General features: G+C 48.0%; 1 protein-coding gene across 3 annotated transcripts; it reads left to right on the plus strand.

Moving 5' to 3' along the window:
- The first annotated feature begins 19,362 nt into the window (after window positions 1–19,362).
- PARP11 (poly(ADP-ribose) polymerase family member 11) lies at window positions 19,363–53,761 on the plus strand. 3 transcript variants are annotated; one of them, XM_032472952.1, is made up of 8 exons: window positions 21,294–21,509; window positions 37,981–38,106; window positions 38,939–39,059; window positions 41,461–41,536; window positions 43,668–43,740; window positions 43,824–43,954; window positions 49,331–49,482; window positions 51,003–53,761. In XM_032472952.1, exons 1-8 carry the CDS (start codon window positions 21,492–21,494, stop codon window positions 51,317–51,319), a joined length of 1,014 nt encoding a protein of 337 aa, XP_032328843.1. In that variant the 5' UTR covers window positions 21,294–21,491; the 3' UTR covers window positions 51,320–53,761. The 3 variants fall into 3 exon arrangements, 1 of the variants encoding a protein (XP_032328843.1); XR_004317098.1 differs by lacking the exons at window positions 41,461–41,536; window positions 43,668–43,740; window positions 43,824–43,954; window positions 49,331–49,482; window positions 51,003–53,761 and adding an exon at window positions 38,560–38,821 and having other exon boundaries at window positions 19,363–21,509; window positions 38,939–39,049; XR_004317099.1 differs by lacking the exons at window positions 38,939–39,059; window positions 43,824–43,954; window positions 49,331–49,482; window positions 51,003–53,761 and having other exon boundaries at window positions 19,367–21,509.
- The last annotated feature ends 17,385 nt before the right edge of the window (window positions 53,762–71,146 follow it).

Here is a 71,146-nt window from a genome sequence, read left to right on the forward strand (position 1 = left end):
TCTCTGAGACGTGGTGCACCGTTTATGTCCCAAACAGGCTGGATTTCTTGAGCATGAAAAATACATGTCCATCTTGTTTACCCCACTGCTGCTTAGTCTTTTAGTGTTACTCTCAGCCAAGCCTAAACCTAACTGATGTGAGAAAGGAACATATTAACCTAGTAAAGAATATTCATTAAAATACTACAGAATCACGTGCGGTGGCACTGTAAGGGGAGTGGGGCGCCTGCAGTCGTGCCACGCAGGGACCCTGAGAGGTGAAGCGTAATGCACGTTCTTGTCAGTCGGGAGGAAACAGGACTGCGCCCTCTCGCTGCCTCTTTTCAGGCCTGTACTGGAAGTCTTAGCTAATACAGTCAGACAGAGGAAATAAATAACAGATACAAGAATTTAAAAGCATAAAGGTAATGGTCTTTATGTGCAGGTGACATGACAGACTGCAAGACATTTTATCGATAAACTTTTGGAATTAATAACAGCGATCACTAAGCTGGATGTAAGACCAACAGACAAATCAGCAACCTACTTAATCACCAATAATACGGCGATTAGAAATGTAATTTTAAAAGACGTCATATTCACAAAAATGTAGACGATGCTTGTGGAGAAAACAATGGAATATTATTATTGAAGAAAGCGAAAAAATTAGCATCCTATTAATTAGGATGCCTTCACATGCAGGTAGCAGATGCCAACCAGAAATGTCTTAAATATAAGAATATTTATTATTTTGTGGAACAAGAATTCCAGGAGAGACAGGTGCGCTGTTTTTAATCTTGTGATGCAGAGGCGTCAGCAAACAATCAAGCTCTTCTCATCTCTCTGCTGCGTCCTCTCCAGCGGGGGCGCTCCCCTCAGATGTGTCCTTTTGTGGCTGCAGGTGGTAGCATTTGCTGTGTATTTGCCATGTTCATTTGCTTTGTATGTGTTTGTTGGTCTATGTGTCAAGTCCCCTTCGTACAGCCTCGTTCTGAAGGAAATAAAAGAAGTATGTCTTAAAAACAGACTTACCCTCTGACCCAGCAATCCCATACCTGGGCATATATCTGGAGGAAGTTCTAATTCAAAAAGACACCTGCACCCCAATGTTCACAGCAGCACTATTTACAGTGGCCAAGACATGGAAGCAACTTAAGTGTCCATTAACAGATGACTAGATAAAGAAGATGTGGGGTGTGTGTGTATGTGTATATATATATACACATACACATACACATACACATATATATATACCCACACATATAAACACACATATGTACACACGCACACACACAGACACACACACACAGTGGAATACTACTCAGCCATAATAAAGAAAATAATGCCATTTGCAGCAACATGGATGGACCTGGAGATTGTCATTCTCGGTGAAGTAAGTCAGAAAGCAAAAGAAAAATACCATATGATATCACTTATATGTGGAATCCAAAAAAAAAGACATAAATGAACTTATTTACAAAACAGAAACAGACTCACAGACACAGAAATTTATGGCTACCCATGGAGGGGGAAGGGGGTGGGAAGGGATAAATTGGGAGTTTGAGATGTGCAGATACTAACTACTGTATATAAAATAGATAAACAACAAGGTCCTACTGTACAGCACAGGGAACTATATTCCATACCTTGTAATAGCCTATAATGGAAAAGAATATGCAAACGAATATATGTGTGTACGTGTATGACTGAAGCATGCTGCATACCAGAAATTGACACAACGTTGTAAAGTGACTACACTTTGATTAAAAAACGATGTCCTGACACATCCATTTTTGCCACCCTTTTCTCATGGGACATCACCTGATGTCCGGCTCCCCGGGGTTAAGCTGTGACATCATGCCCACCGGCAAGGGAGGCTGGGACAGTGTCTCACATTTTCAGCCTTTATGAGGGAGGTGTGCTCTGCCAATAGGAGAGGCGGTGGGCGGGGCAGGTTGCTGGTGAAGAGGCCGTCTGCCTGCCCTGCCACACCTGAGCAAGGGGATGGAGGCACCAGTAGCATCAGGTTGGCAGCTCTCCCCCAGTTTAAATCTGTGAATTCAGTGCAATTACAATCATAACTGGAAATAAGTTTTTTTCTTCAAGGAGCTTGAAAAGCTCATACTAAAAATCATATGGAAGAATAAAGGGCCAAGAATAGCTCAGACAATTTTGGAGGGAAAAAAGTTATAAGTACTTGTCCTACCAGAGATCAAAACATCTTGCAAAGCCGTGATAACTAAGATGGAATTGCTCTGACACAGAAACCATAGACCAAGCGCAGAGAGGGAACGCTGACGCAGGCCCAGACGTAGCTGGAAATGTGAGCTGGCATGCCTTCACCTCCTATGTCAGTGTTGCTCAAGCAATGCCCACAAAACCTATGGCTTGCAGGGCAAAATCTCATGCACTTCTTTGCAGCCTCAAAATAATATTTAAGGATAAATTAAGAGTTTGGGATTAACAGATACACGCTGCTGTATATAAAACAGATACACAACAAGGACCTTACTGTACAGCACAGGGAACTACATGCGATGTCTTGTAATAACCTATAATGGAAAAGAATCTGAGAAAGAATATATTTGTGTAACTGAATCACTTTGCTGTGCACCTGAAACTAACAGAACAGTGTAAATCAACTATACTTCAATAAAAAATATTTTTAAATATATCCTCCTAAAAAGATTGAGAATTCTGGTATTGCCTACATAGCTCTACCAAGCAGGAAATATGTAAGTTCATTGCTTTAATTTTGTTTTCAGATAATGTTGTATTGCTTCGGATGCTTCTACACATCCTTTAATTCCTCCTAAGGCTCTGAAATGTGCACCACTCTCTTCTCCCGGCCCCTTCCCAACTGGATGAGGAGCACCTGTGGGAGGCTCTGAGGAGCTCAGATATTCTAAAGCAGGGCTGGCATGACCAGATCTGTGTTTTAGAGGAATCGTTGTGCAGGAGGAGGATGGGATGCAAAAGAAAAATAACATATACTCTTGCCTTAAAGGGTTTTTAAAATCTAGCTGCAGAGAGTCACTTAAACACACAGCATGAAGGACCACAGACTCGCATACGGCTGCCCATGAAGCGCACGCCCAGGGGCTCGCGCCAGAAGAGCGGCACCGTGAGACGTGCCAGGAAGCCAGGCTGGGGGGCTGGGCTTTGTCCCTCCAGCACTTCGGCTTCAGTGCTCTCACCTTTAAAAGTGGGGAAATGACAACACCCACTTCACAGAGCTGTCACAAGAATAAAGTGATGCGGTCTGTGTGAACAGCGCTTTACTACCTGTGAAACGCGGTCTAGCTGGGGGCCAGTCCAGAGCACAAGGAGGTACCTTGCCTCTCTGAGCTGCAACACTTGACTCTAGCAGTAAAATCAATGGCATCGACGTCTCTGCGCCTTACCTGCCGTGAGTTCTCCATGTGAGCAAGGTCACAGGAGGGCAGGAAGGAAGCAGGAACGCCCCTAGTTGGGAGGAACCTTTGAGGTTATTGTTCCAGTCTCCCACTCACTGGAGGAAGCCTGTCTACACATTCCTGCCCCAGGTGGCCGTCCTGCCTTGGCTTGAACACTTCCCATGATGGAGGCGTTACTCCCCTACAGAGCATCTCGGTCCCTTGGGGGTGGGGGTACGAAGGAATTGTTATACGTGGGGCTGAAATCAGACTCCCTCCGGTCTCATTCCACCTACGTTAGTTCAGCCTCCTAGAGCAACGTGAAACAAACTCACTTCCTTTCCCCCTTGACAGCAATTTGAGGGTTTGGATTGTTACCAGGGCTCTCTCAGTTGGCTCTCCCCTAGGATAAACGTGCTCAGCTTTTTTAGCTGCCCCTGTAAGACCCCTCCCTAAGCAGGCTGACCTCCCGGGCTGCTCACTCCTTTGCCAGTATCCCTTTTAAAACCCGATGCCACTTCCCGGCCGTCACCTCCAAATGGAAACAACTTTAACGTCCACGCATGAGTCACTTTAAACAAATGAAGGCGTATGCATGTGATAAGAAGTTGCGTGACTATTAAGACTGTGTTTCCAAAGAATGTAGAATGAGTTGGGGAAATTCAGGGTATGATGCCAATTTCAAAGCAAGAAAGAAGTACAAACTCTACATAAGCCACGTGGTAAGGTCTTCACTCCACGTGCCTTCATCTCACACAAACAAGACTTGACGGACACGCACCAGCGATACGAACAGTTACCCTTACACGGTGATGGTCAGGTAGCTTTTATTTTCTTCTTTTCGCCTTTCTACATTTCTAGGTTTTCTGCAACAAATACGCTTTGCTTTTCTAATTAAAAAAAAAAAAAAGACAAAAGTCCGCAAAGCTGAATGTGGAGGAGAAACAGCGTCCGGCACGTCCTCCCCAGCCCGATGCCCTGGTGCGCGCGGCGGCCGGCGCCCTCGTCACCCTGGTGCTGCTTTTACTCCTCCCTCTGCACGGCTGAGCGAACGTTAGGTTTTTGGAGCCGTCTCAGAATTTGGGGGTCATAATTGAGTTCTGTGTTAACCAAAATCCTCAAGACTTTTTTCACACTGATGCTCGTCAGTGGTTTGGAGAACTGAGTTGTTTTCCTAAACCAAAACGAAAATCTTTCATTTTCCCCCGTGAAGTCCCACGTGTCTGTTTTGGTTCCTTGCTCAGCGCACCACATCCTGCTTCCCGTTGGGCGATGTGTTTCTTATATTTCTCCATTTTGTGTCAGCCCACATTTATCCTTTGGCATATCTTTTGTGTCATTGAAAGATGCTTGGCAAAACCGGTCCCCACACAAGGACCAGTGGCATCTTGTACCGTACTCCTTTCTTTGGGCCACTTGGCTCAGTCATTCCATAATTTCTGGATACAGGGGTTTGCCTTCACCCAGCTGTAGATTATCTGATCTTCATCTATTCATCTTACCGTGAGAAACTTTGTCCAAACTGCTGCTGAAAGATTCACTGCTTCTGGGACAATCTGGTGATTTTTGGTAACCTTTGAAAAACCAACAAAACCATATATGAAATGATGTTAGTATGAGGCACCTTGTGCTACGCAGAGCTGTGCTGGCTTCTTGAGATCACCACTTCCTTTTTGAAGCAATTGCAATCTAACTCCTTAATAACCCAGGTTAGGGCTTGCTGGGGATCAAAGTAAAACTCAACGGCGCAGACTTTCCAGAACCTACACATTCCCCCTTTGGACAACTCGGACAGCTGCCCATCGCTAATCCATTGGCATCACTCCTATGATTCCTGAAAGATTGCCGCCAATAGTTCTGTGATGAAATCTGCAGGTGCGCTGGTCCCCCAGGGATGGAATCTGTCAGAGCCTGGAGACCCGAGGTCATTTAAAGAGGACAGGTATGGACTGCCTACGGAGCGTCACATCTAGGGCTGCAGTTTCCTCTCAACCACATCGATAAGACCCTCTCCAGGCAGAAGATCCTTCCTGGAGACAGAGAAGGCGGTGGGGACACAGGCCTGGAGCCATTCCGCTTTGTGTCTCTCATCTGCTAGCATTACACCGTCTGCCCCGAGCCCTGGACCTGGCCCTTCCCTGTTCTTCCTGCTCAAAACATACTCACACAAAGCTCTTTTTGCTGTTCCTGAGCGTTTGTGGCAAGTCTCAGCAGGATTCTGGGCCCCAGCCTTGCTAACACGGGGGCTACAAGCCTGCAACACCCTGTGCTTTCCCCTTCGGTTCCGTGCTCCTCCCTCGCGCTTCTGTAAAAGGCTCTTTGGAAAGCCGAGGGTGCTGGAGGGCTTCCTCTGCTGGCTGCGGGTCTTCCCTTCGCTTCAGAGTCAGAGTCACGGGAGATTGTGCTGTCAGAATTTAATTCCGAGAAGAATGGTTTTTTTTTAATTGAAGTAACGTTGATTTACAATGTTCTGTTAGTTTCAGGTGTACAGCAAGTGATTCAGTTATTACATATATGTGTGTATATATTCTTTCCCAGATTCCTTTCCATTATAGTTTATTACAAGATATTGAATATAGTTCCCTGTGCTGTGCAGTAGGACCTTGTTTATCTCTTATGTACAGTAGTTTGTATCTGCTGACCCTAAACTCCTAATTTACACCCTCCCTTTCCCCTCTGGTGGCCATAAGTTTGTTTGCTGTGTCTGTGAGTCTGCCTCCGTTCTGTGAATAAGTTCATTTGTATCGCTTTTTGTACCAACACATACAAGTGGTGTGCACATACACATGCCGTATGGTGTTTGTCTTTCTCTGTCTCACTGACTTCATTTAGTTTGATCATCTGCAGGTCCTTCCATGTCGCTGCAAATGGCATTATTTTATTCCTGTTTATGACTGAGTAGTGTTCCATTATATATATATATATATACCACATCTTCTTTATCCAATCATCTGTCGATGGACACAAGTTGCAGGAAGAATATTTCTTTCATACATCCTCTGTCCTCTCATCCTTTAAACAACCAAGCAACAACATAATAAAACAAGATACAATAACAGCAGGAACCAGAAACCTCCTCTTCAGGCTTGCTTCCCGTCGCAGACGCCGACGGAGCCTGATGAGCCCCTGGGATTGGGCAATTAGGCTCCTCCTGGTTAACGTTCCTAGAAAAACATATGACAAATGATTAAAAAAAAAAATGTTCCTTAACTTGCTTCGAAGAAGAATGCGGAGGAGCTCTTCCTTCCAGTTCACTGTGCAGAGGCAGAGGGGAGAGGGCAGAAATGGAGGCGGAAGGGAAATTAGCACGGAGTACCGTTGTTTCATTTCACCTTCTTATCAATCCTGGAAGTACCCTCCTGACTTCAGAGATGGGAAAAACGAAACTTAGGTTAAGCAACTTGAAATAACTTTGTGATCCATTAGGTAGGGCCAGGAGCTGAACTCGAGCGATGCGGTTCTCCGACTCATGCTACTTTTCCTACGGAACGGGTTGTAAGTGAGCAGCTCAGAAGACTACTTGGCCCAGGGATGTGGTTCTTGGACAACACGGCACTTAAAAATTTTTGAATATACTGCCCATACTCACAATTTGGGAGATGTTGCATCAAATTCCAAATTTCCAACTTCTTTCAAAAATCTCTGGACTGGCATTTCCCCCTACAGTGACCATCAGCCAAGCTGAATAGTGGTGATCCCTGTAGAGAGACCGTGCCCTTTCCAGGCTGCCATAATCCTCAGTCCTGCCCTCATTTATATTCTCTGCTTGGTCCTGCTTGGTCTTTGAGTTTGCAGTGCCCTTGGCCATGCTGCTGCTCCATTGTTTTTCCTGGTTTTGAAGAAAAAGATTCCTGCCATGTGGGAAAGTAGGAAGCAAAGGTTATGAAAACCACAGATGTGTCTCTTACACTCAGCTCAACCACATTGTTGCCCTAGAAGAGGGGCTCCCAGAACCAGGGAGCCGCTAAGGACCAAACAAGACATTTTGAGGGAGCTGGAGGGTTACATAAGGAAAGGGCCCCTTGGAGAGGGCAGGGGTGGTAGAGACGGCAGTGGTTGTCACACCCGCGCGGTGATGCAGGGTTTCTGTCTCAGCATCGTCACAACAGCTCCTACAGGGCAGGTCGTTTCAAGACCCTTCACGTGTCCCAGAGCCTCCCAGCAAGACTGTACGGAGGGAGGAGGTGCGAAAGTGAGATGCACTGTGTCCTAAAATCCCCCCAGTCCGTGTGGTTGGAGGGCTCCACTGCTCACGTGAGACAATGTGAAGCAGGACGTGTAGATGTCCAGTCTCATGCTGCTTTCCTCATTCTCTTTGTCACTTACTGTCCCCACATGCCTCTCAGTCTGGATGCAAATGTGTGTCCCTGTGGGGTGTTCTGACAGGACTCCACTCAACATGAGAAGTCCCAAAATTTCTTCTTGGGGATGGTGCCTTCATGGCTGCACTCTGTAACCTTCGGGGAATAATAAAGCCTTGTGCCAAGACCTGGAAGCAACCTAAATGTCCATGGACAGAGGACTGGATAAAACAGTTGTGGTATATCCATATAATGGAGTACTACTCAGCCATAAAAAAGAATAAAATCATGCCATTTGCAGGAGCATGGATGGATCTGGAGATCATCATACTAAGTGAAGTAAATTAGACAGACAAAGAAAAATACCATATGATATCAGTTATATGTGGAATCTAAAAAAGAATGACACAAATGAACTTACTTACAAAACAGAAAGAGACTCACAGACATAGAAAAAAAAATGTATGATTGCCAATGAGGGGAAAGGAGGGAGGGAGGGATAAACTGGGAGTGTGGGGTTTGTACATACTAACTATTATCTAAAAAATTAACAACAAGGCCCTACTTACTGCACAGCACAGGGAACTATATTCAATACTCTGTAATAGCCTATAATGAAAAAGAGTATGAAAAGGAATATATATGTGTATATTCTGCTGGTGGAAGGCCGATTGTGCAGACACTCAGAGAGGTCACAAAGGAGCCAGGTCACGGTCCACAGCCGCCCTCCCCCCACCCCAACCTGCAAGTGTGACCTTGGGGCCATTTGCTCAGGAGGAAGGACGGACTGCTCTCCCCCTCCCCCTGGGAAAGGTCCAGCAGGGGACTGGGGAGGGCAGGAGCCCTCCCTGCCCAGGCATCAGGGACCAAGCTGGAGGGGAGGGGGAGAGGTGGCGGGACAGCCAGGGGCCAGGCCATGGACTGGCCTGTGGTTTGCGACCTGGAAAGCTGGGGGGATGAGGGTCAGGGGGTCAGGCATGTGAGGGATGAGATTTCCCAGGGAAAGTACTTCCCCCACTCAGAGTGACGTGGCTGGACAGTGCTCCTTGGAAACAGGATGTGGTGTGGCTGCGGTGGTGTCATTTCTGGATGATTGTAACTTAAAAGGGAGCCGGGGTGCAGGCGTTCATGTTCCCGCACCTGATGATACTCTTCCAGCAGCGCACGCAGCTAGCTGTTTCTCTGCGCGTTTTACTTTTGCTTTCCTGGAAGGGCTTCCACTCTTATCATTATATTTAACAGTTATAAACACTCCCGTTTCGTATGAGCTTACTAAGCCCTGGATGGACTTCATTCGCCTGGGAAATGCAGGCTTGTCACCCTCAACCAGGGCAACGAAAGAGCAGTCCAAGCACTGCCCTGCAAGCCGGGAGGGGTGTGGTTGGCAGCGTTCTTTACAGCAGGAAGCGGTGGAGGCTCTGAGCTCCTGACTTCCTCTGGGAGATGGAAGACCCCCTCTCAGGCAGAGGTGGTGACCCCCAGAGAAGCCCATGAGCCTCTTCTCCCGGTCGGGGGAGCTCGCGGGAGCGGGGAGGAGGGTGCTCGCAAGGGCACGCGCTACAGGAGCGCTGCAGGAGCAGAGGCTCCCTTCCTCCTCCGTGGTGGCTTCACAGTTCCCGGTTACAGCTCTTCTCATAGCACGCAGGTCTCACCTGTTTACTTGGTGGTCTTGCCCCCAAGGCCGTGAACTTCTCGTAAGGGAGGTCCGTGTATCTTCTCTGGGGCTCCGCATCCCAAACGCCACGTCCCCAGCAGGGTCTGGTGCGAGCTGGCTGCGCAGAGCCCGGGAAGCCAGCGAGCGGCTTTCTTTGGCTTTGTGAGCTTGTGAGTAGCTCATGTTTGGAAAGACCTTATTTTTCCTCTGTTACAAGCTCATCACAAGTCTTTTGTCACAACTGTGGTACTTTTATGGCAGTGGTGGGATTCTGAAGTGTTGTGCTGGCATTACTCACTACAATTTACAGTTTACTAGGACACGGATTTCACACCCTGTGGTGGGGAGGGGGCCGGGGGAGCCAATCCTGCCTCTCCAGGTGCGTGCGCGTTTGCGCCATGCGCATTTGCTGGGACGTCCGCCTGGTTTGACGGGGGACACACAGAAGTCGTCCCTCCGTGGCCAAGAAATGTGTCTGCACTGTTTATTAGATGAAGTATAAACCTGGCCTCCATCCCAGCGCTTCAGGCTGTGTCGCCATGCTGGCCAACAGAGGAGACGTCAGGTCTGGATGGGCTGGGCACCAGCGAGTCACACTCGATCCTGAACCAGTTGGTAACTTTGTACATTCAGCACCTCTTCTCCAATCCCTTCTCTGCGCTGGCTTCGGGAGGAAAATGAGCCAGTTTGGGCTTCATGGTCAGTTGTGTACTAGAATCCTCTTCTTGTCTTAAAATATATTAAGACATTAAGGGTTAAATGACTTGAGCTCACCTTCCCATGACTCCTAAGGTGAAAAAGACTCTTCCCTACTTTAGGTAGCTACCTAAATGTTCTGATTAGGGAAAACTCTTAACAGCCTGGAGTTCATTCAGCATCCACTAGGGCTGACTGAGCATCCTGGCAGTGACCGTCACGGGAGAGATCAATAACTGCACCGTTCAACCTCCCGCCCACGCCCAAACGCTGCCAGGGTGCTCTCCAGGAAGCACAGGGGATCTGCACTGAATGCGTCAGGCATTTAGAGGAAGGAGGGCACAGGGCTGGCAGTGGGTGGGAAACCCCTCCAATGAGAATTGGTACCTGAACCGGGCCTTAAAAGAGGAGTGGAATCTGACGGAGCCAGGTGGCTGGGGATGGTGGTCCACCCTAGGGAAGGGACCTTAGCAGAAGGACAGAGAGGCACATGCGCTTGGAAGATGGGCCCTGCCCATCTGAACAGAGACAAGCAGACCCGGGAGTGGGGCGAAATGTCCCGCCAGGTGTGTCGGCTCTGAGTGCCAGCTTAAGGCGTCTGGATTCTAAACCGAAATGTGTCCACCAAGCAACAAAAAATAGCAGAAGAAATTGTACTGAGCAGAAACTGAAAGCCAAAATAAATAAGAAAAGTTAGTCGGAAAAACGTTAGATGGCTTGAGACACAGAACAAAGACCATCAGACCTTGAAAGAGCCTCCAACGTCATCTGGTCCAAATGCCTTGTTTCCCAGATGGGGAAATTTCAGCTGAAATAAAATCAAAACCTGCCCACACGCACCCAGCTGATAAATGGAGAAGCCAGAGCGAGAGACTAGTGTGGTGTTTTTCACCCCCCTTAATAAATTCAAATCTCCAGACTCAGACAAATCACATCCCAGGTTGCTCAAAGAACTCCCAGAACCATTGTCAATAATCTTTGAAAAAGCATGGAGAATAGCGAAACGGTTAGCAGACGAGGGAAGAACAAAGTTGTCCCAATTCTCAGAGAAAGGGGGAAAGGGGCACATTATAAAAACGATAAGCCAGTCAGCTTGACAATTGTCCCTGGCAGAATTCTAGAACCGAATTTTAAAAAGCTATTTGCTCCACAAACATTATTATAATAATAGAAACGAAAGGGGAAATAACCCACAATTTGACCACTTTAACCCATCAACTGAACAGATTATTAAGCAGACTCTTTGTAAGTCTTTAGAAAAGCAGAGCTCACTCAGCGCCAGCCCGAAATCTCAGGAAACAAAACATGTCTTCGTTTATTCCTTTTTTGATAGGGATATTAGACTGGTAGAACGAGGAGGCATCAAAATCGTCCTTGCTTTCAGCACGGCGTTTGACAAGATCTATCATAACCTCCTTGTGGGTGAGACGTGAGCTGGCTCCCGGCCAGTGGGAACAGCCCGGCTGGGCTGAGAGTGACACCTAAAGACTGCTGATTAGCGCCTCCATCAGCCTGGAGGGAAGCTAAGCGGTGAGCCGTGGAGGGCTCTCTCTGTTACACATCCACTTACAAGTAGTTTTGTCTGTGTCTTAAAGGGGATGCCGATCAGACTGTCACATGCCATGGACGGGGGGGAGAGACAGCATGAAGGATTAGAGTATTGATAGTAACAGTAATAATCACGGCAAACACTTACCGAGAGCTTGCCCCATCCTGTGAACTGTGTTATATTTACTTTTCCCACGAAACGATCACATTTAAATTGTACCACCCTAGGAGGCAGGTAGCAATGTTCTCTCCATTTCAGAGATGAGGGAATTGATGCTTTGAGATGAGGCCTTTGCCCAAGATGAGAGCTCAGGAGGGGAGAAACAGAATTTTCAATCCAGGTGTGTCTGTCACCAGGGTCTGGTGGAAATGACCCAGTGTAACTCTGACAGCTCACAGCTGTGAGCTTAAATCCTGCAGCCACAGGGCTTAACACCTGCACTTTACTTTCTTTTATTTTTATAAAACCACAAATTGATATTTTACTGGCATATATTTATGCTACTTCAAATTTATAACATTTATTAATTATAAATACAATTGACAAATATCCCAAGGTTTATTTTTTTTAAATATATTTTTATTGAAGTACGGTCAGTTCACAATGTTGTGTCAATTTCTGGTGTACAGCACCATCCTTCAGTCACATAGGGACATTCATGTATTTGTTTTCATTGTCTTTTTCACCATAGGTTGCTACAAGATATTGAATATAGTTCCCTGTGCTGTACAGTATAAACTTGCTGTTTATCTGTTTTATATTAGTTAGTATCTGCAAATCTCGGACTCCCAATTTAGCCATTCCCTCCGCTCCCCAGCCCCCCTACCCTGTAACCATGAGTTTGTTTTCTCTGCCTGTGAGCCTGTTCCAAGGCTTATTTTACTTCATAGAATCTTAAATACTGATAACTGCTCTACCAACTGATTTATTTTTTAAATACTTTTTTTAAACTGAAGCATAGTCAGTCTACCATGTTGTGTTAATTTCCAACTCCTGTATTTTAATTCTGAAAATCAGTTGCATAGACAGAGAGTGAGCCAGTCTGACTCACCACATTCACGGGAATGACCTGGGAGTTTGTCCACAGGCTCCAAAGGGGAAACAGTGAAGAGAGTTAACCAAACTTCGGCTGCATTCAGAGATGCCTAGAGCTTAAATCAAGGCAGCTAATGGTCCTGCTGGCTCTGTGATCAGAACACTTTTTTTAAAATTTATTTTTCACTTATGTTTTTTAATTTATTTATTGGAGCGGCAATTAGGCTTATTTATTATTTATTTGTAACGGAGGGACTAGGGCTTGAACCCAGGACCTCGTGCATGCTAAGCTCACACTACCACTGAGCTACACCCTTCCCCGCAGAGCACTTTTTTAAGGTGAATCAGATAAAGGGAAGCAAGACAAGGACAGAAACACGTTATGTGAAAAAAGGTTGAAGAAACGGACAGCGTTTGAGGCTGAGAGACGGCCTGACCATCGCCTGTTTCAGGAGAAGGCGTGTGAGCGGAGGCCCCCGCGGGGTCGCCGGGCACCGCGCTCCGGCTCGCGCCCAGGGCGAGCGTTCTAACTACCGCGCCGTCCGGAGGCGTAGCCGGCCGCCGCTCCGCGTGGCCAGCTTGCCGCGCGTGTGAACAGACTGGACCAGCCCTCGCTCACGCGGGAGGCGTCACCGCAGGAGCAGAGAGGGTGGCCGAGACCCCGGGAGCTCCCTTCCAAATCCTAAACCCCGACCCCACTTAGATGTTGGCTCATCAGAGCTGGGTTAGTGGTTAAAATGGAAACAGTGAATTATTCATCAGATGATCCACCGAATAATCCTCGGACAGACCCGGATGTGTTAAAGCAATACGGTTTGCTCCTCCTGCTTTAATTCCTACTTTAATTTGAGGCTCCCTGAGTCCGTGTCCACCTCATCTGTCGGGCAAAGGTCCACCCGTGTCCGAATAAGCATCTAGTACTTATCACCGCTGATCGCAGTGCCCACTTATGTCCCTGACTGCAAGTCTCTGTTTTTGGCCCCACAGAGATAGGAGTTTTATCATTCTTTATACTTACTTTTACTCCTAAAGACATACCGTTCTGTTTTCATTCAGTCTTGGCCATCTGGTTGATTTAGGGTAAAGCAGTACAGTTAGATCATTGCTGCTCCAGAAAGCTATTCTGAAATGTGCTTGACCAAAGCTGATCTTGGTCATCCAGAAACAAAGGAAATCTCTGGCTTATTAGAAAGTTTCTGCTCACATTTTTAAAAATCAGAGCCATTCTTCCCTGTCTGCCAGCGCCATCTAGTGGTGACATGGGCACATTCTTTCCCAGCTGGGAAATAAAAACCCAGTTTTGAACAATCTATGAGGGACCACCCTTCCTTTCTGGACCCCAGAATTTTGGGATTGGAAGAAACCTCTAGGGGCCAAGTATTTAATATTCCTGTATCATCCAGGCAGGCCTTCCCCGAGATATTACCTAGAGATGCCAGTTTTCAGTCTAGTCCTTAGAGTAAATATTAATCCAGGAGGCCAGATCTCCCAGGAAAAATGAAAATGAACAAATTGAATGGGAGAGATCACAGTGATTTTTCCTCTCTATTTCCCTTTCATTTCACTTTTTTTTTTTTTTTAAAGAACTCAGGGCAGTTTAAGATGACGAAAGGCCTGTAAGCAGAGACTTGCAGAAATGCTCAGAAACAGCCTCGGGGAGTGTGAAAAGAAGATGCAGGGAAACGCACAAACAATTTTTGCGACGTGGTTGCTGGGCAGATCCGGCCCCACTCTATGCCGATGATAAGACTCATCTTAAAGCCATTTCCTACGTCATCCACTGGGCTTTGAAGAGAAGGATTTTATGTGCATTCCTGTTGTAGCTTCAGGATTATGCAGGATCAAGGATAATGTTAAGGACAGTCTATCAAATAAAAATATTATAAGCAGGAGACCAGCATCATCCCAAGTGCTAAGTGGAGATGGAGAGGTTTGGACTGGATGATGCTGAGAAGCGTCTTCTGCTCTGAGAGTTTCTTATTCTGTGATTCGAAGCCTTTGTGTCGACACAAAAGTGACCAGGAGTGCTTTTGTGTCAGGAGATCTGACCCATGGGGCTCAGGATTTGGCAGGTTAAGAGCTCCCTTGTTGCTTTAGGTGCACAGGTGAGTCAAAAAGCAAGGTGATCTGGACCAGGGATCTGATCGCTCAGCATTCTCAGCTGCTCCCTGTCCTTGGCATTCTTTGGATGGTTTGTATATTTAACTCATACATTTATCAAGACTCTCACGTGGCTCTTTTTCATCTCCTCCAGTAAATGAACCGTTCCTCAAAGGCACACAATGTATCTTTTGCTCCCTGTATCTCTGGGCATCTTGGCTGATGTCTCTGAGCCCAGCATCTGACTTCTCTCCTTATGACGTCAGACCAGGGGCTGTGAGAGCTGGCAGCAACCTTGGGTTTACCTGGTCCAATGATCTCATCTTTTATATGAGAAACGGAGGTCCCGAAAGCATGTGGCTTGCTTATTATCACTCGGCTAATGAGAACCAGCACTTGGGTCAGCCCCTGACGCTCTGGACATTAACATGGTGTGTCCCATAGTGGCCACCTCACCCCCTGCTGGGGGCCGCCACCCCGGAGCCAGGAACTGCTTCAAACTCACCAGTGTGTGTGAACACTGCCTTCTTCTCCACAATATGTGTGTGTTTGTCTTAACATAAAAATGTTACTATTTGTAAGGAAAATTGGTCTTGAAGGTATAATGGGAAAGAATCTTCCTTGGCATAATGCTGTAAGCCTTGGAGTCAAAACAAAATTGTAACTTTTGTGCTTGGAGCTGAGGAAGTGAACATTTTTCCGTGGGGGTTCTCGGTCCCTGAGGAGACAGGTCAGATGGTAAACCAGGGAGGGGAGAGCCAAGATCCTAGCCTTTTAAACAATTAATTGTTTTAACAGACTTATTGAGATATAATTCATATACCATACGATTCCTCCACTTCAGCTGCATTATTCAGTGGGTTTTCGTAGAAAAGTGCTGTGTCTCGAGAGAACAGGATAGAGAAGGTGAGAAGAGTGGAGACAAACACACGTCCCCACCCAGCGCCTGCTGGAGTAGAAGGCAAGTTGGTGTCTAGTTTTTAAATGCAGTTTATGCTCAGTCCTGTCTCCTTGTGGTCTGTGTTATTAATCACAGAAGCACCCCTTCACCCCCGCCCCTACTAAACTGAATCTATCTACCCATAAACTCTCTCCATAAACCTGCCTGTTCGTAAACTGTCTGTCTAGCCATTTATCCATTTATCCCATAAATCTAGCCATAAACTATTGATAGACATTTCTTTGATTTTCTGGGCAGAAGCAACGGACCCCAGTGATGAACTTGCAGGAAACAGCAGTTCTCGGGGTGGTGGGAGAAGGGGCAGAGGCCCAGGGAGAGGGCGATAAGCCATAAAGCAGGAAACAGCAGTGGCTTCTTTCTAAAGATCATAAATTTATCTTAGGGGAGTTACTTGAATTCCAGTTGCAACTGGGCAACCAGGGCTGGTGTCAGAAGTGGGAGAATTGAAACCATGGAGAGTGGTGATCAGGGAGCTCTGAAGCCAGGCACCAAGGGCTGGATGTCCCTGGACAAGTTCAGTGATCTCTCTGTGCCTTACTTCCTTTGTCTGTAGAAGGGGGTGATGAGAGTACCTGCTTTGTAGGGTTGCCGTGAGAACGATGCTTGTTAATGTGCACAGTTTACAACAGTGCCAGGCGCGTAGTTATACCGGGCCCTGTCCCATCTGCGCCGCACCCCCTCCAAAAACACACACACACACACGCACGCACGCACGCACGTGCTCTCCTTAGGAACTCCGAAGCAGCTGTTCCCTCTGCACGGAATACTCTTGGCCCAGATGTCATTAGGCATTTCCCCCCGTACCTCCTCAAATGTTACTCTCTCAGGGAGGACCATCCCGAACCTTCTCAATACCCCCTACCCCTATCTACATTTTCTCTGTGGCTCATGTCTCCCCATAGCATCCTATACAATGTGCTTATTTATTACATTGTCTGTGTCCGTCCCCCCAACCCAAAGCCTGCCCACCCACCACCTCGCCCAGCATGTAAATTCCACAAGGGTGGGGATTTTCCTCCAGTGTATTCGATGGTACCTCCTAAGAGGCCAGAGACAGCTTCTGGAACATGGAAGGCGCTTGCTGAATATTTGCAGAATGAGGAATGGAAGAGTGGCAGCTCACAGTGGACAACCTGGTGGATAATCTGCCGTGGTTTCTCCATCTCCCTCGGGTGCGCTCCTTAGGGACCGGCGGAAGCCCGCAGGTCTGCAGCGGCCCCAGAGCAGGCCGTGCCCCTCCCGCGGCCCTTTCCACCACTGGGGGCTTGCACGTGTCTCCTCCGCTCCTAATTTTTAAAATGACTTCTTAGGGCTGGGCCTTCCTGCTTTCCGCTTTTCACCCCAAAGCTGCACACTCTCTCCTAAGCCGTGTATGTTGTCCTTTTCCAGAGCATCCCCTGTAAGTCCTTGTTCACAGCGTGATGACTGAAGACGCTAAGTGGCATTTCTGGAAGGAGAGCCCCAGCCAGGAGCGTGGCGGCCCAGCGCCTTGTCAGACTCGCCCGTCCCCTAGTGAGCAGGGCCACACCCCGCCGCCGCGGCCGGCCCGACTGCTCCGACTGCAGCTGTGAGCTGCATGCTGATGCCCGCGCCGCCGCGCGGGCTAATCGGCAGCGCGTTTGCAAGGGAGCCTTGCCATTTCGTGGGAGGGAATTAGTTAGCACTTCATTTTTTTTTTTCCGGTTGAATTTAATTCCTCGTCGTGTTTCCTAATTAGGAAGGTTTACGGGATTCATTTTGATGTTTTGAAAAAAAAAAATTCTTTCCCGGGAATGCTCATCTCGGCTTCAGCGAACGTTTCATCTCCTCATTCCCGCTCTTGACCCCTGCCGGGCAGCTAGCGCGCCAGACCCCAGCGGCAGGGCTGAGTCTGGGCTGCCCCACTGTTGGCTCCTGTTCAGGCTGAGGCTGGGTCTTTACATCCAGGGCCGCTGGGCACAGATGCAGCTTTTTCAGCCTCACTCCTGGACCCTCTCTTGGTCCCTGGCTCCCCCTCTGCGCCTCTTCCGGTCTCCCGCCGCCCCTTTCTGTCCAGTCCAGCCCGTGTCCCATATGCACGCCTAGTGCCCCCTCCCCATTTCTGGCTGTACATGTGGCCTTTAAAAGCAAAAACAGTTATAAAAAGAACATTCAAACAATAGTTAACACTATATCCTGCACCCCACCACATGCTTGGTTCTCCTTTCTCTTTCTGTTGTCTTAGGGGAGATTATTTTCTCTACAAATTTACCTGGCCACCCTCTTCCTTCCCCTACTGTCTTCTCCATGGATTATTTTCTTGCGTTCCAGAGGTGAGAGAGGTCTCCTCTGCTCCTTTTTTCCCCCTCCCCTCTCCTTTCCCCTGGGGCATGTCCTCCCTCCTCCCTTGGCATTCAGAGAGCTGCCATCACTCAGGATCCCTGGGCTGGGTTTAGCATCTGGCTTAAGACATCTCCGCCCAGAACCCACGTAGAAAACGTGAAGGATAAAGGAAAATGTTTTCTGTTTGTCTGGCTTTCCTGAGAAAACTAGTGTCCATGGTCAGTATGCATAATTTTTTTAAAACACTTTGTATGCTAAAGTCATTAGCTATCAGTTTGTGACCCCAGAAATAAATGTTAATCGAAGGTCCCTCCCCATACTAGCTCAACAGTGGCCATAAGCCCAGAATAGTAAGAGAAAATCACTACTGAAGTGCTCACAACTATTCTCAGTTTATGAAATGTGTTCTCTTCATACGACTTCGGGACGCAGCAGTCATTTTAACAACGCATCCACCTGCTGTACATCCCGGTCAGCTGCGTTCTCTCCGACTTGCTCTCTGGCCACCAGCCCAGGCGACCCCAGGTCTTCAGGGAAATGAAGTACAGCTCCAACCCCACCACACGCAGAGGCCTGGTCCTAGTCTTCCCAGTTAAACTAGGTTTGTGAAAAAGCATCTCCACCTTTGAGGAAGAGCTAATTCCTAAATTATTTACATTGCTGCTGTCCGCTTTGCAAAACTTGTTCAAGACAATCACAAAAAAACACCTGTAGCAACAGACCAATTTCACCAATATAAATGTATTTCATTCCTAAATAAGAGATTAATAAATTGAACCCAGCGGTTTATTCAAGGAAAAATGAATATATGGCTAAGCAGAGTTTATTTCAAGAAGGTAAGTATGAGCTGAACATTAGGAAATCTATTGGTATAGTTCATTATATTAAGGAGTCAGAGTAGACATGAATATAGTACCAGAGCTCAGCAGTTGATAAAACTTAACATCCTTTCCCAAATAAAAGCATGTAGTAAATCAGGAATATAAAGAAAGTTCTTTATTTTTTTTTTAATTTTTTAACATTTTTTATTGATTTATAATCATTTTACAATGTTACGTCAAATTCCAGTGTAGAGCACAATTTTTCAGTTATACATGAATATACATATATTCATTGCCACATTTTTTTCTGTGAGCTCCCACAAGATCTTGTATATATTTCCCTGTGCTATACAGTACAATCTTGTTTATCTATTCTACATTTTGAAATCTCAGTCTATCCCTTCCCACCCCCCGCCCCCTTGGCAATCACAAGTTTGTATTCTATGTCTATGAGTCTGTTTCTGTTTTGTATTTCTGTTTTGTTTGTTTGTTTTAGATTCCCCATATGAGCGATCTCATATGGTATTTTGAAAGAAAGTTCTTTAAAGATGATAGTGTACTTAAGGAATAGCTAACACCGACTAGGGCAAATACTTGTCATACCACATTAAAGACTGAATGCCTGTTATCTTGTCCTGTATTCAAAACTTTTCTGAAGTTTTGGCCAATGCACCAGGAAGAGTGAACATTGCTTTATCTGTAGATGATACAACTGTCGAAATAAAAATTCAGAGAGATCAGTTGACAAGCTATTAAAACAAGTAAGACACTTTCACAGTGTGGTAGGATTCAAGACAAATACATAAAAACCTATGGTTTTTCCAACTTACAGCAATGAAAAATATCTCACCCACATAACAACAAAATCTATGCAACATCTGAGAACAAATTAACAAGACACGTGTAAATCTCTATGGGGAAAAGAAGCTTTAATGTATTTAAAAGATAAGAGACCTCAGTACATGAAGAGGTGTTTTCCTGAACAGGAGGACCCATGACTGTGAAATTTTTGGAAAGTAGGGAATTAGGAGAGGACTTGCTTCATGAGAAAGCAGATATATTACTCACATAGAGAAAAAACTATAATAATTGTAACAGTGTAGCACAGCATGGAATGAATAAGCAGATGGTTAATACAACAATGAGAATATATATATAGTGATTAATTTAGTTTACGATTAATGGTGTTACTTCAAAGTAGTGGGGAAAGAACAGATTATTCAATAAGTGAGGCTAGGGTAACCGGTTAACCATTTGGCAAAAATTAAATTTACAAAAAGGTGAAGTGAAGGTCCCTATCCCAATTCATTTATCAGAATAAATTAGAGATTTCAAAATTACACACTATTCTTGAGTGTAGTTTGGCAATATGTATCAAAATTTGAAATTTCCATCATCTCTTCTTGAACAATTCCATTTCTAAGAACTAATTTCAAGGTTAATGAACAAACTTACAGATGCCTGTATGGAAGTGCCTGTTGCTACATTTTTTGGAATAGTGAAAAACTGAAAAGTACTTAAATATCTGTCACAAGGCATTATCTCAGATGCCTATGTGAGTAACATACATCAAAGCTCTGGAATGCTCGGAGTCTACTTTAAAATGGTGAAACAGATTTCCCATATGTTTTGGAATGAAGGATATCCACATCATAGTAAGTGAAAAAAAAAATCAAGCTCTAAATCTGTAGGTACGCTTTGATCAAATAAAAAATATATTTATTTTTAATGTTTGGAGGTATAGGGGAGCTCAGGTGGATCTTAACATGTCTGTTTTCACACTTCCTATAGGCAGATGCTCCTTCTTTGCCTGTAAGATTCCTCCTCTCTTGCAGACTCTCTTTACTCAGGGAACTTCCTTAGGACTACATCCTTGAGATCTCAGCTTAAATGTCTTGGGGGTGGGGGAACGTATGGGGGCAGGCAGGCAGCCTGTGCTAGGCAAGCGCGCTCTCAAAGAGCCCTGTACCTGCCGTGCTACCCAGAAGCCACACTGCACCTTTTCATTTACTTACTTTACTTACTTCTTACTTTTTTCTCTGAACTCTAAGCTCCATGGGGACTGCACATGGGTCAGTCCTGTTCGTTCCGGAGCCTCCCTAGCACCGCGTTTGGCGAATGACCCTCGCTCACTGCCAAGCGCTGCGCGAGGCGTCGCCAGGGACCGGCCCACACCCTTCGACACCATTATCACCTCCGTTCTGAACGCAAGGACCCGGGCCACTCTGGAAGCCTGGCCCACAGGAGACTACTTCCCACCCCTGTCTGCCTCTGGGCACCACACTCACTATACGGTGACCAGTAAATACGGGAGGAAGGACGGCCAGCAAGGGTCGAGCATCCCTGCGAGCGGAGGGAGCGTGGCCGCGGGGAAACAGCCCTGGGCGCCCTTTAACCTCCACTCCCACCCGGACCCTCGCAAGCCCCTCCCACTCCGCGCCGAGCCCGGAAGGGAACGTGGGGGCGGGGCGAGCTTCCGGGGGCGGGGCGGAGCTGGCGCTGATTGGCCGGCTTCGGCCGGAAGTCGGGAGTTGGGGGTCCGAAGACGCCGGCTTGTGACAGGGAGGGGGAGAAGGAGGCCTGTGTGGAGATTGCGCCTCGGTGCCTTGACCTCCTGGGACCCTCAGGAAAAACCCAGCATCCTGGCCCCGCGGCCAGCCCCTTCCCCCAGGCTCTCTCCGCTCGATTTCGCCACCGTTATGTGGGAAGCGAATCCGGTGAGTAGCCGGGCGGGACGGGGCGGACCGATGGGCGGGGTTGACGGGAGAGGGCGGGAGGGGTTCCCGGGAATTGCTCCCCCTCGGCTGGCGAGGCCGGCTGTTGAGTTCCGGGGGCGCAAAGACCCCGGGCCTCCCGAGCAGAGACGGCGGCTCGGCGGGGTCCCGGCGCCGAGTGGCTGTCCTGTCCCGGTGATTGATTCTGACTTGCTGTGGTTTCTCCGCCCTCGTCCCCCCCACCGTCTCTCTAAACTTTGCATTTCGCTTTCTGGCTGTTCCTGGGCTTCGAACCTATCCTCGTCCTTGGCCTTAGGTGTACCTGCCAGCTTCCCCCACCCCCAGTCTAAAGCGAGGGGCTCAGAGGGACCGTCAGGGCTCCTTTTCCCTTCTTGGGGGACAGCCATTGAAAACGTAGGGGTGCCGAGCGTGTGTTCCAAGCCTCTAGACGGTGAAGTTCTGAGGTTTTTTCCAGTGGACAGAACTGATGAGCTGGAGCGTTTCCGCTACAGGTCCTGTGTCTCCCTCTGGCATTTGCATTGTGTCTGCGTGTGTTTTTGTTTAGTTAGCTTTTATACGTTCATTTATGTAATATGCAGCCTTGGGAGAATGGAATCCGCTTGCCAGGAGTGTTCCATTAGTCAGTCTCCTGTTAGAGGTGCGGTACCCTAGTAACGGGGCAAAGATACACTATTTACGCCTTCGAGGGGACTGGAAAAATGGCAGAATCACGTATCCGCAAATCGTTGAACTTCTTTTTTTCCTTTCCTAGAACATATTTCCAGAAAAGTTAGAGATTTTATCAGTAAATTCCCTTATGTTTTTAAGTTTTTATCCAGTACAAACTAGTTTGTTGGTCTGGACTTTCCGTTTCTATCCCAGGCCGTCATACAACTGTGATCATCATCTAAGAACCTTTTTTTTTTTTTAAGTGCATTTACAAAGCCCTTTAATTTAAGGCCACATCAAAGGAAAGCACTTACTGGTATTTGATTTTAGTAAGAATAATTTCAAATTGTGAGAATGTGCTCCCTGCTTATGTATTCAGTTTGACTGTCAACAGTCTTTATTCTATATTATTATGTAGGTATGTGTGTGTGTGTGTGTGTGTGTGTGTGTGTGTGTGTTGTTTTTATTGGCAGTCCTTCTCTGCCTGATTTCTCCGTAATAATAATTTTTCCTCAGTCATCCAAGTACATGTCTCGCCTAAAGCCACATGTTTTAAATTCTTCACTACGTTACAAGCTCCATGTAGGCAGAGATTTTTGTCTGTTTCTTTTACTCTGGTATCCTCAAATTAGAGAGCAGGGCCTGGCATATAGTAAGCGCTCAGTAAATATCCCTTGAATTAACAGAGGGGATTGCATCAGGACTAGGAAGAGGCTTTTGCTCCCATGAGTCAGTCTCCCTCCTCCACCATATAAATCAGGATTTGCTGTTGGATCACTTGTATGGCTGTGAGGATTATAAAGGTATTAATGAATATCTCCCATATTTGGTTTGTTATAGCATTATCTCCTTCCTTTGGAAGGAATGTTCAGTTTTCTCTGAAATCACCCCAGTGATTTCGCTTGATTTCAGTAGAGCAGGCTGACTTTGTTAACAGTGGTGAGCTTTCCACCTATAATCCTGAAATTTTCTTTTGACCCTTTTCATGCTGCACTGCTAGGTCTTAGTGCTGCTGTGTTTTCTTACTGATACTGTTTGTCTTCCTCTGAGTATATAAATGCTGTCCATAAGGGCAGTTTCCGTCTTTAAAAATACAATCCACATTCTGCAAATGAGTTTCCTCTTGTAATTTCTTAGTTTCTTTTAATAGAAGAGGCATCTGGATGGTATGTCCAGCTGTACTCATGGAATAAAAATTAATTTTAATGTTTGCCTAAGCCAAACATATCTGGGAGGCTTTAAAAAAAAAAACCACAATGCATCTGAAAGATAAATACAGATGACTTTTGTATTACCCATCAATTTCAATTACTGTTTACCATTCCTTTCCACTGAATGATATAATAAATTCTACTTTGTGGAGGAAGGCCATAGCAAACTGCTTTAAAATGGAAGCCTGCTGCCTAGCTTCGCCCTGTAATTTTTTTTTGGTAGCATCTATGACCTTGATTTGCCACCTGTGGTCTGCAGATATACCCCCTACTGCAAACATGCCTTCTGCGTGATACTGTATTCCACTTGCAAGTGTTTTGAGGAAATAATGCGCTGACTCTGGCCATGGTAATACCCAGAAACCCCTTACATGTGGAAAGTCTCCGTGTCACAGTTTGAATGTGGAAAATCACTGCTGAATTTGCAACATTTTCTTGGGTGCAAAGAACCTAAAACACCATCACCAAGGAGCTATAAATAAGCTTTATCTCAGGACACAATTTTATTGTATTTTTCAAGGCAGTCATGAGGTCAGTGATGCTTCTCCTCCAGCCTTTCACTTTCACTGACCAGACACCAGGGGGTGAGCTTGAGCCTCCCCCACCCCGAGGCAGACAGACTGACCGAGCAGCAGACGCTGGGCTCTGGTGTGAACCGGCCTCCTGGCCGTTCTCATCCGCCTGGGGGAGTGGCCCTGACTGACGTCTCCAGTTTAGGAGAAGGGCAAGATCTGTAGACAGGAGCTGGAGGGGACGCCATCGGTGCCTTGACCCTGCGCACCCTGACGTGGTCCTGCCTTTCTCTGTCTCTGCCGCTGTCTTATCCTTCTTTACTGGAGTTAAGAGTGAGTACACCAGTATTACAGCTTCTCTCTGATGAGCGAAAATGAAAAATGACAAACATCTGTAAAAGTAACAAATCATCTATTGCAGTAATAAACTCTTACCTTATAGAGAGTGATGAACTCTCCCCAGATTCCTTTTCTCTTATTGACTCATGTGGTCAGAACAGTCTGCTGGGTTAGCCAAGGGAGGAGGGAACGACGCTCCTGAGACCGCGCAGGTGGGTGAGCCGCAGAGCTACCCTAGGCCCGTGTCCCCCCCGTGTCCTCGCTGCCTCCATCCTGCCGCTCGGTGGGAGCCGTGATGACGCTGCTGCCTCCGTGCCGGGCTCCACCTGCTGGGCCAGCGTTTTCTCTCTTACTTTATGTTCACAGCTGCTCGCGGACTCCCTTGGCGCTGCGGTTCTCTCCTTTCTCTGTCCCGCCTCTTGAGGGACCAGTCCCACACGTTTTGTCATTCCTGCCCGTCCCTCAGCCCCAGCCCTGCGTCCGCTCCAGCACCTGACTTGCCGGGAGGCCACCAAGAACTGCGGAGCCACCACACACAGCGCCACTGGGCCACCCCCAGTCTCTTCTGTCTTTCTGCAGCATTCATGCCGTGAGAGGTGTTTTCCCGCAGGCTCTTTCTTTGGATCTCCTGGGGCTGTGCTCCTTGGCTTCCTTCTCCTTCCTGTGACTTATCCCTGAATCATAGTTTTGACCTGGCTGCGCTGCCTCCTTCTGCGCCTGAAGTCGCCTCCCGCAACCAGTTTGTCCTCTCAGCACGTCCTTTCTGGGTGGGCCCCGAGGCTGCAGCTCTCTGGGTGACAGCTGTGCCTCCCCAGTGCCCGTCTTCAGTCCCGGTCCCTTTTCTGAGCTGGGGGACGGGCAGCTCTGCTGGTCGTCCCTCCAGGAGTTAGTGTCTCCCCCAGACATCAAGTCACCATCTCACTCAGTCAGTCAGCAAATACTGAACAAGCACCAACTGCCTATAAAACACCGCTCTAGACACTGGAGGGGCGGTGAACACGGACCTCAAGGGCCTGGAGATCAAGTTTGGGTGGAGAAGGTGTTGCCAGAGGGTGTCTGGGGGACCAGGAGGGTTTATTGACGTAAGTTACACTTGAGCTAGGTGTTGGAGTTACACAAGGGGTCTTATGGAAAGGTCAGGGGAAGCAAAATGACCAGAGCCCAGGGAAGTGAGAGAGAACAGCCAGCGTGGCTTGGGTGGAGGATGAAGTGGAGAACGTGCACGTCTGATGGTCGTCCCTGCGAGGACCTCGTCCATCCGAGGCCGAGGCCAGAGGGCTGTCGGCGGGGTGGGGTGGCCGCCGACCCCTGCGGGGCCTCTCGTCTGAGCGGGTGGTGTATGTTACAGTCATACCCCCAGGTGGGAGGAGGGCAGCGGCAGGGTGTGCTCCTGGCAGTGAAAGTTCTAGAGAACGTAGTGTCTATGGAGATGTGTTCCCGGAGCAGCATGCGCTCGGGGGTTCGTGACCGACGGCCTGGCCCTCCTGGCCTCCTCTGTAACCGCGCTGGTCGTGGGCTTAGCTGAGCTCAGAGAGGAGCGTGGCGGGCCGGTTCCCAGCAGCTGGGGCGGGGCCGCGTGGAGGCCCCCAGCACCTCGGTGACGTGGGGACCGATAAATTGGTTGTCCTCTTTTTTAGCGATGGCACTAAGCCTCAAAGTGTGGCATGCTTTCTGAATGAGGACACAGCCAGGTTCTAAACCCAGAACTTTCTGATTCCAGGACATGCACTCCTTCCAATCTCACTTAGGATACAGGATTTAAAGTGAGTGGGAAAGAGCCTGTGGGAAGAGTCGCAGGGAGTCGGCACTCACGGAGGGACTCCTGAGCTGCATTTTTGCCACACCAGCGCCCGTGTGTTCAGAACTTTTCCAGTAATGCAGCCTGTGAGCAGGAGGACAGAAATCATGTGGCCTTCCAGGGCTGGCATGGTGGTCACAGCAAGGCTAAGGAGTGAGGCTAAGAGCTTTCAGGATCGGGGAGAAACCAGAGTTGGGACCAGACTGGAGATGGGTGTTTGTGGTAAAGGTCTGAAGTGGGAGCGAGGCGTTGTTCCGAGCGTGGCCCCCGGCCTGGGGCTCAGGCAGCACGCCCAGGGCCTTGGCTTACGCAGCTCCTCTCCTAGAGCTAGACCTGCTTGGGAAAGACTGTCTGATGCCCTGGTTTATTTATTCAGCACCAGCTGTAAGCCAGTCAGTTCTAAGTCCCCGGGCTTACAGTGGTGAGCAGAACCGAATAGGCCCCAGCACTCATGGGTTTGCAGCCCGGTGCAGGGAGGCAGATAGTGAGCCAGTAATCGCACAGTAACGTTGAACTGCAACTGTAGTAAAACGCTCTGCAAGGAGAAGAGGACAATAAAATGTGTAACAGGAGGAGCTGGCTCTGGGCGGGGAGGTCAAGTCAGGCCATCCGGCGAGAGTTACTTTCACAGAGATCTGAAGGGCTGAACCAGAGTTAGCCAGATAAAGGTTGGGAGGGAGGCGAGGAGGGCTGTTGAGACAGCAGAAATTGCACGAGCAAAGGCCCTGAGGCAGAGAGGAGCTTGAGAGAGAAGCCGAGTGTGGCTGGAACACGGTGAACCAGGAGTCGGGGCCAGTAGGTAAGTAGGAATAGGCCATGCGTGGCTTTGTGGCACTTTTTTAGGATTTGAACTTTGTTCTTGGACGAGTTAGGGCCATCAAAGGGTTTTACATAGGAAGTGACATGAACATATCTGTGTTTTGAAAAAGATCATTCTGGCTGCTGTGTGGAAAATGAGTTGTGTACTAGAGGGTGTGCTAGGCAAGGTAGCGGCCTCCCAGAGATACCCAAGTCTTTGTCACCGGAAACTGCGGGGTGTTAGGTTACACAGCAAAGAGGAATTAAGATAGCTAATCGGCTGACAGATGGCAGGGAGAATATCTTGGATGATCCAGGTGGGCCCAATACAAACACAAACACAAGAGTCCTTAAAAGTATAAGATGAAGACAGAGGTGAGTCGAGGGATGTGTGGCCATGGAAGACTAGTCGATGAGGCACAGCGGTGCTGGCTTCAGAGATGAAGTAAGGGAGCTGCAAAGCAAGGAGCGCAGGTGGCTTTTAGAAGCTGGAAAAGCCAAGGAAGCAGGTTCCCCCGGGACGGCCGCCGGAAGGGGTCAAGCCCGCCTTGATTTTAGCCCAGTGAGTCACGCGTCAGACCAGCGGGGCTGTGCAGTTGTAGGTTGTGTTGTTGTAAGCCACAGCGTTGGTGGCCATTTGCTTCAGCAGCAATTGAAAACTTATACTGAAGGGCATCAGAAAGGCCATTGGAAGACCCCGAGGAAGCTCTAGTGTCGTCCAGGGTAGAGGGAAGGTGATCTGGACTGAGTGGGGAGAGAGAGGAGTGGGCCAGCCCCGGCTGCACTGGGAGTGATGGAGGCCGAGTTTCTGGCACAGGCGGCTGGGAAGAGGAGAGTCTTTTCTGAGATGGGGAGACTGGAAAACAGTGAGACATGGAGGGGGCCAGGAGTTTGGTGGGGCCTGTTACAGGTTGAGGGTGCCTGTGAGACATTCCCGTAATGAGTCACAGAGGCAGTCAGATAAGGGAGTCGAGCTCAGAGAAGGCTGGGCTAGAAATTGCAGTTCTGTTCTCAGCCTAAATAGATAGATGGCTGTTAAATTCATCAAAGTCAGTCAGATCCCTGGGACAGTGTTTCTCAAATTTTCATCACCCATGCAGATCACCGGCTTTAAACAATAATGCAGTATTTTTTAAATGATTAATGTTTTTATTGTTTAAAAAGATATTATTTTTGCAGCCTCTTACAAAGTACATTTCTAACTTGATAGATAGCTTGAGATGTGGGTTAGACCCAGACACTTTGATCTTTTACCCTCTATTTCTGGTAAATCAGGAAATCCCACAGTGTTACAGATTGTCAAGATTTGCAGCTAGTGTTCGCTGGCCCCGTCAGAGGTTTTGGAATACCGGACTGAGAAATTATGGGGAGACTGTTCCTAGTGCTCTGTCAGATGCCACACTGATAGGTGTAAAATATTAAATAATTGTAGGGGTGGATGTTTTAAGCAGCCTGAATGTTTGGAAGATGGGAGCAAATGGATACTCTGATTACTTCAGCATCTGGAAAGTATCTGTTCATGTTTGCTGTAACGCTGGCTGTATTCTGTCTATATCCACAGTAGTGAGTCAGTCTCACCCTCTGATGAGCGGAGAACCATCAGATTCGGGGAAGGACTCACCCCCTAGCAGCTGAGCCATTCGCAGCATAGTGTGGTGACTGAGAAGCCTGGTATCTTATTCTCAGCGTTAAAAATTTGGGTATTTTGGTCTTAAAGGAGTAGGTTCAGGTTAATTTAAGATGCTGAATTTATTTCAGCTATATACTTCTGGAAATCGAGAATGACTCGGTATTTTCAGCACCGTGAAGAAATGTTTTTAGCTCGTCCCTCCTTTCAGAAGCTCTTGTCAGCCCTCTTGACCTCGCAGCCGGTAGACTCGAGTGGGCAGAGTAACGTCGCCAGCACCGCCGCTTCTCTCCTCAGCGTCTGGGAGGACACACTCTGAGTCATCAGGACTTGCTGGTGTTCAGTTCTCACTGTTTCCTCCAACACTCAGTTACAATCAGGAGGCACATTGTGTGTTCTTTTTGTAACTTAATTAATTAATTAATTAATTATTGAAGTGCAGTCCCTTAACAGCGTGCCAGTTTCTGGTGTCCAGCGCACGTCCCGGTCATGTACATACGTACATGTGTTCGCAGGAGGCGCACTGTTGACTTCACGCTGTCCCACATGTTTAGACATCTTTTGGGAACCCAGCATCACCTTTTCCTCTCTTTTCACCCTCTGTCCGAGCTCACAGAAGTATCATTGCCTGAATGAAAACCACCTTCCCTTGAACACGGGCCTTCACTGATAAAGGGAACGCAACGTCGAGCAGCCCTGCCGCGTTGCGCACTGGCTGTACTCCCCGAGAGCTGGTCAGCATTTTCTCACAAGCAGTTTGTTCAGTTTTAAAACTAAATAAACATCAAGACACTCAAATAGTAATAATCACTCTTCCATATCATGTGTCACTAATAAGCTGTGACTTCCAACAGAGGCATTCAATAAAAGGGTATTGTCAGTAGCTTGTTTTTTGACTCAGTGGTTAAACTGGGCACTAAATTCGGATGGACAGCTTCTCAGCAATATCAAGACTTCTGGCTGTGTTAGCTGGAGAACGCCTCGCAGCCTTGGTCTCTCCTCTGTCCTTGTCAACAAAGCCAGTTGATGTGGAGCTTTGAAAATTATGTGACAGTTGCTTTGATTTTACATCATCGTATTTGCTGAACACTCACTGATATGAACTGATTAATACAGACTGAACGTAATGAGATACTACAGTGAGTTGGTGACTTAAAAAAAGAATTTTTGTGAAAATTGTTATTAATATTATATTTCAGCTTTGCAAACTATATGTGAACAGATTTCTTTCATAATTTTTTCCCCTGAAAATGCCTGTGAACCACTTCCTAATTCTTGAGGACCAGGTTTTGATGGTGTTGAGAAAGACAAAAAGGGGCTAAGGCTGAGCCCCAGGAGCCCTAAGAGTTACAGGCTGAGTAGAAGTCAAAGTGCAAAGGATTGAGAATTTGTGGCCAAAGGCTAAGATGATCTGGAGGATGTGATTTCATGGAAACCAAGAAAAGAGTAATTCAGGACAGAGGGTAACCTGAAATGTTACTGAGAGGTCAAATTAGATAGGAACTGATAAAAGTGCTAGGATTTAGTAATGTGAAGCTCATTGGAGATCCTGGCAAGTGCCTGTGTCTGTGTGTGTGTGTGTGTGTGTGTGTGTGTGTGAGAGAGAGAGAGAGAGAGAGAGAGAAAGTGAGAGAGAGAGGGTGGTGGGAGATGCTGTGCCAGAAGCTAGAAAGGCTCAATTAGAGTGGGTTTTAGAGTGTGTGAAAAGGCACCAAAAGAGATAAAGTGGAACCCTAAAAGTACTCAATCCAAAAGAAGATAGAAAATGACAAGGGGAACAAAGAACAGATGGGACAAATAGAAAGCAGATAGCAAGATGATAAACTTAAACCTAACCATATCAATAATCATACCAAAGTAAATGCTCTCCACACCCCAGTTAGAAGGCAGATTGCAGATACTATCTACTATATATAAAGTAGATAAACAAGAGTTTCTACTATGTAGCATAGGGAACTATATTCAATATCTTGTAGTAAACTATAATGAAAAAGAATATGAAAAGGAACACATGTATGTTCATGTATGACTGAAACGTTATGCTGTACACCAGAAACTGACACAGCATTGCAAAGTGACTATAGTTCAATAATAAAAAAAAGAAGGCAGATTGTCAGAGTGGATGACAAGACCCAACTGTAAGTAACTTGCCTACAAGTAACACACTTTGAATTTAAGGACACAAATAGGGTAAAACGAAATGGAAAGAGAGATACAGTGCTAACACTAGACAAGAGAAAGCTTGAGTGGTATATTAATATTAATGTAGATTTCACAAATAATGATATTATTCATGATAAAGAGTATCATTTCCTGATGATAAAGAAGTGAGTTAATCAGTAACAATCCTAAATACTTATACACCTAATAACAGATCTTCAAGATACTTGAAGCAAAACTAACAGAGCTGTAAGGAGAGGTGGATGATCCCGTCGGAATTATCTGTTAGGTGGGGACTGTAATGCTCCTCTCTCAGTAATGGACTGAGTGAGTAGACAGAAGTGAGCCAGGCATAGAAGACTTGAACAACATTGTTACCCAGCTTGACCTAATTGGTATTTGTAGCCCATTATACCCAACAGCAGCTGAATACACATTTTTTTCAACTACACAGAGAAAATTTAACAAGATAGACCATATTTTGGGCCATAAAAGAAGTCTCAGTACATTTAAAAAAATTCCAATTATATAAAGTATGCTATCTGATTAAAATGGAATTAAAGTAAAATTCAATTAGATCTGTAAAATCCTCAAGTATTGGTAAATAAATAGCACACTTGAAAATAACTCATTGGTTGAAGAAATAAAAAGGGGAAATAGAAAGTATGAAAACATTAAATTTGTGGTATGCTGCTAAACCAGTACTTAGGGGGAAATTTATAGCTGTACTGATGCTTATGTCAGAAAAGAACAAATGTCACAAATCAATGACCGCAGCTTCCTCCTTAAGAAAAGAGAAAAAGAAGAGTGAATTAAACTCAAGCAGGTGCAAAGAAACTTCAGAGTGAAAATCACTAAAATGAAAACAACAGAGAAAATCAATGAATCCAAAAGAAAAAATAAGAAGAGAATACAAATTACCAGTCTTGAGAATGAAGGAGAGAACATCACGATGTATTCTACAAGCATTAAAGAATCACAGGAGAAAGAGAATGTTATGAAAAACTTAATGTCAATCAGTACGGCAGCTGCGATGACATGGACACGTTCTCTGTAAGACAAACTACCACAGCTCCCTCAAGAAGAAACAAACAACATGGACAGCCCAATAGCTACCAAAGAACTTAAATGTGTGGAATTTCCACAAAGAAAACCCTAGGCTCAGTGGTTTCACTGGTGAATTCTAACAAACAGTGAAGGAAGAAATAATACCAATTCTGCACAAACTTTTAGAAAATTGAAGAGAAGGTAATACTTCACAACTCATTCTATGAAGCTGTCATTACCCCGATACCAAAAACAGGCAAAGACATTATCAGATAACTACAGACCTGTATTAGTAATGAACATAGATGAAAAATTCTATAAACAAAATTTTAGCAAATCAAACCTAACAATATATCAGAAGGTTAATGCATCATTACCAAATGGTGTTTATCCCCACAATGCAAGGTTGGTTTCATATTTGAACAGCAGTCAGTATAGCTCATCATACAAACAAACTAAAATGAAAAACCGTATGATTATTTCAATGCATGCAGAAAAAACGCTGGACAGAATCCAGTATCTATTCCTGATAAAAACTCTGAGCAACCTGGGACTACAGGAGAGCTTTCTCAGCCTGATGAAGGGTGAGGAGAAAAGGCTTAACTCAGCAGGCCTGGGTTACTCAGACCCTGCACATTCTCAAGAAAGGCCTATTTCCATGACGACCCTTTGTCCAGCTCCAGAGAACTGAACTCTTGGAGTTATTTGTCGAATGAGTGTATTTGCATGCCCGAGGTCTTCAGCCATGCTCTACCAGTTTGCCCAGATAGTTTATACTAGCAGTGTGACTTATGGTGGGTTCTTGCCTTCCCTCTGGAGGTCTGGGACTTTGGCAACGAGGTCATTCACACAGGCACTGTATGTTTACATGACCAACTCCCAATAAAAATCCTGGATACCTGTGCTCAGGTGACCATCCCTGGTTGGCAGCACTGTACTTGTCACACATGGTTGCTGGGCAAATTCAGTGTATCCTGTGTGACTCCACTGGGAGCAGACACTTAGGAGCTTGGATGTGGTTTTCTCTGGGCTTCATCCCACCTGCTTTTCCGTCTGTATACATATATGTATATGTATTTATTTTACTCTGTGTACGTTTACTGTAATAAACTGTAACCATGCATAGAACAACTTCTGTGTCCTGTGAGTTCTTCTCTTGTGAGCCTGATGGTGATCTTGGGGACCCCTGACACAAGGGACATCTGTAGAATACCTCTATCTAATATCCAACTTAATAGTAAAAGACTGCATGCTTTCCCACTAAGATCAGGAACAAGGATTTGGTGCCCGTTCTTTATTCAGCATGGTACTGGAGATTATAACCAGTGCAATACGGCAAGAAAAAGAAAGAGCAAAAAAGAAGCATGTGCTAGAAGGAAGAAGGCAAGCTATGTTTATGTTTACATATGATGCCTATGTGGAGAATCTGATGGAATGTCCAAAAATCTAGAACTAGTGAGTAAGGCTGCTGGATACAGGAACCATACCCCCAATCAGTGTATCTCTGTACACTGGCAACACTCAATCAGAAATTGACATTTAAAATGCAGTTTCACTTACAATAGCCTGAAAAATATGAAATACTCGGTCGTGAATCTTGCATAAATGATATGCAGGATCTATACACTGAAAACTACAAAACATCACTGAAGACAGTGAAAGCATACCCAAATGAGTCACGAGATACACCTCGATCATGGGTTGGAATACTCAATATTGTTAATGGCAGTTCTTCCAATAGATCACTCTTCAACCCCAATCAAAACTGAAAGGACCTAGACTAGCCGAAGCCGTGCTGGGAAAGGAGGACAAATTTTGGAGTGCTAACACGACCTGATTTAATGAGTCAGTATGAAACCACAGTACTCAAGGCAGTGTGGTATGGCTATCAAGGTAGAGAAAATGGCACAGAACAGAGGGTCCAAAATAGGCCCACAGACATATAGACAACTGACTTTTTATACAAGTCAGAATCAGTGGAGAAAGGACAGTCGTGGGTCAGGCCGTGCTTGGTCAGAGGTTATGTTTAAGCCCCTTGTGTCAGTGGGGCTCCCACCCGGCATTGATGGATCCGTATGCAGCCTTGGGAGTGTAGTCGCGTCTGCCGCGTGACCTCTGACCGCTCCTGGGTGCATGCAGTGGATGCAGCAGGAGCTCGTCAGCATCAGCCTTCCCGACGCCCACGGCTGACGGTCAGCCCAGGAGGGCTCTTCCCGGCTGCCCCAGATTCCCTGTGTCCCAGCTTCAGGCCCATTTCCCGTTTTTTTGACAGTGCTGTTAGCACGAGGTTCTCTCCTCTCTGTTCCACGTAGTCCCCTCTGGCAGAGAGATGGGCCTTTGTCCTTAGGGCGTGCCTTTCCGCTGTGTCACTGCACCTGGAGCTGGAGGTGGGAGCCCACTCCTCCTAGAGTGACACCCCACTCTGAGGTGGGCACTGGATTGGTGGGGGGCGGCCCGTGGTCTTGCTGACTTACTCCGCCTGCCGTGAGACCGCTACCCTTATTGCAGACGGGGTGGTAGCAACCAGGGCCCCACATGCAGGGCCGGCTGGGCCTGGACTAGGGCTTCCACCAAACGCGTGGGGACCGGTGAGGGGAAAGGAGACAGGCCCCTGTGCTGCCTGCCCAGAAGAGACCTGCTGCGCCCCTGGGCAGCCTGCGCCGTCCAGCGTGGACCTGGCCCCAGACCGGGAGCTGGAGGGAAAGGGAGCCCGTGGCCCTGTCTGCACACGCCCGAGGTGGAGCCCTGGGGCACACCTGGCCGAGGCAGGCTCGTGGAGCAGGTCTGGGCTCAGTTGCCAGACTCTTGCCTGTTCCGAGATTTAGTAGATTTTCTTGAATACTATTTCTCCATTTGCCGTATGCTCTTAGGACGATTTTCAGAAACTCTGAATGTTGTCGTTTTAAGTAACGTTCACCAGTTAAAATGTAGTTTTGCTGGGGAGAGGGCCCGCTGCACCTTCTGTGTCATTCCAGAAGTTCCACCCTGTTTTTAAACTTTTGCTGTCAGGTTTTGGACCTTTTTCCTATAAGAGACAAGGAAGTTTTCATTACCAACTATAATTTCCTCAAGGTGTTATGCTTATACTAAATTATATTTAAAATAAGATTTTAAAACATTATATTTTAAATATAAAATAGATAAAATGTATATTTAATATAGTTTTAAACATAAAACTTTATAAAAATATAAAAAATAAATCACATTTTGTTTATTTTAGTAAACTCATCAGAAAGGGTTTAACCAATTGGAAAGGTGGCATTATTTTTCTCCTATAGATCAGGATTTTGACTTTAAACTCATTTTCCACCTGGCCTTTCAAGCTGATGCTCCCAGGCTCTGTAAATACTCCCACTGGAGGAGCTAGCAGTGTCGACATGTGGCACCAGCATACTCACCAAACTTGAAACTTTACAGAAAGCCTGTCCACTTCTCACCAGCTGTTTTCCTCCACAGCCTGATGTACAGTCGGTGTCACTGTCAGCCAGTTAAAAACTGGAAAATCAAGGCAGAGGACGGCGTACTGGCCGATCTGATTTATTCAGCTGACTCACATCCATCGCCGCCTCAGGACGGACAGCTGGCGCACGCTCCTTTTCTCCCTGTGTGAATGTCCTACCCTCATTACTACTATGGTTACAGTATTTTAAAGTTTTTCATTTGAGCACGACTGAACTCTTTGAGCCTGATTATACAGAAGAGCCACTCCTGTGGAGGATGAACTTGTGGAAAACCATCAGTGAGTCTTACGAGCTGAGTCTCTGAAAAAGAAGTAGCATCTGTGGAGCAGAGCAGTCACTTTGGCCCCGAGGCCAGAGGGACCACTGCCGGACGGGAGGAGGGGGCGGTGGGGCCGGCAGCTCAGGGAGGCCGCGGGCGATTCTGTAATCTCTCTGAGCCGCCAGCTGTGATGCTGCACAGCATCATTGATTTTCTCTGCTCTTCTTCCTCCCCAACATTAACTGAAGGGTAATGACTTCTGTACTGTAGCTTGTGGAGGAAAAAGCAGTGTAAACTGATGAGGAATTCTGTACAATTTGAGGGGCTTCAGGAGCGCTCGGCGCAGTGCTGCCTGTGTGTCCTGCTGCCCCTCTGAACGCGGATGAGTGTGAGGCGAGCCTGTCCTGGGCCCAGAGCTGGGTGTGACAGGGCGTCCTGGATGGCCTCGGTGAGACACTCCCACGTGTGACCCACCTGGGTCACAGCGTGGCCGAGGGGCCAGTGTGACGCAGCCGAGCGCGCGTGTTGCTGTGTGTATGCTGTGTTAAGGCTGCTTTCCTATTTCCCGTTTCCTTTTCTACTAAAGATAGAACCCAGAAGCCAAATATTTATCTTAACCGTTTCCTTCAAATGCATCCTTCCAAAATTTTCTGGCTGTTTTCAGCAGAAAAGCTCTAACTAGGTCCCTCTTGCTCTCTTGGTCTCTCACAGTAAAATGGGCAAACTGTGCGAACAGTAAGTAAGAGAAGGGAGAACAGGGCCCGCGAGGAGTTAACTGCACAGCTGATCTGAGACTTTAAGTCACTGGCTTTGTTATTTGGTTAAAATACACAAGGCAAACGCGGAATTAAATCTGCAGCTCTTGCTCCAAGGGGGTCCTGGTTTCCATTTCTCAGCATCCAGTTCGCTTTAAGACATGAAGGAAAAATCCAGAACATCATCCTGAAGCATTCCTTAGAGAGAGTTTTCAGACACGAATACAGAGTAACCCCACTTCGCTGAGCTCAGGCACTGCGTGGGCCTTCCTGCAACACCAAGTAGCATCGCTAGCAGCAGCCCTGCGAGGAGGGAGCCTTCCGCCTGCACTTTGCCAAGAGGAAACTGTGGCCCAGACAAGGCGACAGAGACATCCCAGGTCACAGTGCTCCTGGAAATGGATGGGCACTTTGAATGATCAAATTTAAAACAAATATTTTCCAAATTACCCAAGGAGCACATATTCTTTGTAAAAAAAGGGAAAGTCAAAGATGCAGGAAATAAAATTTTTAACAAATCACCAGTAATTATGTGTGTTTGTATGTGTGCGTGCGCACACGCACACGTGCGTGCGCACACACACAGTCTGAAAGACGCACAGTAAGTGATCAGCATCGGGTAACCCTGAGGAAGGAAGACATTATCAGGAGTGAAAGTGATGATCAAAACAGTCTTTAGCTTTATCTCGAACGTTCTGATTTTCTGCAAGGAGAATATTTTCATTTATTAATTTGTGCACATTTAAATTATTAATTTTTAAAAAACCCTTGAAGAATGAGGACAGAAAGCCACATCCCAGATAAAGTTTCATCTTCCTTGACTCACCTCTTTGCCCCTTTTCTTATGACGTCCTCTTCATTGCAATCTCTACCCAAGAATGTTTAAAACTTTTCAAAAATAATGTGCACATGAGTCACTTGATAGAAACAAGATGATGAAGTCATTGACAAGGAAGTCTGAGGCCGGGTTCCGTGGTACCTGAGTGCACAGCCTGGATCCAGACCGCCTGGCCCGGAGGCCTGGCTTCGTCATTGTGTGCCCTCTCTGCGCCCGGGTTTCCTTATTTGTAAATTTGGGATATCGACAGCGCGCGTCTTCTAGCGTGGTTGCGAGGCCCAGGTGAGTTGTCACGCGTACATTTCTGAGGAGCGCACTTGGCACACAGTAGGAGCCATCTAAGGGTGCCAGTTACCATTATTATGCTAACATTCAGGGAAAGCTGTGATAAATGTTTGTGTATCCATCCAGACCTTCTCTGTGCGTACGTGCACATCCACACACCTACGTGTACGTATACAGACGCACACAAACAATTACGTGGGTAAGCGTAGATGTATTTTTTTATTAAAATTGGATCATCCTATTTCTATTTATTGTAACCTTCTTTGTACTGAACACTGTATATTATAAATGTCTTTCCATGCCATTAAATGAAATAATGAATATTTAAAACAAGTCAGCTGTATTGGGTGTTAACTAGTTGAGAGCCTGGATCCTTTTGTCCAAATACCTGAACATTCGATAAGACAGGAATTTCTTGGCCCTGTACTGCGAACCCCGAGTGCTTATAGGTGCTGACAGAGCTTATGTAAGTGGCTGAGCGGGCACTGATATATGCTGCTGACGTGTCTAACTGTCCGGCTTTTCTGTTAAGCAGCGATATTCAGCATTTTTAAATGCTTGTCTTCAGATCCTGTGTGCAAGGTGGAATGCTGCTTTTAAACATCACGTGGGAAGGACACATGGAATGCTGTTCTTGCTAAGAGTGAAAATGATGTTTGAGAAGCACATGGCTTCTTAAAGAAACTGTCTCTTCCCTGTCTCTTTGGCATTTCAGGAGATGTTCCACAAAGAAGAGCTCTTTTCCAAAACAGTCGACAGCGAGGTGGATGAGATGGACACGTCAGACACCCAGTGGGGCTGGTTCTACCTGGCGGAGTGTGGGAAGTGGCACATGTTCCAGGTACCCCTTCCCTCGCGGCTGGCAGGAGGGACCTGGACTCACCGCGGTATCATCCTGCCCGTGTAAGGAAGGCGCACAGGCGGCACCTGAAGGAAATCAGACCTTCAGGAGATCAGATAGCATGAGCAAAAGAAAGATTAGAAATTCTCTTGGTCCTGCCCTCTTTTCCTTCCCCAGGCTTTCACAATATTTATTTTGAGGAGATGGTGTGTGTTCACTGTGTGTACAGAGAGCTGCACAGCCTGGGCACGTGTGGGCAGGTCCAGGCCCGGTCTGGCGGACACACAGTGGAAGGGAAGATGGCCCATGTTAGACGCATCCGTGCGCCTGGCACTAGGTTAGGGGTTGCACACGTGTTTTCTCCTCTGTCCTGACAGCAACCTGAAAGCAGATGTTGACCCTCGGCCTTACACAGGCAGTGAAACTCAGAACAGTTCTGTCATTTGTCCGCAGTCACACAGCCAGTTCACGGTTATGCTGCGAGGTGCACCTGCACGCCAAGCTTGTGGTCTTTTTAGACTTACAAGGCTGCTCAAAGAAGACGCGGTCTGAGCCACTTAGGAAGTGTAATGTTTGCCGTAATTCGGAAAAATGCTCATAACTTGGAAAAAGCCCTTCTAACCAGTTGTTGACGTTTCTTTGCCGGAAATCCTTAAGCCGTTTCCAACATGCCGTCTTAGCTGGGGTGCTCCCTGTGTATTTGGAACTAGAGCAGGTGACTAGTAAGCTTCCTTTGTCCCCTCTGTTCTGTCTCTGTGCCCACAGCACCATGCTGTGGCCAAGCCATTAATGTGAACAGCTGGTAAATGAAACTTTCTGGTTTGTCTTAAAGCCGGATACCAACATTCAGTGTTCAGTTAGCAGTGAAGATATCGAAAAAAGCTTCAAAACAAACCCTTGTGGCTCCATTTCTTTTACTACTTCCAAATTCAGCTACAGGATAGACTTTGCAGGTATGTCTTTTTCCCTAATAGTTGTGTGTTCTTAGTATATTGATGTGGTAAAATCTGCCTTTCTGAAGGTCAGGGTTAGTTGATTTATTTATAAACAGTAAAGTAAGTCCTTTTTGTAAAATACCGCTGCAGAAGTTCAGGCTTTACAATCTTTTTGAGTAACGTTGCCTTTGTAAAGGTGTATTTACATGCTTGCAGTTACTGATGTGTGTGGAGACTGTCATGTATTTTGGGTTCATGTAATGCTTCTCATATGAGGAACACAAAACACCTATAAACTCTTTTACTCATCGTCATCTTTTTTTAAGGATCAATCAGACAGGTTCAGTGACAAAAGTCATACGTAGCTAGTTTAGTTTTAAGACTGAAGTTGAGCTGAATGGCCCACCCCTTGGAGTCTTTGCCAGGAAGCCGCGATGGGCGTTACCTTCTGCCTGCTTTCTGGTCTCAGTGGCTCTTCCCTGGCAGCTGATCTGGAAATCAGCCCCACTTGGATTTCATCCCCTGTATGTGGGCGTGTCTTTAGGGCTCCCACGAAAACCTGTTGGAGTCACCCCTTCAGTTTCAAGCTGCCAGCCACAGCTGTTTTCTGCTTCAAGGCAAACAAGACCTGGATGGGGGGGCTTTCTTAATAAAGTGCATTTGGGGTGCCTCATGGCCCGACCCTCCAGGTGTTCTGCCCCAGTTCCTGTGGGCGGAGTCGTGGCGACAGCTGGTGCTGCGCTGCGGGGGGGGGGGGGCAGGGAAGCCGAGGGTGGTCCTTGGGTGCACCGAGGCCCAGAAGCGGTGGAGGGGGTAGTCCAGTAAAGGTGATGCAGCCGGACCTCTCATGATTGTCGTCTCCCAGAGCTGTTTTTTTTTTTTAATTCAAGAGTTAAAGCCATTAGATTCTTACTCCTAACTATAACATTTTTATGACATTAGGCAGATAGGCTGCCTTTAAGGAGCCCTGACGTTTGTCTTTCTGCCGCAGTCTAGACGGACGGTGTTGGCAGACACTTTACTCTTGTGTGCAAGTCCCAGTTCTGCTGAGAGGGGGCTAATTAGGGTTCTTCACTGATTCCCGCTTAGAGCAGGTCCGGAGGGATTGAACCGGGGCCTCGTGGGTGCTGAGCATGCGCTCCACCACTTGAGCTGTACCCTCCCCCCACAAGTCCCAGTTTTGAAGCAACACTGAGACATAGTGGTACACAGACCTCAGGCGTCGTGCAGAGGGTAAGTCTGTCAAAGCATTTGGGAGGTAGCCCAGCACACCACATATTTCTGAAAGAGTGTTTTCTAGCAAACTGTATTTTTGGAAGCTTTCTCTCAGATGGTGCAGTTTATTAAAAAAAAAAACCTTTATCAAAGCATAGAAGTCACATATGACAGCTCTCAGTCCCCACCCCTCACTGTAACGATGCTGTTTCAGCAGCGTCAGTGTTCGCGTTTCCCATGTTGCGTTTGCAAAACGAGCCCCATCCGTTCTGCCACGAGCCAACCCAGTTTCCCTTCATAAAAATGGTAAAAGTAAACTTGAAATGAGGTGGTACAAGGAGGCACCACAGGCTTCACTCCTCGTGCCGGGACCACCTTGCTTTTCCCTGCGCAGTGCTCACGCCAGCACACGGAGCCTAGGGGGACACGGAAAAAGCAGGGCACACCTGGAGCAGCGTTTGCCTGGGCGGGGAGCCCCTTTATTGGGGGTGTTAGGATGCCAGTTTGACAAGATAGACTGGCTAGGCTCTCGTAGGAAGACTTAGCGCCTAACTCTGTGGGGATGAAGAAGCGGGTGTGATGGGTGTCACCACCGCTGAGGGACAGATAGAAGAAGACAATGATGCCTGCAGTGAGTTCATCCTTTTATCACCAGCATCTCTTCTGTAAGTACACCTTGAGTCTAGCCAGGTTTTCTGTTTAGGTGTACACTTTAAAGAAAAGGCAAGAAAGTTAAAAATTCTTGAAACTGAATTGTGCACATTTCACCATGGTAATGTATCTTTTTTTTTTTTTATCATTTCCAAAATCTTTGTGGAGAAATCAAAGTGCACTTCTCACTTAAGAAACTGACCAGGAGATTCAGTACTGTAATTTCTTCCTCCTTCTGGCACTCTAAATTTTCTTAGGTTGAGAACGTTCCTATTTCCCTGTCAGTTTAGCCTAAGTATGAGGCGGAAAGGGCAGACCCTGCGTCCGAGCAGCGTCCGAGGTTAGCATCCTCGTGTGTGAGCTCAGATGAAGCCGCGAACCTGCTTTGCTGACCAGCGTGTCCGCTGAAGCAGCCCGAGTGCCCTGGGCATGGCCGCTCCTCCCAAAGCCCCGCGGTCCCAGATCATCACGCCGTGTGGCCACAGATCTTCGTGACAGCTGACAGCACAATGTGTTTCTGTGACTTCTCTAACATCTTTGTCTCCGTGTGCAGAAATGAAGCAGACGAATCTCACCTCTGGAAAACAGCGTCTAATAAAAAGAGCTCCCTTTTCCATCAGTGCTTTCAGGTATTGTGGAGAGCCTGGCGTGGGAAGAGCGGGCTTTGTCTCCTCTCCTCTGCCTTGATAGCTGACGGGGGGGCGGAGAGGCGGAAAGGGTTTGGTAGGTTATTTAATAACCTTCATGTTGATCTGGTCTCTCCCGAGCTCACGTCAGCTAGTGAACGAGCAATGTTGCTACCTTCTGCTGGCGTCTCCTTGCCTGCTGTCCTTCTTGCTTCCCTTTATAGAGTTACGCTTTTTAATTTAGAACACTTGCATGTCTGGTCTATGCTCTAAATCCTTCAAATAACCTACTGAGGTAAGTTTGAATAGGAAAGACTCTCCCAGAACCATCCAGTTTTTTGAACCATACATTTTAGGTAATTATCCACTTTGTGTTCACCTCGACCAAACCCCAGGGGGCAACCCCTGGACGTAATTTCAGATCTGTAGTGACTGAGGGGACCTGGGGCGACGGGGAAGTGGGGGGCAGCAGCCACACCTGCTGCTTCCTGGGTCGGGGCGGCACGTTCTCCTCCTTCCCTGTCCTGCTGTCTGTAGCCAGAAAAGACCGCCATAGATGTCCCGAGAGAATACCTATTCATTATTCATATGAATGGAATTGAAGGGGAAATCTTAGAGCAAGTCTCCTATTTTCTGGAATGATTTCCTCAAGCAAGTATTGAAATTCTTCCTGTTCAAAGAATTTTAAGTGAAACAGAAAAAAAAATTGCTAGCCTGTAAATTGTAGGAGAGACCCGTTTGCTCCTTCCAAGGAGATACTCTGAAAGGATTAAAGAAAGAAATGTTTAATGTTTCTGTCAGTTTGTTTCTCGAGACTTTTGGCTTATGTTTTAGGATCATGATTTCAAAGATATTTGAATACTTATGTAATGAATGTCCTAATACTTCCATGGAAGGTGGAGAATGTTATTTCCTTACCAGCTTCATCATATCTCATTCTTAAGTATGAGGAATTTAATCAAGAAATTATTTATCTTCAAAGAACATGTGATCTGGAAGGAAGATGAGACCTGGTGATGGACGGGTCGCTCTAAGTGTCTGTCACTGCGTCTGGTACCCTGTGGTGGGAGAGGAGGCACACGATGGGGCCAGATGCTCTGCTCTCACGTAGACTGTATGAGCCATAGAAAAAGACAGGGAGGGGAGAGAATGAGCCAGAATGGAGGGCACAGAGCAGGACAGTAAAGGACGAAGAACAGTTAGGACACAGAAGCCTGGTGAAGAGGAAGAGGTGCTGATCTAGAAATGTCTGCTTGTGTAGTGCAGGGCTACGGTGAGCATTTATGACATGCAAAGGGAGCAGTGCATTTCCTGCTGGCAAAGAATTCACAGTTAACTAGGGCTGCAAACACTTAAACAGACAAACAGACGAAAACCTTTTCCATAGCTAAAAGATACTTCAGGCAAAGTGAAAAACAAAGACCAAAACCCTGGGAAACTGTTGTTCCCCAGTACCACATTCTAAGCACTCAGCTCTGTCGTGTACGAAGTACTTTTAGGAATCTCCAAATAGAAGACCAGCAATCCCTCAGAAAAATGAGCAAAGATTGTTGTCTTTTTCCGTGTTCACATCCAGTGGCTTAAACATGGTGGACAGTTTTCAAAAGCTCGACTGTCTGCTGCGCCAAGTGAGCTAATGTGGACCGCGGGCGTCGTGGGCAGTGAAGAGAGGAAGCTGCAGGTTTGAGTTCCATCCTGAAGGACATTGGATGTGTGGCTGTGAAAACTGGGTGTAATTTAGTAGGCAGTTTTAATCTGTTAAAGAGGGTTTTTTTTTATCAAGAATTTGATTTTCTTCTTGGATTTTCCTTTTCTTTACCTAAAATCTTCCTACAGTTAAAAGACATTCTGGAAAATTCAGGGGAAAACAAAAAACAGAATTAAACAACAGCTTTTGAAATTTTAATGTTATTTAGGACCAGATGTTTCCCATCAGGTTTCTCAGTTCAGTACCTAAAGTTGCACATGAGTAGGCATTCAGGAACTATTTGAAAAGAGAGAAACCAAGGACTGCACCTAACTGCATTTGTCACGGTGCCTCAGCATGAAAATTCAGCTTGGGAGGAAACGTGTAAGTCACTGATTGTGACTGTCATCAGCTTCTAATGCTTCGTTTTGTCTTTTCCACGTACAGTTACATCTGTGAGAACGAGGCCATCCCCATGCCCGCGCACTGGGAGAACGTGAACACCGAGGTCCCCTACCAGGTGAGCGCTGCACCCTGACCCACGGGAGGCGGGGGGGCCTGCAAAGGGCCCCATAAAACCACGCTGCAAACTTCTCTTTCCAGCTTATTCCTTTGCACAACCAAACGCATGAGTATAAGGAGGTTGCTGGTCTCTTTGGGAGAACGATGGATCGCAACAGAATTAGAAGAATCCAGAGAATTCAAAACCTAGACCTGTGGGAGTTCTTTTGCAGGTGAGACAGCTCCTAGTCTGAACCTTCTGCTTGGTGTCTGAGACGCTCGCAGTCCCGGAGCCGTGGGGCACCAGGGCTCTGTTGTGCTCGCTGTCAGTGTCGCCACGTGAGCCGTGCGGATGCACCAGGCTCTGCTCCTGCCGGATTTTGATGGGGTTTCTCAGCTCTCTCCTTTGTCATCCGGGGGGCGTGGCGGGTAGGGCTGCTGTCCCCGCAAGTCAGCGCCGTGCACCGCGCACACACGCTGTGACGGCAGTCCCTCCCGCTCGCCTGCCAAGGGTTAGGCTGAACCCAGCATCACAGGGGGCCTGGGGGCGCTTCGGCTGTGTCGCTGTGACCTTGTTGGCTCAGACCTGCCTCCTGTAAGCCATCTGCTTGTTCAGTTTTGAAGGCCATTGTGAAAAACATTTTCAGCTTTCCTGCTTAGCCCAGAGTTTATGTTGTAGATTTAAAATCTCGATTCATTACTCAGTTTAGGTTGGAAATGACCCATTGGATTGCTGAAAATAGAGCCCATTACAAGAAACTTACAGGTATTGTCCAAATTAACCTGTCATGCTGTATTTTTTTTAATAACAAGCATTACTTAAAATAAGTGGTTTTCTGAAACATTTTTATTAAATTTGTGTTCGAGATTTGATTTCTAATGTTTTTTAATACAAACAGACACTGAATATTTAGTCGGGAATTTCGAATACTAGAGTCTGATATAATGAACCCCCACGTATCCACGATCCTGACTTGATGCTGATACAGATTTACCGTCATGCTCTGTCTCTCTTTTCTTGCTATGTTGTTGTTGCTGCTGAAGTGTTTTAAAGCAGATGCCTGGCCTTAACCCGTTTTGTCCTCAGATACTTGAAAATCAGCTGACTTCTGTCTGGTAATGATGCATGGAGTTCTTTCACTCTTCTGGTTGGTCGGCTCCTGTGGCCTGAGTAAATTCCAGGTTTTACTCTCATACTGGCTTATATTATAAAATAGTGGTTTTCAGCTTGTATTCTTGGTAGTTTTGAGTCCTTGGGCCAAGCCCACTTTTACTTCTGACAGTCCTGGGCCTGAGTGCAGGTTTTATTTAGTTCTTGTTTGGGTGATTCTTTTGTAGAGGAAGATGGGAGCCTCCCTCTTCTTTGGTTTTATTCTCTCAGTGAATAAAGTAAGTTTCGCTAAAAGGTTCTGATGAAAACTTAATTCCTTATTCTTAATCAGGCCTCTGAAGTGGAATTCCTACCAGTCTCTCTCATAATTGGAGACCCACGTGGTAGCAGTGTTCCAGTGAATCCCCTAGAACAGTGTGTACTAAGGATGTCACGGGAAATGGTTCTACTCTGTGGGCGCCGTGCCTGATTTTATGGAATGTCGGCCCGTGGAAACCTGTGATGGTGAATGAACCCGCCACCTGCCGTGACGGCAGAAACCACTGAGTCTCATTTTCAGGACAGCCTGTCATTTTGACACCTGCCTGAAGATGGAGAGTGGCCTGGTCCTCTCATGGCACGTGACTCACCAGCAGGCGGGCGGCCCACGGGAGCCGGTCCAGCCTCAGTCTGCGTCGTCCAGGCCTTCCTCCTCCCCTCTTTGTCTGGCTGTCTGCGCACCAGCTTTGTGACAGGCACTGTTCTAGGCCCTTGGGGACAGGCGTGCCCAGGACCAGAGCTTGGACAGGGAGCCAGGCATGCAGCACAAGATGCAGGTGTGAGCAGAGCCGGGGCCCCTCACCCCTGCTGGGGAGCAGCGTCTGTGTTGTGGGGTGGGGAGTGTCACAGAGCATTTCCTGAAGGAGGTGTCATGGAGCCGGACGCAGGAAGGGGAGGGAGGGCACCCCGGGCATCAGGAGCAGCAGGGGCCAAAGTCTGCTGGCAGGTGGGGAACATGGAGCAGTGAGGGGTTCAAACAGAACAGAGGGTAGGCTGCTGGGGGAAGTGCTGGAGAAGCGCTCGCGAGGCAGGGCGCGCAGCACTGGCAGGGGCCCCTGGGGCGGGCAGGTGGTCATCTCCCTCAGCCTCCCTCGACTTGGACCGACCCAGAGTTGCGGTCAGAGTGGGTGCAGGCCAGGCCATGCAGGCCCTTATAAGCAAGCCAGGGGGTTTGGATTTTCCCCTGGGACGGTGGGCAGCCATCGCAGGGCTTGAAGCAAGAGAGTAATGGATCTGATTTGCAATGTAGAAAATAGTTTACCGGGTTGTACTCCGCAGAAGGAGTTCAAAGCAGTGGTTTTCAACTAGGGGTGATTTTGCCCCCCAGGGCACGTGCCACGGGTCACAATCAGCTGGGGGGCCCTTAGCACGTGGCGGCGTCTCCTACCTGTCCTGGTCCACCGAGTCAGAGCCTCTGTGCTCTGATATTTTTATCTTTGCGAATTTCTGTACGTGGTTCTGGTGTTCAGCCAGGACGGGAGCCGCTGGTCCACGCCTAGGCCGGCTTACTGCAGTCCAGGGCGGGCAGCGCTCCCTGCTGCAGTCGGAGTGCGCGGTGTGCCCCGCGGGGCCCCCTGGATGCCCTGGTCCCTGAGGGGGCGGGTGGTTTGAAGGCTCTGAGAAGCAGGTGCGGCAGCATTTTCAGTAAGTTCGGAAATGAATGTGGGGTCAGGCAGGGTGGTGGAGGACTCTGTCTTGTTCCCTGAGGTCTAACTGAAGTCCAGAAGGCTCTGGACCCCAAGGTCAGCCTTTCTGGAACAAGGTCATGGCTTGCACGTTCCCACGTGTTGCGGGCGCTAGAATACAGCAGGCAGGCCGCGCGGGGGGCAGAGCGCCCATACCCGCCTCCAGCTGGGGGTCGAGCAGGGTGTCGGCGCCCACACGCCCAGCTGGTTAACCAGCACTTTGTGTATAATATTTAAGAGAGACTCGGAATTCTCAAACAAAAGTTCCTGAGTGATGAGTGAAAATCCTGATTTTGGAGTGGATTCTAGTCATTACAAACCATGGAGCTTGACATTTGAAGGACGTATATTAACAAATGTTTACTTAGGAAAAAACAGAATGATTCCACTAACACTCGGCGAGCTATGAGGGTTGCCGTGGTAGATGGGGGAGCCTTAGACGACACAACTGGATCTCTACAAGTGGCTGAGAAGGGTTCTTACGATGGGGCCAGAGAGAGGGGCTGGCCGCGTGGCAGGACGAAGGGAAAAAGGAGCACCGGTCAGACGTCTTATGCAGAGAAACTTGAAGGGCACGCGTGCTTTCTTCTTATTTTATTTTATTAACACCTTTATTGCAGTATAACTCCTGTGTAGTAAACCGCACCTGCTTCAGAGGCTTGCTTGCTTCTTGAGCCCTTCCACGTTCTCAGCAGGAACTTGGATGAAAGTGTAGGAGGCCTGCTTATCACGCTTGTGAAAGGCTCGGCACTGAGAGGGGCGGCTGGTGTGCCGTGTGGGCTAACCGGGAGTCACAAAGGCCTTGGAAGGTTGAAACAGTGAGTCAAAACAAATACGGTTATCTTCTTTTAAAAAAAGATATTTTTCTTGGTTAGACAAGCAACAAATGTTTCTTGTCAAAAAAGCTTTTCAGACAGAACTTGAAAGTCTAAAAAGAAGGTTGGCATAACTTGTTCTTTGTGAAAACATCCTGGCTTTTTCCAAAGTCAGCGTTTGTTTCATACACATCCCCTGATGTCATGCTTAATGGTCTGAAAAGACTGTCTTCAGAGAAAGCAAAGACGTCTGAGTTGTGACGCTGCTGCCAGGTGACACTGGGGAAAGGCCGTGTGCGCTTCCATTCCTCTCCTCGTTTCAGGGCAACTCTCCCTCCCCCGAACAGTCACTAAGCTGCGTGTCCTTTATAAATTCTCTGCTTTTAGAATTGCTATATCAAGATAAAGCTTAATTGAAATAAATCTACAGCTGTACCAGTCTCGCAAGCCAAGAGAAGCGTGCTTTGAGAAGGCCCTGGAGTTGCAGTCTACTCCAGCTGTCAGCAGCAGCCAGGTGCCCGGGGCAGAGCGAGCTCAGCCCTGCGCCGGCTCACGGCATCTGGGCCCCGTTTCTTAGCGGCGTTTACAGACAGGGAGGTGTCCGGCAGATTCATCTCCACTCGAGGCCGCCCGGGGTGGAGAAAGGCCTGGGAGCTGCGCTGTGTGAGGGACAGCTGAGGGATGGTGTCTGTTCACCTGGAGAAGAAAGCCCAGACTGGTACTCACGGTGATCCCTGGGCATTTGCAGAGCCGTTTTGTGTGGGGACATCGAATTGTCCGGTGTGCAGGAGAGGACAACTAAGAGCTCCCGGGAGAAGTACGGGAGGGCGGACGTGGCTTCCGTGTCCAGGTCGGGTGGCTGACTCCGAGCCACACCGATCCCAGGTGGGCTCGCTGTCCCGCGGAGCCTGGACACAGACGCGCTGAGGCAGGCGCTGGAGAGCTGTCATTTGCAGAGGTGGCGGGGGAGCGGGTGCCTTTTACTTTCTCAAATGTCTTTTTTATGAAATATTTAAAAATGAAAATGCAGCAGATAGTTTACGGACACCCAGGTACCTACCCATCGGATTCGACATTTTAACATTTATGACAGTTTCTTCATCTTTGTATCTGGGCCTTTTTAGATACAGAGCATTACAGTTACAGGTGGGCGTTCCCCTCCCCCCGCCCCCGCCATCCTCCTTTCCTGCCGAGGCTGGTGTCAGGCCTTCTTGTCCATGAGCTTTTTGTATTTTTTTACCACGTGCGTACACCTCTACAGTAGTGTTATTATCCTGAGCTCTGTGTCTCTTTCTGCAACATTGTCTTTCCGTTTGACATTATTTTTCAGGAGTTATCTATGTTAATACGTGTAGGGATAGTTCACTACTGTAACTTTCATGTGTAAATATGTAATTATTCTTTTTTCGATGAATTTTAGGCTGTTTTCAGTTGACTTGTTTTTTCACTAGTACACTAAACCCTGCATTGAATATCTTTTATGCGCTGGAAGAGATCTGTCTGTTGGGAAGAAGGTTGAACTGGATGGCTTAATGCCCCTTCCAGCCCTGAGATTCAAAATTCAAAATGCAGGGCGTGGTCCCTGCTCAGAGAATTCACTGTTAAAGGCCCTGTGCACTAGGCATGATTTATGGTTTGTGGTGTCATTTTTAGGCGTCTGTAAACCTTGGCTGGCTTAGGCAGTCAGCCACCTTTACTACGACCGAGCATCGTCTGTGATAGCTATAGTTTTCAGTATAATTTTCACCTTAAGTGTCAATGTTAACTAATTTTTGATGAGACGATTTACGTGTCCAGGAGCACTTGAGATTATTTCTTTTCCAGAGCTATTTGCCCACTTAGGATTTAGGTTAAAGAGCTGTGTTCTGTTCCCTATTGAGCTGTGCTCCTTGAAAAACCAACAGTGCCCCGTAACGGTGTTATTTCTGTGTGTTTTGTGTCTATGTGTTGTGTTTTCAGGAAAAAGGCTCAGCTCAAGAAAAAAAGAGGCGTGCCTCAGATTAACGAGCAAATGCTGTTTCACGGCACCAGCAGCGAGTTTGTGGAAGCGATTTGCATTCATAACTTTGACTGGAGGATAAACGGTATTCACGGTGCTCTCTTTGGAAAAGGTAATAATTCCCAGAATCCTGGGTCCAGTTTGGGTGCTCGGAGAGAATCTCCTCTCCCCAGTGAGCTGATGGTGACCCAGGGGTTTGAGAGTCGTTAAGTTCCAAGTTGCCGGCCGGGTCCCCGCACAGCCCCGGAGCTCCTGGAGCCACTCCCCGCGGGTGCCAGGTGGAAGGAGGACTTGGTGCAGCTCTGCAGACGAGGCGCCTCCCCAAGTCCCGGGCTCCCCGATGGGCGGCGGCGTGCCCATGGAAGCTGACTTCTGCATTACGTTTAATTTCCATGGATAAGTCCCTTCCACGGAGAAGCCTATGCACCAAACTGCTTTATGTCAAAAATACAGAGCACTGTAAAGTAAACAAATCACTGCGCGCACTGTGCGCGGGCCTAGGGGCTGGCAGTTTTGTTTGTTTTGTGTTGATCTTTAGAAGAATGACAGGTAAGGACATTAAAGAACAGGAAGGGATAATGGGGGAAATCCTCTGCTTTTCCCTAACATTGTGAAAGTCCAACTTCTCCAGATTCAAGCAAATGAAGGAGAGAGAGGAGGGGAGAGGTAAGGGTGGACAGTTAATTGTCTGGTCCTGACTGTGGACCTTACCTCCAGCAAGAGAACTGGCTGCCACTCCAGATCAGGAGGTGCAGCATTTTTTAAAAAGTAAATTACTTTCAAAAATAACTCCTGCAAAGATCATCCCACTTAGTTACCCGTAAGAGGGTCAGAAAGGTGTTACATAATTCCCATCAGATTTGGGTAATATGAGACTTTGCAGTTCACTTCCAAAATTTTTTAGGGTGAATATTCCCGTGATGAGGTCTGTCTCCTGGGTCTGCCATTTCGGAAGAATCGGTCCTTTGTCAAGTTTTCGTCTTTAGGCGAAGAGCCAGGGAGCGCATTCTTTAGGGACGTTCAGACGTGAATAGCATTGCACTCTCTTCCGAAATCTTCTCCTGCACGTGGGGTTCTGTTATCTCCAGAAACATTATTGAACTGTTACCCTGCATCATAGAAATGTGGTTTCTGGGGTTTGAAATCATCTCTGCAGACCCGCGTTTTCACCGTGCCCTCCAGCGTTTGGTGTGGATGTTCGGATGGGTGGGTGGCGGGGTGAGAAAGGGGTGGAAGGAAACAGCAGTGGGAGCGCGGTCCAAGCAGCTACAGTGCGGGGCCTGCCACTTTTAATCACGAAAAGTGTCCACAGCTGTCTTACTTATTGGATTTCTTTTTAAGCCTTTTTTTTGAAACACAAGTCTGGGAGCTACCTTTCGGTGGGGACGGGGGATGGTGTTGGTGGTGGGGACTGGTCTGTAGTAACCATCCCAGGGGCAGGCCGCGTCCCAGCAGGCCGTAACAGATAGATTTCTAGTTCGTTTTGTTAAAACCTGCAGGCGAGGAAAGCCCGCATCTGCTTCCCTTACACCCTTCCATGTGTCTGTCCCCCGACAATCACGGCGTTCGTGCTTGTGTTGCACCTGTTCCCCCTGGAGTAATCTTGGCTCTCCGGGGCCCTTTCTTTTTAAGGAACATATTTTGCCAGAGATGCTGCTTACTCCAGTCGCTTCTGCAAAGATGACATAAAGCACGGAAACACGTTCCAGATTCACGGTGTCAGCCTGCAGCAGCGGCACCTGTGTCGAACCTCCAAATCCATGTTCCTGGCGCGCGTGCTCATCGGAGACTACATAAACGGAGACTCCAAGTACATGCGCCCTCCTTCCAAAGACGGGAGCTACGTGAACTTGTACGACAGCTGTGTGGACGACACCTGGAACCCAAGGATCTTCGTGGTGTTCGACGCCAACCAGATCTACCCTGAGTACTTAATAGACTTTCATTGATCTCACTTCCAAGTTTCAGTGGTCACGGACATTCCGTTCTTTTTCCGCAGGGGGATTTGATCTCCAGCTACTAACATGTTAATTAGCTGATGCTTCTGAAGCAGATAAGGAAAAAAAATGGCCTCCCTATAAAAAGACACGCTGACGCCGTGGCTGGTTTTTTGTCTTTCTGGTTTTGTCCATTATGAGTCGTGTTTGTTCCTTGTGTTTGTTAGCGACAGACACCGACGGGGAAGACAGCCCTCGAAACTGAATCAGCCGAGTCACTCAGAGTCTTGGAAGTTTACGGGTGTGTTTTCAGGGTCAATGTTTTCAGTCCAGATAGACTTATTCCTATACGTGTCCAAAAACTAAAAATACAGACATGAACGCTCCCCTTCAGAGGAACCGACCCTTTGTAAATTGAATTCTGAAATTGTCCATCCATCAGCATGTTGCTTTGTTGGTCTTCTGAAGGGGGCGTTTAAAACCTCAAAGCAGCCTGACACCTGAAGAAATCAGCAACGAGAGCCTGGTTTGCAGGGCTGCCAGACAAGGCAGAAGGATGAAGCCGAGACCGGGTGCCCTGCTCCGGCTGCCTCGGATGGCGGGCGGGCGCGCATCAGACTGCCTCGCTCTCACCATGCACTCCTGTCTCCCAGCCTCACTGACACCCGCGACAGCCCGGAATCGGCCTGCACATCACCCACCAGAGCTCCTGAATTCTCGCCTAAGGCTGACTGCACGAGTGTTTACTGCAACTTCCAAGTGAAACTTTTATTTATTATTTAAAACATTTTCCCTTTGTTTCAGGTCCCTACAATGATTGTCAGACATTGTAATCTGCTCTCCCCCCCATAGCTATTCAGCAATGAGTTGTAAAATTCACACTTCTACATTTTATCTCACTTGATGATTTTTTTTTAATGAAGGGACTGAGGATTGAACCCAGGACCTTGTGCATGCTAAGCACGCACTCTGCCATTGAGCTACACCCTCCCCACCATCTCCCCACTTTGAATCACTGCAGCAAGCATGGGATGCTTGGAACAAATCTGGTTTATTCTTTTGAGTAGCAATTGACAATCTGCTAACTCTTGAAAAGTTAGGTACAGTTCATCAATCGTGCTTAGTGGAAGTTTGTTTCCCCGTTCTGTCTGTGTTGCTGTTCTATTTTAAGGAGGAATAAGTAATGTCGGAACAGCTTCCTGCCCCTGAAAGTATTCCAGCAGAGGCTGGACAACAGCTTGGCAGAGATGTTACACAGGAGTCCAGGTGTCAGTGGAGGAATTGGCCACAGGATTGTTAAGAGCTTTTCCAACCTCGATTTTCTATGATTCTACCTGAAAAAAAAAAAAAAAAGAAGAAAAGAACACTATCTTTTCTGGAAACCTTTTCTAACTCAGTTTAATACTAAATTCTCGCTCCATTATCCTCACCTAGTTTTGGCTGGAAGGTAGTGAGCATAACTTAACTTCTCAAGAAAAACCCACGCTTGTGAGGCTCAGCTCCAGCATGTGAACTGGGCAGGCGTCTAGAAATGATACAGATACGGAGTGTGGAGCAAGGCTAGGTAGTTCTTCAGCTGCCCCAGGTCCCCGGGTTCCCCGCAGAGCCCAGGATACACGTGATTGTGCCGTGGAAACTAAGTGGTACACGGCACACAGGGAAGGCACGTCCAGTACTTTGAAACCAAGTAACAACAAAGATTTCCTGACTCTGATGTGCAGACTGACAGCCAGTTTAGATGAAGGGCCGTTAGTGTTTAGAAAGGACACGTTTTGGAGGCACCAGGATGTCATAGTGGAAATGATGGCGGGAAAGTCACCAGGCTGCCTAGTGAGACACAGCACAGAGCCACTCTCAGCTCGCTCACAGAAATCCTGTTAGAGACATTAGGATTTCAGACCTTGAAAATCTTTTTCTTCTACGTATTTGTTATTTACATACCAAAAAATGTTAAAATAGCCCCCCCCTTAAATATGGCTATCTTTTTTTTTTCAATTTAACTTGATTGCCTCTCCCATCACTCGAATGGGATAACTTTGTAGCTTTCAGGGGTTGTTACTCTGTTAGACACAAGCAGGTCCTACCCCTAGGAGGCTAAGAGCTGGAGGTTGAAACTCGTGAGGCACCCTGCGTGAACTCTGACCCTCACTATTGGGCCCCCTGCTTACGCGGACCTTGTAACAGAGAACGTAGTGCTATCCAGCTCCCCTTGTAAAAGAAAGAGCGGATGTTGATTAACTTTTAAAACACAACAGCGTAGAGTGAATGGATGTTAGAGCTCTTGTTTTTGGTCAGTAGATTGAGCTGAGGATCGTATTGTCAGGATGTCCCGAGACTGGAACCAACCGTTTGCCGTGTTTTCCTCTGGTCATCACGTGGGGTGTGGAAAGGGGGCTGGAGAGAAACTATTCCAGATCCGCGAATAAATGATTTTCAGATTCTGCAGGAAAAACAGCTGATCGTGGCTTTGCTTTCTTGCTTTGGTAATAGCAGCCTCGGGGTAAAAAAAAAGTGTTTATAAGAAACAGTCTCCTAAATCTTTTACTTGCTAACAGGAAGGTTTTGCATTAGTGCTGCTTTCATTTCTGGACTGTTCCAGTGAGGGTGGTCAAGTCGTGGGAGCCGTTTTTGACGTAGGAAAGTGCTGTTTCCCACACAGTGGCAGGTCTGGTTGTCTGTACCCCGTGTATTTATGTCTGTGACGTCTGTGTCCCCGCCCTGCATGATTTAAACCTAAGTTTTCTGCTCAAACTGCATGGACTCTGGGAGTCTGCGGCCTGTAACTCTCACGGAACCGACTTGTAGGCGGGGGCGGTCTCTGGGTCTCCGCGTGAATCACGGGCCACAGCTGATCAAACCGCCTGTGGGGAAAATCGTTTCCTCCGTGCCACTGAAAATTCCCACAGAGCCCGAGACCGGCTTCCTTTGCTCCTGGCAGCTCCCGGCTTGGAGAGGAGCAGTTCGAGGGGCGTCTGCCTTCACCCGAGGTCTGCAGCCTCAGCCCCTCCCGGTGTGTGCAGTAGTTCCTTTTGGAGGAACGTAGGCATGTCGCTTAATCTTTAAGCTTCTTCTGGCCAAACATCTTAATTGTAGCGCTGGGAGAAATGCAAACAGAATGAGCAAGGCCTACCCGTGCACACCGTCCGAGTCTTCCGTTTGCTACAGCCATGTTCCAGTCTGTCTAAATGCTGGTCTATTACTAAGGCTCATTATGATGAAAAGTCAGCTGCACTTTGCTTGATGATGTAGAAAGATGACAACCTTACAGAAGTGTGCCTAAGCCGTCCGGGTATCTGAGGTCACCTCCCGGGTTGCAGGAACTGTGCCAGAAATGACTTTGCGGTGAGCAGTCCTGGTGGCGGTTCCGTCCCAGACCGCCTCCCCGGCCCCAGGTAAGGGTGTTTTACTTATTTGTCAGTAATCATTTAATTTGGTGTAAAACAATCCATTTGCAGATGAAGTTATACATTCTGGACTAGTCAAGAGAAAAATGTAATGAAACATAGCCAGGAAGAGGAAAACAAATCCTCGTCAAAAACTTGGGTGAAGTGATTTTGCCGAATGTCACCCGCCCCCTGCACTAAATGCAGGAACAGGTTTGGTGAAACACGCCTCCCGCCCTCACTTCCTGTGAATAATTCGATCGTGTTCCTTGGGCACCGCTGGCGGAAGAAAGGGCCGTTTTGAGAAACTTGGAGGTACACGGCTGTCGGATCACAGCCCGGGCAGGGTGAGTGGCGTGCCCAGGAGAGGCGCCCACAGCTCCTCCCTCACCTTCACTTTGGCGCAGAGGGAGGTTTCCGAGACCCCAGGCTGAGGCAGGTGTGGGAGCTGTTTGCAGCCCCTCGCCCCTCGCATGCTGCGCCGTGCCGGAGCATCCCGGGTCGGAAGGTGCGCTGCGTGTTCCCAGCACCTGGCGGTGCCTCCCTGCTGGGACTGACGCCAGCCTCCTGCTGGAAGGCGCTGCAATGCTCTCAGCTCTAACGGCCTGGCGCTCACTCCTTGGCCCCGCTGGCTGTGAACTGGGCTTTTATTTGAACCTTCTCACTGTGCGGCTGTGTATCTAAGAAATCAGCGTTGGTTTTACTTATTTTTAAGGGGCTTCTCTCGAGAACGGGACACAGGGTTATGCCAAAGGCATCTGTGTTCCCTGCTGCTTTTTAGCTTTGCTGGACCCTCTGCCACAGAGAGGCTGCACACGAGCTGATCCTGACCCAGGCTTAGGCTGACCCCACTGTGGGCAGTCAGCTCGGGGTGTGGGAGGGGGGCAGACAATCTAGACCTGAATTCAGACCATCTTTACCATCTTAACCGTAAATCCAGGTTGTGCTTCTGGTATCTTCCTGTTCCTTTTTCATACCTTTTCTGAAGGGCTCATTAGCTTTAAAGTCTCCCTGGGGAACGCGTAGATGCTGCAGGCCTGATCAGTCCACATTTGATTAACATTCTTAGAGAGTCGGTGTTTGAACCCAGTTCCTCCTCTTTATTCATTAAGGAAAAGATCTGGCACCGTCTTGGGAGTGCTGATCTGAGTTTTATTTCTGGGTTTGCTTGTCAGAAGGTGATTTTTTTTTATGTATTTATTTTATTTTGGGGGGGGGCGGTAATTAGATTTATTTATTTATTTTTAGAGGAGGTACTGGGGATTGAACCCAGGACCTCGTGCATGCTAAGCATGTGCTCTACCTCTGAACTATACCCTCCCCCTTGGAAGGTGACTTTTTTGAACAACTGACCAGGCTCTTGTTAAGAAAAAAGACCTGAGCGAGCTGGTGGCTGGATTTCTCTGGGCAATGCCTGAACAGACCAAGGATGGAGAGGCAGAAGTTAGGGAGAAGAAGCGAAAGGGATTGACCCGGTTCTCCCCGGATCTCTCCTGCCACGGGGTCCGGTCCCCTTCAAGTTCACGACCCTAAGTTCCTGGGGTGGAATGGCAGGATGGAAGCATCCTGAACCATCACAGGAGTGACAGGCTTTATCAAACGGGAAGCTGAGGCCACTTGGGAGCCTGTGACAAGGGGCCCTCACCTCTCCTAGGGAATCAGAGACGGCTTCCCTAAGGGACCTGTAAAAGGATGTCTGGATGCAGAGGCCTGGAAGATGGGCCGGTGTAAATGAGGTGATTCGGCCACACCCAACTACGCCCCCAAGGCTTGCAGTGGGTCAGAAACAAGGTGTGGGCTGGGGGCAGACTGAGCGCTTTTTATCATCACAGTGAAGGGGACAGAATCAAATCCACTTAAAGAACCAGGATGTGTTGCCCTTCTTGCCTGCACCTGGCCCCAGGGGTCGGCCTTGCGGGAGCCGGGCGGGGCGGGGGGGGGGGGAGCAAGGGGTCAGGAGCAGGGCCCCCGGGCCTTTCCGCGTGCCTTGCTCCCGTACCTCCCTTCTCCCTTCAGAGTCCTAGTCATCTGAAGCTGGGGCTCTGGGGTCAGAAGGTGGAGCTGAGCCCTGGCTCCACCCCTTACCAGCTGTCTGACCCTGGGGAGGTTACTTCTCTGTGCCTCGGCTCCTCATCCACAAACAGGGCCAGTGACAGCGTCTACGATGCGTGACGAAATAACGCCTGTGAAGGGCTTAGGATAATGCCAGGAAACACGGTCAGGTGTCAACAGACAAGACCCTCCTCTCTTAGGAGGTGCTCTGTAGCTCACACGGCTCTCACAGATCTGGGCTCTCACCGGGTCCGCGCGGCCCTGGGAGTTAAGGGCGCGCTTTTCCCTCTTTGCTCACTTGGTCCACGCCCTTCGGCCAAGTACCCCAGAAGCAGCCCTGGAGCTAAGTGGGTCGGGGTGTACAGGGAGCGGGCCGACCAGGGGCTGGGGAGCATCCCAGGAAGAGGGGCTCAGAGAGGACTTCTTAGGGACTTGGGGGAGCATCTCCGGAAGGGGGTGGGCCCCAGATTGGAGGCTATCAGGAAGCAGGTATCTCGGTGGGTCTTCTCTGTAGGGAGGGAAGGCTGGCCCGAGGATAAGCTGTCCTTTGTAAAGAAGCGGCAAACATTCGTTCTGGCTGAGACGGGGGCTGTCGGTGCCTTGCGGGTGGGAGGGGTTGTCAGTGCCCAGCGGGTGGCACACTGACCTTATTTTCCTCTGTGCTTAGACAAAACTATGGCGTGGCCTTGTGCTGCCTGTGTCGTCATAGTCTCCTGGGACGCTCGCCTGGGCTGTGTTCGGTGAGGGCGTTTCTGTCCAGGGAGAGGGAGGATGACCCGACCGCGCACTTGGCCAGTTCCTCAGTGTCAGGGCTGCTCGGCTTTTCCTTCTCAGCCTGTTCAATAACAGTTTATTTGGTCTAGTTTTCTGCCTCCAGGGAAACTGTAAGTGAATGTAGTCACTCTTCCAACAAAACACTAGCTGAGCATCTGTATCTGCTACGCGCCAGGCTCTGCACCAGGCAGGACACAGCGTCCAGAACTGTGACACTGTTCCTTTTCCTGCCTCCAAGGAACTCAAAGTCGGGCATGAGAAGAGATTTATCTTTATTTTCTGTATCTTAGAACCACTTTATTCTTGCTTGTGCTCAGTAGGGATGTGGAACAGTCACAGTGTCCCATCAGAGAATTTGTTGATTACATACAGATGACACTTTTTAAATTCCGTGCTTCGTTCTAACTCGTACAGACCTCCTATACCCTGATCAGCCACTTCACGGGTACAATTTAAAACTGCAACTTCAGGAAGAGATTGAAAGATCGTCTCTGTCAGTCATTTTGCTGGTTTGTTTTTGCTTGTTTGTTCTAGGCAATCCCTGACTTTTTTATGGAAGTAGAGTTGACTTACAACGTTGTGTTGGTTTCCGGTGTACAGTGGAGTGATTCAGTTATGTTCACACACACACACACATATTCTTTTTCAGATTCTTTTCCATTATAGATTATTACAAGTTGCTGGATCTAGCTCCCTGTGCTGCACAGCAGGGCCTTGTTGTTTGCCATTTTGCTAGTTTAAATGCCTTCTTTGACCTGCCCTCCAGGAAGTACTCCAGCCTGCCTGGACACTCCTGAACGGCCAGCGCCATCTCCCCCCAGGCAGGGCTGGAAACTCAGCGTGACGGTGGGTCTGCCACCCGCCCCCGCCTCTCCCACCCCGCGGGCCGTGCCTGCCGGGCGAAGGGTCGTGCGCAGGCGCCCTGCGTGTTCCTTGCAGCACCTCGCGTGGTCCACGCACGGAGGGGAACGGGAACTCAGCGTCCTCACGTCTCGGCGCTGCACTGACTCCCCTCATAATTTTCGAAAAAGAACATTCTAATTTAGCAAACAATTCCGTGCTGATTCCGTTTTCTGAAAGGCTTTGCTGCCTCGGGCGACTCGGCCTGGCTTGGGGGCAGGGATCGCCGCTGGGGGTCCGAGCTAGGGAGGCGTCTGGGCGGGAGGTGCGGTTGAGGGCGACAAGCACCAGGTGGCGCCATCACCCCCCAGAGCCGGCACCGCGGACCCGGGAGCCGAGCTCCTGGCTGGAAACTTCAGAGAACGGAGTGCGAGGGCCCTCGGGAATCGGCCCGGCCTCCTCCTCAGCCGCGAGTTGCGACAGCCCAGCCCCGAGTCCGCCTGGGGGTGTGTCCATCCCATTTGTAGGAACTGCGGGAAAAGCGGGCCCGTTTCCGACAGTGACCGTTTCACGTGCTCCGGAACCTGGCCTGTCCGAAAGGCCTTCGCGAACCGCCTTTCCCCGCGCTGTCACGTAGCCCCCGTTTCCTTCCTTCTCTCCTGTGGAATTTTACGTAATCCAGCAAATTGCTGGGTGCTTCTGAGTCCATAGCTACGGAGATGGTTACTCTCCGAACCGTCCCTCCCCCGGCACGGAACACAGAAGCGGTCTCCGATCCTGGGACTCCCCTCCCACCTGTCCGGCTCCTGACGGGCGCACGCGCTCCCCCCGGGGCTGCTCCGAGTCACTCTGAAGTCACCGAGCCCCGGGCTTCACCGTCCCCGTGGGCACAACAAGAGACTCGGCTTCGTGCAGTTGTAATTGTCACCGCGAGGACCGGAAGGGCTGACTCCTGGGTCACCTGCCCGTGTCCGAGCTAGCGGAGACCCACACACAGGCGTCGGGATCACCCCACACGGGCCGGTGATCTGTCTTTTCCGTGTGACTTGGATGTGATGTGGCTGTATGTGCCTGATCTTGGTATGACAGCCTCCATTAAAAAAAAAAAAAATGTATTACAAGGTCAACATTTGAAAAATACTGTGTGTAGGTAGCAAAGCCCAGTTTGCTTCCGTCGAGTTCTTGGAGAACAGCAGAGAGCCAGCCCTGCGCACGCCGCCAGACAGGGAGCCCGCGGGTGAGCTGCCTTCTGGATACCTCGCCCAACCCCATGTCAGCGGAAGACTTGAACAACGGGGAGGAAAGGGTAACAAAAGACAAGGAAGCTTAGTGGTTGATGCAGAGGAGGAAAAATAATTTCGCGTCTCCCTTCGGCATTCCTGGCTGAGACCCCTGTAATGACAGATTAGCAAAAGGAAAGCAGAAGTTTATTGACATGTGGACCTCATGCTCACAGTCGCTCCTAGCAGATGGGTTCCAGGACACCACCCCCATCCTGAAATCCCCAGAGGCTCGAGTCTCTTATATAAGACAGAGAGGCATTTGCCTTCAGCCTACGGAACCCTCCTGTATACATCAGATCATCTCTAGAGTACTTGCTATACCCAATATAATGTAAATACTGCAAACATAGTTGTGACCACAATGTAAATTCTGCGTAAATAGCCGCCAGCAGGTGGAAAATTCAGGTGTTGCTGTTTAGAACTTTCTGGAATAAGATGGAATTGACCGTATTTAGGTGCTACATCAGAAATGGCAAACACAGGCACCCCCAGTGCGGGCTGCCTTGGGCCTCGGGCGCTGAGGTCTCCCAGAGAGTTTTGTGCTTTGTGACCACGTATGATGGCTTTGGAGACTCCTTTTAGAGAGAGTTGTAAACGCCCTCCCTGCGGTGACAGTGTAATTCACCAGGGAGGTATCGTTTCTCGGCTCGAATAAGTCGGCCTAAAGCAATTGTCCACGGAAGGTTTGTTACTACATCACCGGAGAAGACTGTGCAGCGACCCTCCAGGGCAGGGACTGACCGGCTCTAAGGTGGGGGCTGAAGGGGAAATACGGGTTTATTTTTGGTGACGCTTGGTTTCCCAACACTATCATCCTCTGTGCTGAAGCGATGACAGGGCAGGAGGGGCTGGAACTTGGGGCCCCCGTTTTGAAAGGATGTCAGCTCTGGGAACACACCCACTGAACATGCACTTCTCGGAGGGTGAGGCCGTTACATCTGTACCCAGAGCAGCACAGGGTGCTGATCAGCACTGCGGACTCTGAAACCAGACAGCCTGGGGTCCCATCCAGCCAAGCAGTCACAGGCTGTGTGGCCGCTCTGTGCTGCGGGCCCATCGGACAATCGGCACCGGCCCCCCAGGGCTGCTGTAACCGCCAGCTGGGTTATTACGGGTGCGTTAGGACGCAGCCTGGGATGAGTAGGTGCCTGAGCGCTAACGCAGTGGGTGCCTTCGCCTCCCGGGCTCAGTGCAGGTCTGTGACGACTCGCACTGCTCACTGCCTGAATCCCCGCCAAGTTTCGTTGCCACTGGATCGGAAAGGCAGTGGCACCTCTCTGGAGAGAAAAAACTGCAACTAGTTGGAAATATCTATCTTTGCGGTTCTTGTACCCGCCCCGACTCTCCTGGGTCAGGGAGTCTGGGGTGTAGTCCTGCGAATTTGCAAGGAGCTGGAGGCTGGAGAAGGGAGGGGCACCTGTGAAGGAGCAGCTTCTGCTCTGACAGTGCCCTGGTCCACGCTGTCAACCACACTGAGTTCCACCAGAGGGCGCCCTGGGGTGGACGGCCCCTGAGCCCTGAACTGCTCACCACCTCCCAGGGGGTCTCCGGGTTGGATGTCTCACCTGCTGACCTAGTGTGTCTGTACCTCCTGAAGCCTTGACACTATCAAGTGTCACCCCCTCTCCCAGCCTTCTTCATCCTCTTTCCTGTAACCTCAGCCTCTGTTTCAGAATTATGTCAGGCATGCAGAGACAAATATCCTATGATACCACTTGTACGTGGAATCTAAAAAAATGACACAAATGAACTGATTTACAAAACAGGAGCAGACTCACGGATGTAGAAAACAAACTTATGAGGGGAGGGTAGAGCTCAGTGGTAGAGCCCATGCTTAGCATGCACAAGGTCCTGGGTTCAATCCCCAGTCCCTCCATTAAAAAATAAACCTCATTACCTCCCTGCCCCCTGCCAAAGTAAACATAGTTAAATAATACAATAATAAATAAGTAAATAAAATATATATTAAAAAAAAGAAAACAAGCTTATGGTTACCCAAGGGGAAAGAAGGGAGGGATAAATTAGGAGTTTGGGATTATCGGATACACACTACTATGGACAGAATAGATAAACAGCAAGGTCCTACTGCAGAGCACGGGGAACTATAGTCAATAGCTTGTAGTGACCTGTAATGAAAAAGAATATGAACAAGAATATATGTGTGTATAACTGACCCACTAAGCCGTACACCAGATATTAACACAACATTGTAAATCAACTCTATTTCAATTAAAAAAACATGCAAATATTTTGCAGTAAAAAAGAATTATGTTGTGCATCAGTTCAAAATATTTAAAGATCGTGGTAAATGTGATTATATGATTCCTGGGAGGGGGCAGTCTGGTGGTCTCCGAAGCGTGAGAGCTGTAGCTCATCCACTCAGCACCAGCCTGTCTTTGCTTACGCGTTTGGATGCGTGTGCCCCCGTGCAGATACACACACTTGCCTGTAATTTATGTGATTACACGCACCTGTCCTTCAAGCTGCGACGTGTGCGCTCGCGTTGCCTCCCGCTGTACAGTGCCTTGCTTCTCCTGCTGCCCGGGGCCTCTGGCTTTCTGTGTGCCTTCTACCGTTCCAACATTGTAGTCTCCAGGACACTCACCTGACACCAAGTGTGAGGGGCAGTTCAGTGCCTGGAAGTGAGAGAAGCTTTCGTCATGTCTGGTGTTCTGCTAGCGCGAGAATGCGTTCTATTTTCCAGAAAAGATGAACTCTACCAGCAGATGCGCGTGCCGTTCCTACCAGGTGTGCTCGCTGACCGCGCAGCGCGCACACCTCGGCCTGGCATCTGTGAGGCGGGGGCCGCCCTCCCGGGACTCTGCCCTCCAGGCTCCCTGGTCCTCGGGGAAGGAGACGCTGCTTCTCAGCCTTTATCCCCGCCCTCCCCAACAGCGCCCCGGAGACAGGTAGGCGCTGTCGATTGAGTGTGTTGGGGGGGGTTGTTTGGGGGGGACTGTGTGTCTTACTTGCGAGGAGCAGGTGTTTCTGCGTCTCAAGGGAAGAAAAGGGGGAAATCATATATGAGAACCGGAACTGGAAAAATACCAGGACTTCAGGTGTAAGACCCCTGCCCTCCTTCCTTCTCTCTGCTCCCGCGTCTCTCTCACGGCAAGTTTTCTCATCTCTGCGTATCTGCTCCCCTTCGCTTTGGTCCTCACAGATCCCTCCCCTCCGCGTTCTCCAGCCTACATCCCGATGGGCTCAACTCACTCCTGCTGCTCCGCTGGACAGCAGGCTTCTCACGGGCCACCTCACGGGTGGGTGCCCGGTCCACGACCGGGCTTCCTCGGCCCCATGCATGTTCATCTAATCAGTGGCCACTCCCCCCAAACAGACTGCCTGGCCACGCTGCTTTGAAGGGCGGAAGGCGGGGGCTGCGGGCCACGCAGCTGGAGGCCGCAGCGAACGCAGCAAGAGCGGCACAACTGGCCGCGGAGCACCCCCGCAAGAGGGCGCTGCTGCGCCGCAGCAAGCAGGCAAACGCCGGCAGCCCCGGCTCCTCGGTGACCGTCTGCGCCACGTTTGTTTCAAGGCCTTCACACGGGGCCACTCATCTCACCATTTATGACGCAGCGTTAGGGTTGCCGGATTTCGCAAAGGCGAACACAGGATGGATGCCCGGGCAACATCCGGGGCATACACGTACCAAGGAATTGTTTGTTGTTTGTCTGAAATTCAAAGGTAACTGGGCGCCTTGGATTTTATCTGGCAAGTCTATTCAATCCCCATTTTACAAATGAGGACACTGAGGCACAAAGAGACGATTTGCCCAAGGACACGCAGCGAGGAAATGGCAGAGCCAATCTGGCTTCATCTCCTGTGCTCTTAGCCTGTGCTAAATTGCCACGTGAAACCTATGTTAGCGTGCAAACTCTAAAACAGAGAGTCTTTTGTGCAAAATAGAGCCCTTTATTCAAAAATGAAAATCAAACACCAAAGCATACTTAGATGGTTATCACTCGGAGTCCGGACAAGAGTGGAAGTCATCTTGTTGATTATAAATTTAATACAAAGTCTTGTTGACTATATATATACACACACACATACATATTTTTTTTTAATATAGAGACTGGTGGACTAGGTGAGGGTTGTGTACAATGAAGTGGGGTCCAAGAGAACTCTAAGGGATGGAGGGGCAGTAACTGCAGGAAGGGAAACGTGAACAAGGAGGGAACTTCGAAACTCAGGGTAAAGAGCCCGCGCGCACGCTGGCCGCAGACCCCAGCGAGAATTTCCCGCGCCCCAGGAACACACTGCTTTCAGGGCGGTGACAGTGACAAGGACACCACCACTGAGCTGCCAAGGCAGCCGGCTGCCCCCATAAAATGCCCCTGGGAGGCCAGCGTGCAGACTGAAGACCACACAGTGCGAAGGAGAGGAAGAAAAAGGCCCTTCTTTCTCTCCCAGCCCTGCCTGGTCCCTCCCGCCCTCTTGGTGTCCAAAATGCGCATCCGGCCAGCTGGCAGCGAGAATCAGAGCCTGGCGGGGCCAGCTCCAGTGCTACAAAGCAGGAGAAAGACGCGGGGTTTGGAGCTGCAAAACACTGAATTAACGACTGGCACAGATGGGAAGTACATTTTTCACCCCAAGAATGGAAAGAAGCCCAAAACACCATCATGCAACAGGGGGATAGATTGACTAAGAGAGGCATTTGCACTGAAAAAACCAAAGGTTTGCATGAAAACATCTCTTGGAGTGGAACTCTTAACACGCGGTGAGGCGCCGCCGAGGTGTTGGTGAGCAAGACAGGGCGCGATAAAGCCGGTTGTGGGAAAACATGCAGACTGTTGAGGGGTTTTCAAAAAACTGAGCAAGTTCCCAACACAGAGTTAAGATAGCTGAGAAATTCATTCTCTAAGAAGTTGAGTAAAAAAGTCTATCATTAGAGGATAGATTGTCCTCGAGGGGGGAGCCTCTTTGGTTATTACTGTCAAAAGCGGTGATAAAATTTCACTCTGCAAAATAGTATTTACTCTTAGCATTTCTAGAGATTCCAAGACTGACGTTTGTAGGGGCTGGGGTGTAGACCCCGCTCCCTGCGAGAAGGGAGTGAGTCCTAGGGTGGTGAATGGGGACAGTTCTGGCCACGTGATGAGAGGAAGGAAGTCGGGCATCTGTCCGGTCACCAGCCTCCACTCCGGAGGTGGTGGCCGTTGTAGGTGTCAGCAGCTCGTCTCTCTCCATGCAGCCGGGACTCTCCTGCTTCCATAGCGGCTCCTCTAATTGCAAAGTGTCCTCTCTGATTTGCTTTCCAGACAATCACATCTGTCCCCACAAGTGCTGACTCTCAGCCTGGCTTGAGCAAATTGAACCCATCACTCTTTGAAATGCCCATGCTGCCAAGGTCAGTCCAAGGAGTGCTCTTCTGTATTGGAAGCATGTGTCACCTCCTGCCGCCCCAGCGGTGGCGTCTCTTAGTGTTCATGGGCACCTCGCCCCAGCTGCGTCTGGTCCTCATTGACTGAGTCACACCCCCAGCCACCCTGTAGGTGTGGAAGTACCGCCTACCTAGAGCCAGGCTTTAAACTCACCCTCTTTAAATTTGAAATCAGGGCTACATTCTACTCCTTCTTCAAATATCTGAGTGTGTTTTAGAGAGTTTTGTGTTTCTAGTGCTTACCTGGGAAGCAATATAGTCTAGTGTTTAAACTCATGAACCAGACTTCCTGGGTTCAAATCCTGCCTCTAACGTTTACCAGGTATATGAATTCGGGTGAGATCTTAAATTCCTCTATGCCTGGCTTCCTCATCTATAAAATGAGTGTAATAATAAGAGCATCTATTTCAGAGAGCAGTGGTGAGAGTCAGTGCACACAAAGGAGACTTAGAGTAGAACAGCTGTTTGGGGAACTTCCCTCCTGCCCAAAGAACCTGGAAGGAGAAGACAGGCGATAGGACTCAGATCCCAGAAAGAGGAGGAGCAGACTAGGGGAGCCCTGTGGTGCCCCAGCTTGCCGTCTGGAGGCAGTTTACAGGCTGAAACGCAGGGCAAGGGAATGCAAAGAAGTCCTGCAGTCTCATTCAGCTGATTGGAGCTCAGAGATTGGGGAGACCGAGGCAGCTAGAATTTGTGATGCAGAGAAGCTCCAGACAGCTGCAGAGGGGTCCCCTTGTCTGTGGCTGATGACCTGCATTTGTGTGGTGCAACCTCCACAAGGCAGAGGAAATCATCACCAGGAAAGAAGTAGGCTGAGCAATTCCCAGAGCTCACACAAGGCTGAGGGTGATTCCCACTGCACCAGCCAGAACAGAGGAAAATTGTAATACACAGGACACTGAGTAGAGCTCTGAGAAGGGTCATCCTCTCTAGCAGAGCTTTGCTCTGGACCCACTTTATTAAGCTTAAAAACAAGCCTTTAAAGGAACAAACATATCTGCTAATAACTTAACCATATTCCAAGACAAAATCCAACATTCTTTAAAGGAATACAGCAAAATCCAGCCTGCAACATCATAGAATTCACAATGTTTGTCATGCAATAAAAAATTACCAGGCATCCAAAGAGGCAGGAAAATATGACCCAGATCCAGGAGAAAAATAAATCAATAGCAATAGATAAAAAAAAAAATAAGAGAGATGAGGGAATTAGCAGATAAGAACTTTGAACAATTACAAATATGCTAAAAGATGTAAAGAAAAACATTAATATATCATATAAGAAAATGGAATATAAAGACCCAAATAGAACTTTTAGAGATGCAAAATATAATGTCTAAAATGAAAACTATACCAAATGAGATTAACTGCAGATTGAAAACTGCGGGAGGAAAAACTAGAGAAGTTGAAGGCATAATACGGGAAACAATCCAACTGAAACACAGAGAGAAAACGTTAAAAAAAAAAAAAAAAAAGTGAGAAGAGCAGAGCCTCGCGGCTGCGGGGCTGTGGGGCGGGGCTGCGAGGCTGTGGGGCGGGGCTGCGGGGCTGTGGGGCGGGGCTGCGAGGCTGTGGGGCGGGGCTGCGGGGCTGTAGGGCGGGGTCAGTCCAAATATCTGTAACTAGCATCCAAAACAAGTGAGGAAAGAAACAGCACTTGAAGAAATAACAGCCTCAAATTTTCCACTATAAACCCGTAGATCCGAGCGTCTCAACGAACTCTAATCAGTGTAAACATAAGGGGGAAAAAGCACAATATCAAATTTTCAAAAGCAAGTGATAGAATGAAAAAATCTTAAAACAACTAGAAAAGGAAAAAAAAAATAAAGACACATCAGTTCAGCAGAATAAACAAAGAATGGCAGCCGACCTACCGTCATAAATTACTCAAGCCAGCAGACGATGCAGCATCATCCTTGAAGCGCTGAAAGGATTTTAAAAATTCAACCTTGGTTTGTATAACCAGCGAAAACATCTTTCAAAAGTGGAGGCAAAATAAAGCCATTTTTTATGCTTAAAAGCCAAGAGAACCCATCACCAGTGATCTACCTTAAATAAAATCTTAAATGAGATTTCCAAGCAGAAGGAAAATGAGGGCAAAAGGAAATTTGGATCAATAAAGAGAAGTGATGAATGCCAAAGAAATCATATACGTGGGTGAATATAAAAATGTCTGTGATGATATTTTTAAATCTCTAAAGACAATTGACTGTTTAGAACAAAAGTAAAAAACGCTCTGTTGTAGAATTAATAAAACGAGTAGCAATAAAATGCATGACAACAAAAACACAAAGGAAAGAAGGGGGACGTGGGGGTGTCATGTTTGTCATACGCTTCTTATGCTACAGGTGGAGTGTGATACTAGACAAGGGTAGACTGTGAAAAATTACAGATGGATCCTGTGAATCCTGATCCTGGAGCAAGCCCTTAAAGAAGAGTGGAATAGTTAACAATTCAATAATGGAAACAACATGGAAGTATAAAAATTACTGAATTCCCTGAAAAGAAGTCTAATAAAGAAGGAAAAAGGGACAAAGAAAAGATGAGATAAATAGACACTGGTACCAAGATGGCAAACACAAACCCATGGAAATTAAATAAAATTGGCATGTCTAAAAACCTAATTAAACGTCAGAGATTGTCAGATTGGATTAAAAAAAAAAGCAAGAACCAGCTCTATACTGTACTCAAGCAACTCACTTTGTATACAAAGACACAGGCTGGAAAAGATAGATACCATACAGACACTAACTGAAAGGAAGCTGGAATGGCCATACTGACAATGGAGACAGCAGAATTCAGAAGGAGAACTATTATCTGAGGTAAAGAGGGAGATTCCATGGTGACAAAGGGGTGAATTCATCGAGAATACAGAACGTTCCTAAATGTACATGCACATGTAATAGCAGAGACTCAGAATACATGAAGCAACATCTGATAAGACGGAAGGAGAAATGGGCCAATGCACAATTATAGTTGGAAATCTCAGTGCTACTTTCTCAATAATTGATGAAACAGGTAGAAAACAACGAGTAAGGCTGCTGTCAGTCGGTGCCAACGAACTGATACTTACAGAAGCTTCTACCGGCAAAAGCACAACACACGTTTTCTTGAAACCCACAGGAACATTCACCAAAACGGACCCTGTAATGGTCCACAAAATTAGTCTCAATACGTTTAAAATATTTGAAGTCACTTGGAGTATGCCTTTGGCCACAACAAAAATGATAACATAAATACATCAGGAGAACCCAAGTAGTTGCAAGTTAACACACTTCTGAATAACCCACGGTCAAAAAAGAAATCAAAAAGAAAATTAGAAATTACTTTGAACTGAATGAAAGCGTGTGTATTCGAATTTGAGAGAGGCAGCTAAAACGGTGCTCACAGGAAGATTTAGCACACTGAATCATCATACGAGAAAATTTAAAAGGTCTTTGAATTAATAATCTTATCTTTCACCTTCAAAACTACAAAAAGAAGAGCAAATTAAACCTGCAGGAGGCAGAAAGAAGGAAATAATAAAAATAAAATGATAAACTAATGATACAGAAAAGCAATAGAGAAAACCAATGAAACCAAAATTGGGTTCCTTTGAAGAAATCAGTGCAATAGGTAAGCCTCTCGCCAGCCTGATCCGCAAAAGGAGGGAACCCCAAGTGACCCACATGAAGTGAGAAGTCAGGGATGTGTTTGGATCGAAGCACAGGCTGGGGAGTACTGACTGAGAAGAGATCTGAGGTAATTTTGGGGGGTGGGGTAATGTTCTACATTTTGACTGACATGTGAGTTACAGGGATGTACACGCCTGTAAAACCCATTGAACTGTATACTTAAGATCCTTCTTCCTTCCTCCCTCTTGTTCAGGAAGTGTTACTGAGCACCTACTATGTGCCAGGCATTGAAAATGCAGATGACACAATCCTTTTCCATAAGTTCCAGCTAATAACAGAGATGGATGTGTACCCAGGAAATCAAACCATGATCTTAAGGCGCTGTGATCAAAGGGCCAAGGAAGAGGAACCCAGAAAGGAAGGTTAGGTCTGCGTGGTGGGCACTTGTGTGCATCTAAGGGGCTGGAGTCTCTCTAGGGGGCAGTGGAGAACCTGGGAGGCCAGCAGGGAGGAGGCGTGAGCACCCCTGAGTCACATCACGGTCACCCCTGGCCTCAGCGTGAAGGGTGGATCCGGGCCGTGAAGAGCAGAGCCTCCTGTGCTGACTTTCTGCTTCCCCCAACCTGCAGGTGTTGGAGGGTCTCAAGGCTCCGTCCCAGGCCTTCTCATACCTGCTTCTCTTCCCTTCTCTGGCTGCCCCCGCCCCCTGCTACCAGCTGACCTCGCCTAGTCCCCGCTTTAAATAGGATCTACTGACGCTGACCCCCGGTTTTCAGGCTCCAGCCCAGACCCCTCCCGACCCCTGGCGTCCTGTATCTAAAAGCCCTCTTGGCCTCCACCTGACCGTCTCAAACCTGTCTTCCCCCTCGTTTTTCGCAGCAGAGTAACTGTCGCCCCCATCCACCAGTCGGCTGCCCGCCGCACACCGGGAGACGTCGCAGCACCGCGTCCTCCCTAAGGCCTGTCCTGACTGTTCTAACCCAACGGCTTCTCGCTTCCTCAACACGCGGATGCCTTGGCTGGTAGTACTGTTCCCACGTGTCACCTGGTGGTTTAGACGTGCGTGCGAACACCTCGCCTGCCTCCTGCTGTGATCGAGGCCGGCGGTCGTTGGCCACCTCCGGGACCCCCGCCGCATCCCAGCCAGCCCCCTGCCCGTCTGGGGGGGGCGCCCCGGACGTCTGGCGTCAAGTGAATGAGAATCAAGAAATGCGTGGTTAAGGAAACATGAGATAAGTAGCTGAGGAATTTTGGAGCCCTGGAAAACTCAGCTGGTGACGGGGTCCGGAGTGAAAGAGAAAGGCAAAAAGCAGGACAGGTGCCGGTTTGACCTCTCTTTGCAGGAAGCCAGCTGCAGCCTCAGCGAAATTCTCCCCTTAAAAAAAAAGCAGAGAAAGTTGGCAGAGGAAGTGAAGACGTCAACCTCCCATCACTTCACAGATGTGTCCCTCAAGTAAAACTCAGCAGCTCAGACGCCAGATTGCCCCCCCACACACACACACACTCACACACACACACATACACACTCACACACATACACACACATACACACACACACACACTCATTCCTGGGAGAGAAACATCAAGTACATTTTATTTTATTTTTTTATAGAAGTATAGTCATTTCACAGTGTGCCAATTTCTGGTGTCCAGCATAATGTTTCAGTCATACTTATACATACATATGTTCCTTTTCAGATTATTTTTCATTGTAGGTTACTACAAGATATTGAATATAGTTCCCTGTGCTGTACAGTAGAAGCTTGTTGTTTATCTATTTTATACATACTAGTTAATATTTATAAATCTCGAACTCCCAGTTTATCCCATCCCACCCCCTTTTCCCAACTGTAAGTATGTTTTCTATGTCTGTGAGTCCATTTCTGTTTTGTAGATAAGCTCAGTGTCTTCTTTTTTTTTTTTCTTTTTTTGATTCCACATATAAGTGATATCATATGGTATTTTTCTTTCTCTTTCTGGCTTACTTCACTTAGAATGACGATCTTCAGGTCTATCTATGTTGCTGCAAATGGCATTATTTTTATCCTTTTCATGGCCTAGTAGTATTCCATTGTATAAATATATCACATCCTCTTCATCCAGTCATCTGTCAATGGACATTTAAGTATGTTTTAGGTGCTTGGTAAGTATTCTTGGTGGGGCAAAATCTAGGTTAGGCATGTATAAAGCACTGAAGTACATGTTAGCTCTTTTCTTGTGTAAAGGCTAAGATTGTAGATCAGATTTGCAATAAATGTACTTGGACTATCACTGGTGTCAGAAGTATCTCCATCTGGTGATGCTAAAACCTGGCACCCTATCCCAGAGCTCTCAGCAGTGAAATCTGAGCATCTCCAGAGACCATGAGCAGCAGAAAAGGATGTGACTTGACTGGTCAAGTCTACACTGGCTTTGACTGGGGCCACCGTGCAGTCAGCCGGGGTCGGTCAGGATGTAATTGTCTGCACGGAGGAGGAGCTAGTCACCCTGGGCTTACATCTTCCAGAGCACAG

This window comes from Camelus ferus, chromosome 34 (genome assembly GCF_009834535.1).
Source record: "Camelus ferus isolate YT-003-E chromosome 34, BCGSAC_Cfer_1.0, whole genome shotgun sequence".
In the NCBI taxonomy this organism is placed as follows: Eukaryota; Metazoa; Chordata; class Mammalia; order Artiodactyla; family Camelidae; genus Camelus; species Camelus ferus.

Excerpts from the sequence above, each read along its gene's own strand:
- PARP11 (XM_032472952.1), top strand. Across the intron at positions 38,107-38,938 it reads GGAAGTGGCACATGTTCCAG|CCGGATACCAACATTCAGTG; the intron begins GTACCCCTTCCC and ends TTTGTCTTAAAG. Across the intron at positions 43,955-49,330 it reads CTGTGGGAGTTCTTTTGCAG|GAAAAAGGCTCAGCTCAAGA; the intron begins GTGAGACAGCTC and ends TTGTGTTTTCAG.